The 72,089-nt window shown below is 37.3% G+C and overlaps 1 protein-coding gene across 1 annotated transcript; it reads left to right on the top strand.

Moving 5' to 3' along the window:
• The first annotated feature begins 20,713 nt into the window (after nucleotides 1–20,713).
• On the top strand, nucleotides 20,714–53,405 carry ELOVL4 (ELOVL fatty acid elongase 4). Its single transcript, XM_049653927.1, has 6 exons — nucleotides 20,714–21,116; nucleotides 44,227–44,414; nucleotides 45,575–45,655; nucleotides 47,013–47,184; nucleotides 48,212–48,339; nucleotides 51,356–53,405. The coding sequence occupies exons 1-6, from the start codon at nucleotides 21,017–21,019 to the stop codon at nucleotides 51,629–51,631; spliced, it is 945 nt and encodes a 314-aa protein (XP_049509884.1). The 5' UTR covers nucleotides 20,714–21,016; the 3' UTR covers nucleotides 51,632–53,405.
• The last annotated feature ends 18,684 nt before the right edge of the window (nucleotides 53,406–72,089 follow it).

The raw sequence follows: 72,089 nt of genomic DNA, 5'->3' as shown, positions 1-72,089 counted from the left end.
AATATTATTCCAACATGTAATCAATATAATAACAATTAATGAAGCTTTTTATATTCTTTTTTTCACATTGAATGTTCAAAATTCAATGTCTATGTTACACTTACAGCACTTCTCTGTTGGAGTAGCTACATTTCAGGTGCCGCAACAACCTCATGTGGTTAAGGCTACCATATTGGACAGCTATGTGTGCTGTTACAAATACCATATTAATTGGTGAGGGTCTTCTGACCCATACATTGAAACACAAAGAGAAGCAAGCAAATGGATGTTCCACACTACTGGGAATGATGTTAAGAGAAAGAACTTGACTAGTTAATTAGGCTTTCTCTAATCTAAGCACTTCTACCACTAACAGTCCTCTGAAGCATTGTCCGTTTCTGCTGTTGGCCATGGCACAACCCACGAACTCTCATGGGTGCAGGTGCCTTTTGTTTCCAAGGTCCTAGGATAAGAGGTTTGGGGAAGCATTTCCTTGGGGTGTGAATGGAGTGAGAAACAAGAGTGGATGTTTAGGGTTACAAATAACACTGTGCAAAGCCAAGCACTAGAGGAGTAACAGAGATAGAATGTGTTTATTAATAACCATTTCTTGGTGTGTTTTGTAAAAATTGGGGTTCAGGAGAGGGGCTGCTCTTGCTCTGGTATGAGGCGGGTATTGGATCAGGGTAGCCCTAGAGCTAATCGGGCTTCCTGGGGCTACAGCAGAATAGGAAGGGACAGAGACAGGCCAGGCCTCGCAGGACTATGCTAGACAGGGACTGTGAATCCAGGATGACACCAGTTTCTCAGTGTTGAGTTATTGAAGTCTTCAGCATAAAGATATTCACTGGTACATATTTTCCCCTTTGTTGGGCTTTTTGAAGCATTGGTTCCAATATCAAGGTTAAATTTGGAAAAAAAAAAGAAAGAAAAGCAAGGAATGAAAGAGGGAGATACCTTCTGACAGATACATAACAAATAATGACTGATCCAACCTCCCTCACCACCCTCCCATCACTCAAACACACAGATATAGCCCTTATCATATAACACAAACGTGAAATTCCAAGGCAAGAAGTATTGCATTGTATTGTTTTTATGCTTTTATTTTAAAAGTATATATGATAAAATATATGAGAGGACACAGAATCTCCCAGAAATACATGCTGCCAATATATTTTGCTAAAATTGACTCCCAAGAGTTTCATCTGCATTTCATATTATAACTGACACTGACAGCTTCCCTGAAAGCCTTGTGAAGAGGAGCCTGCTTGCCCCTTTAGAGAGATGGTACCACGTAGTGTTGCATACATGATAGTCTTTGCAGTGCCTCACCTCAGAAGATACATGCCATCACTTTGTCCCTTATTGGTCATATTACCTTGACTATGTCATTAAGATACTATCTGCCAATTATCCATTGTAAAACTTCCTTCTCCCCTTTGTAATTAATGTGAGCTGTGTTAAGTGATGTTTCAGGTTATATGACTATCCTGCATCTATTGATAGTTCTAGACAGAATCAACTATTATTACAGCTGCTGAAAAATCGTGGCTTTTCTACTCTTATTATTCCTTCTATATTTACTAGTGAGCATTTGTGTCAAAAGATACAAAAATGTCCCTCATTTATGTTCATTTTATGGAAGTTGTAGGAATTTTACTATGCTACCTCTGATGTAAGCTCCTTCCACTCATATCTTATCATTATTATAGTAATTTAATTAAAAGACTATGGAATAAGAAGTGCTATTTTGGGAATACCCAAACGGTAAGGATGGTGGTATTAGCTTCTTCTTTTCTTATTACTCACCAGCAGTGTTACAGAATACATGCCATTCTTGCTGCATAATATCAAAGAGAACAGATGCTGTAAATTCATACTCGGGCAGGACATAGAAAGGATCGTTCAGAATGTGTACATGACAAGAAATCATTGCTTGGTTCTAGATGTTCTGCTGTCACAGCGTTTTGGTTTTTTGCCTTCCTCTTCTTTTTGACTTTGTTTATATTCAGCTTTACTCTTTTGCCCCACATTCCTACTCAGAAGAAATGTCTGCTCATTTGCATTTGTAATGCTACAAAACTTTGAATAAAATGCTTAAGTATCAATTATAGTGAATAGAGATTTTTATAAATATTCATCACACACTATAATCTACTATTTCCTAGAGAGCAAATTAGTAAAGCTCAGTGCATTGTAAATAACAATCTTCACGGTACTTTGGTTTTATTTATTTTTGCGAAATGATTATTAGGAGAGTGGAGACTGGCACTGGTAATTAGAGAAAGAGATAGGATGCCCAGTGTGCACATGTGTAGGTGCCTGACTGTTATTCCCACCCCTATCCTCAATCCTGCCAAGTTACAAGACTGAAAGAGATTATGATACATTGCTTTAGTCTATATTTTCTTTTTTTAAAATGTTTAATTATTTATTTTGAGAGGGGAGGGGCAGAGAGAAGGAGAGAAAGAATCCCAAGCAGGTTCTGTGCTGTCAGCGTGGAGCCAAATGGGGGGTGGGGGGGGGGAGCTCAGTCTCACAAACCATGAGATCATGACCTGAGCCATAATTAAGAGTTGGATATTTAACCAGCTGAGCCACCCAGCATTCCTAATCTATATTTTCTAGGTAAGTCTATTATAACTACTTGTCCATCCACCCACCCATCCATCCATCCATCCATCCATCCATCCATCCACCCAACATCTGCCATCTATGTTGAACATCTAGTCACTGTCAGGCACTGTTCATAGCATCACAAATATAGAGATGAATAGAACATAGTCCCTACTCTTAAATAACTCCTATTACTATATAGGAATCAATCTACCTCTAAGGCCTTCTTTCTTTTCTGTCCAGTAATTTCCTCGCAAATGTGAATACCTGCTGTGTTTCTCTCCTCCATGCTGATGCAGATAAAGCCTACTTTTGAGGACTGTTATCCACATCGGCTTCATCTAGGAAGCTAAAAATCTCTGCACAACACCTCTAGAGTTGTCCTTTCAAGACAACTTGTTAGGAAAACTGTATATTTCTCTCACCTCCTATGAATTACTGAAAAGAAAACATGATAGAGAAAGAAGGGATGGAAGTATTTGTCATGAAGGGACAGATAAAAATCCTAAAGAAAACTTAAGTTCTCCTTTCCCAATATATCCCTCAATAACTCTATGAGAGACGAGAATATCTAATAAAATATTAGAGAATATAATTCATGCTATTCTTTTTAAGAACAATAAAAATAATTAAAAATTCCAAGTTATCTAGGGTGTGGGGTGCCTGGGTGGCTTAGTTGGTTAAGTAACTGACTCTTGATTTCGGCTCAGGTCATGATCTCATGGTTTGTGAGATTGAACCTCACATTGGGCTCTACATTGAAAGCACGTAGCCTGCTTGGGATTCTCTCTTTCCTTCTTTTTCTGCCTCTCTTTCTCTCTCTCTCTCTCTCTCTCTCAAAATAAATAAATAAAACTTAAAAAATAAAGGTATTGGGGGGAGGTTTTTTCTTTGTTCTTTTTAATTTTTTTAATGTTTATTTATTTTTGAGAGAGAGAAAGACAAAGTGCAAGCAGGGGAAGTGCACAGAGAGGGAGACCCAGAATCTGAAGCAGACTCCAAGCTCTGAGCTGTCAGCACAGAGAGCCTGACACGGGGCTCGAACCCATGAACAGTGAGATCATAACCTGAGCCGAAGTCGGATGCTTAACTGACTGAGCCATCCAGGTGCCCTGGGGGGAGGTTTTTTTCAACATGAGAAAATATAATAGAATACCTAGAGGGCTATACTTTTTCCACATGGAAAGAGATAGTTATCAGTGCTTATTTCCTTTTTATACAAAGTAAATTTTTAGAATATTATTTATGGTTACTCAATTCAACTACTAATGAAGAGAGATATAGCTCAATATCTTTTTAAAAATCTTTTCAATTTTCCATGAAGAACTTATTCTCTTTTAAGTACATTTATTAGTAACAATTTCAGTAGTAAAATGCTATGCTTTAAATATACTATCATATTCATTATCTCATTTCACCCATATAACAATTTCATGAAGTAGATACAGAATAAATTATCTTCATTTATCAGATACGGAGAACCATAAAGTGACTAGTGACTTGTTCATGCCCACACACCTTAGAGCCAGAGATAAAAATAGACGTAAGCTCTCCATGATTCCTGGTCCAGGATGCGTTCCATTATAACAATTATCTTCCTAGTTGCTCTTAATATCTATGATCTGTTGCAGACAAAACGCCAAAGGAAAATTCTTTCAGTAAAATAAGGAACATACTAGTTAGGATCTAATAAAATGTGTTTAAAAATGTGTTGCTTTCCTTCAGTCGTATCCTTATGTACCCTAGATCAGAAAAGGATGAATGCATACTACCAGAAATTTACCATGAGGCTAATTATTTCATAGTTTTGTTAATTTTGTGGCCAACACTAATTCATGTGTCAACCTTTACTTGGAAACCTTCTGTATCATTCTAGACCAAAATCTTACTAGTAATATAAGAAATGTTGCTGAATCTTTGCCAATTATAATTTGGGAGTTTGCTGATGAGTTAAGTTAGACCATATTACTTACAGATTTGATTTAGTTTATTGGTTTAATGATCTTCTCAGTAGAACATGAAAGCATAATATTTCTTTCACTTTCCACTTTGACTTTATAACTAGGGAGAATTTTATGATCACTAAGGTCCTATTCACATCCAAACCCATGCAATTTAATTCTATATATGTCTTGGCCTGGACAACACTTTCCAATTTACAGAGAAAGTTTTCTCCAAAGAATGCCCATTGGTTCCCGATATGATACTGACAGATATCATCTATTCTAAAGAAAAAGTACAAGTTATAGAAGGCATCAATATGATGGGGAAATCACTTTTGATTTCTCAAAAAAAAAAAATGATGGAGTAGTGCCTGACATACAGAGCAGTGACTCAATGAATGTTTGCCGAATGAACACATGAACTGGTTAACATTTATGCATGACATATATCTTGGCTATTTACCTTTTCTAGAGAGGCACTGGCATTCCCAGTCTAAGTTAGGAGATTCTCTTGTTTCCATTGCATTCCATCATACTCCGGTCTTAAATTTGTCATCAAGGCTGTTGAGGTTAATACCATTGTTACTATATTTACTGGGTGCCAGAAGCAGAGGCAGTAGATTATTCGCTCATTTACTTATCTCTCTATTACACTGTTAGTTCTTTAAGGATTGTTCCTGGGTCAGAGTCAAAAGAGCAGCAACCAATATTTATTGAGTTCTCATGCTACTTGTATAGGCTGACCTCATTTAAGTTTCATAGCATGCTTATGCTGTAGGTACTACTGTAAAATCTACTTTACCATAAGATAACACAGTAGCTATTTCTTTAAGATATATTCCTAAAACTGAAATTACTGCAAAGGCTGTAACTATTTTTCCATGTTTTAATTATTTACTTAAAAAAATTTTAATGTTTATTTTTGAGAGAGAAAGTGAGAGAGAAACAGAGCACAAGTGGGGGAGGGACAAAGAGAGAGAGACACACACAGAATCTGAAGCAGGCTCCAGGCTCTGAGCTGTCAGCATAGAGCTCGTCGCAGGGCTTGAACCCACAAACTGCCAAATCATGACCTGAGCTGAAGTCAGACACTTAACTGATTGAGCCACCCAGGTGTCCCCCATATTTTAATTATTTATAATTTTAAAAAATCTTTATTTTTTAGAACAGTTTAGATTTAAATAAAAACTGAAAGTAGAGTCCCATATACCCTACACCCAGTTTCCCTTATTATTAACATCTTACATTAATATGATACCTTTGTCTCAATTATTGAACTAATGCTGAGATAGCACTTTACTCAGATTTCTTTTTTTTTATTTAAAAAAAATTTTTTTAATGTTTATTTATTATTGAGAGACAGACCATGAGCAGGGGAGGGGCAGAGAGAGAGGGAGACACAGAATCTGAAGCAGGCTCCAGCCTCAGAGCTTGTCAGCACAGAGCCCGATGCAGGGCTCAAACTCACAAACCAAGAGATCATGACCTGTGCCGAAGTTGGACGCTTAACAGACTGAGCCACCCAGGCTCCCCAGTACTTTACTCAGATTTCTTTAGTTTTTACATAATGTGCTTTTTCTGTTCCAGGATCCCATCCAGAATAATGCATTATTTTTAGTTTTCATGCCTTCTTAGGCTCCTCTTGGCTATGACAGTTTTTTAAACTTTCTTTGCTTTTGATGACCTTGGCAATTTTAAAGAGTACTAGTTAGATATTTTATATAATGGCCCTCAATTGGAATTTATTTGATGTTTTCCACATGATTCTACTTGGGTTATGAGTTTGGGGTAGAAAGACCATTTTCATTACATAGGGTAAAGCGCCACTTTCATTACATCAGAGCAAGGTATATACTATCAACATTTCTTATCATTATTGATGTTGACCCTGATCACCTGGCTGAGGGAGTGTTTGTCAGATTTATCCATTGTAAAATTTCTCTTTTTCTTCCCTTTCCATATTGTGCTCTTTGGAAATAAGTCACTATATGTATCCCTTATTCAAGGAATTATTTGGAATTCGTCTACAAGAGATATTTCTCTCTTCTTTCCCATTTAGTCATTTGTTTATATCAGTATGTACTCATAAATATTTATTTTAAACACTACTTTACCTATTTTTTTGCTCAAAGTGTTTCAACTTTGGGCATTGGGAGCTCTTCCAGTTGTCTCCTGTGTCCTTTTGCCGTACCCACACCAATTATTTTTTCCTCTTTGAACACATCTTTAATTTCTAGTACTAAAAGATGTTCTGACATCCTCTTATGCATTTCCTGCCCCAGTCTTAGAATCAGTCATTTTTCCAAGGATCCCTGATTACTTTGATTGGAGAATAGTATTAGAAACCAAAATCTGGGTAATAAGTGTGCTTGTCGCTAGTGATGTATCAATGCTTCTAAATCCTCTCAGTTGACAAAGCAAAAATATAGACATGCATATATTAACTTGTGTATATACACATATTGATAAATACATCTATGTTTAACCATTTTCATGTATCTTAAGCTAAACATGAGTTTACACTGGTGTCTCAAACTGTAATCTATTACCACATGGATCATTCTAGCCTCCTCCAGCTTACCTATAAACTTCCACTCCAACAGTGTGAAACCTAGCTCACATCATTTGCCATGTGTTTACTTAATTGTTTAATCCTACTATACACATACAGCGATATCAGAATTGTTGACTTGTACTCCTGTGGAAAACTACTTTACCAACTAGAGTACATTGCCTATGTGCAGTTCCATTTGCCTTTAGTCTTACAGATGCTACTCATTTCCAAATTTATTTACATCAGTAAATTTTACTCTGACCCCATTCTGTGAGGTCATAGCATACATTTTATAAAACAATTGTATTCTTTTGTCACAGTCTATATTCCATCTTGGGATTCCCCAACCTCTAAATGATTAAAAAAAATTTTTTTATATGTTAAGACTCACTCTTTGCTGAGTGAGTTCTATGGATTGTGAGACACACATAGTGTTACTGATCTACCATTACACTACCATATAAAACAGTTTCGTTGCCCTATGAAATGTCCTGTACTACACAGGTTCAACCTCCTCCTATCTCCCTGGGCCCCTGGGAACCACAGGTCTTTTTACTGTCTCTATAGTTTTGCCTTTTCAGAAATGTCAAACAATTGGAATCATATAGTATATAGCCTTTTGACTAGTTTCTTTCAACTAGCAACATTCATTTAGGTTTCAACCATGTCTCTCATGGCTTAATAGCCTATTTCTTTTTGTTGCTGAACAATATTTCACTGTATGAATGTACCACAACTTGTGTATCCATTCATCTATTAAAGAGCAGCTTGGGGGGTGCCTGGGTGGCTCAGTCAGTTGAATGTCTGACTGTTGATTTTGGCTGGGGTCATGATCCCAGAGTCATGGGATTAAGCCCCACTTCAGGCTCTGCACTGAGTGTGGAACCTGCTTGGGATTCTCTCTGTCTCTGTATCTCTCTCACTCTGCCCCTTTCCCCCACTAGTGCTCTCTCTCTCTCTCTCTCTCTTTCTCTCTCTCAAATAAAAAAAATAATAAAGAACAGCCTGGTTGCTTTCAGTTTTTAGTGATTATGAATAAAGCTACTATACACATCAATTGCAACTTTTTATAAGTTTTTAAAAAACTATTTATTTATTTAGAGAGAGAGAGAAAGAGAGGGAGGGGGAGGGGCAGAGAGAAAGGGGGACAGAGTTTTTTAAAACTTTCTTTGCTTTTGATGACCTTGGCAGTTTTAAAAAGTACTAGAACCGGTGCAGAACCTGATTTGGGGCTCAAACTCATGAATTGTGAGATCATGACCTGAGCTGAAGTTGGGCACTTAACCGACTGAGCCATGCAGGCATCCCAATGTGAAACATTTTGTTGGACATAAGTTTTCAAATTGTTTGGGCAAATACCCAGGAGCACAATTTGTGGATTATATGATAAGACTATGTTTAGAAACTGCCAAACTGTGTTCCAAAATGGGTGTACCAGTTTTTTTTTCCTTTTGCATTCTTATCAGTGAATGAAAACTCCTATTGCTCTGTAACTTTACCAGCAAATGGATTTGTCAGGCTCTTTTGGAATTTAGCCATTCTAATAGGCATGTAGTATATCATTGTTGTATTTATTATTTATTTATTTATTATTTTTAAATGCTTATTTATTTTTGAGAGTGAGAACGCCTGAGAACAGGTAGGGCAGAGAGAGAGAGAGAGAGAGAGAGAGAGAGAGAGAGAGAGAGAGAGAGAGAGGATCCAAAGCAGACTCCGTGCTGACAGCAGAGAGCCTGATGTGGGGCTCCAACTCACAAGTTGTGAAATCATGGCCTGAGCTGAAGTCGGATGCTAAAACAACTGAGCCACCCAGGTGCCCCATCATTGTTGTTTTAATTTACAGTTCTCTAATGGAAAATGACATTGAGCATCTCATGTGTTTATTTGCTGTCTTGGTGAGGTGTCCAGATCTCTTGCTCGTTTTTAAATTGAGTTATATGTCTTATTACTGTTGAGTTGTAAGAATAGCCTGTATATTTTATTTTTTTCAATGTTTATTTATTTTTGAGAGAAAGACAGAGCACAAGTGAGGGAGGAGCAGAGAGAGAGGGAGCCAAAGCCAGGGTCCAGGCTCTGAGCTGTCAGTACAGAGCCCAATGCGGGGCTCAAACTCTTGAATCCTGAGATCATGACCTGAACCGAAGTCGGATGCTCAACCAACTGAGCCACCCAGGTGCCCCAAGAATACTCTGTATATTTTCAATACAAAGCTTTGTCAGATAAGTGTTCTGCAAATATTTTCTCCAAGTCTGTGGTTTGTTTCTTCATTCTCTAAACAATTTTTCACATAGCAGAAGTTCTTATTTTAATGGCATCAATTTTTTTCTTTCACAGATTGTGCTTTTGTGTTGTATCTAAAAAACTAATCACCAAAAGTCACCTAGATTATACTATCTTTTCACCTAGAAGTTTTATTATTTTACATTTACATTTAGGTCTATGATCCAATTTGAGTTCATTTTGATGAAAGATAGATGGTCTCTGTCTAGTTTTTATTGTTGTTATTGTTTTGTTTTGCATATGGATGTACAATTTTTCTAGTACCATTTGTTGAAAATCTATCCCTTTTTCATTGAACTGGCTTTGTTCCTTTGTCAAAGATCAGTTGACTATATATGTGTGAATCTATTTCTGGGCTTTATATTTCTTCCATTGTTCTATGAGTTCATTCTTTCAATACCACACCATCTTGATTACTGTAGCTTGATAGGAAGCCTTGAAAGCAGTATAAGTTCTCCAATTGTGTTCTCCAGTATTGTGTTTGCTATTCTTTTGCATTCCATAAAAACTTTAGAATCAGTTTGTTAACAGTTACAAAAGAGTTTGCTGGGATTTTGATTGGTACTGCATTGAATATCTAGGTCAGATTGGGAAGCACTGACATCTTAACAACATTTAGTCTTCCAGTCAGTGAACATGGAATATCATTTCTCTCCATTTACTTGTATATTTTAAAATTTATTTCATTAGGGTTTTGTAGTTTCCATATACAGATCTCGTATACAGATCATATACCCGAGTTAGATTTATACCTAAATATTTATTTTCCTAGATACCATTGTAAGTGATACTATTTTTAGATTTCAAATTCCAATTGTTCATTACTGGTAAAGCAACTGACTTTTGTATACTATTCTTGTATGCTATGAACTTCCTCTATTCACTTAGAAGTTCCAAAAGTTTTTTGTTGTGGTTTATTCTTTGGGGTTTTCCATATAGATAGTCAGTGTTATATCCTGTTTTCCATCTGTATGCACTTACCTCCTTTTATTTTCTTATCGCACTAGCTAGGACTTACCGTACAATATTGAATAGGAGTAGTGAGAAGGGATATCTTCATCTTGTTCATTATTTTAAAAAGAAAGTGTCCAATTTTTCATTTTTAAATATGATATTAGCTATAGGTTGTAGAGATTCTTTATCAAGTTGAGGAAATCCCTTATATTTCTTGTTTAGTGAGAGTTTTTAATGTGAATAGATGTTGGATTTTGTCAAATGACTTTTATGTATTAGTCGATAAGATCAATAAGAATTTCTCCTGTAGCTTGTTGATATGGTGGATTACATTGATTTTTGAATATTGAACCAGCCTTGCCTAGCTAGAATAAGTCCACTTTAGAATAAGTCTAATTATTTTTATACACTGTTGGATTTAATTTGGTAATATTTTCTTGAGGATTTTTACATCTATGTTGATGAGAGATTTTGATCTGTAGTTTTCCTTTATCATAATGTCTTGATCTGTTTTTGGTATTGGGATAATGGTGGCCTCATAGAATGAGTTAGAAAGTGTTCCCTCTGGTTCTATTTTCTGGAAGAAATTGTAAAGAATTGTTCTTTACAAATACAATTTTTACAAGAAATTGTAAAGAATCATTTTCTCCTTAAATGTTTGTTAGAATTTACTAGTGAAACCATCTGGGACTGGGGTTATGAATTACTAATTACATTTTTAAAATAGATATAGCTCCATTTACATTTTGTGTTTCTTCTTGTATGAATTTTGGTGGATTTTTAAATTTATTTATTTTTATTTCTTATTTTACAGAGATAGGGGTGGGAGACAGAGGGAGAGAGAGAGAGAATCTTATGCAGGGCTCAATCCTATGACCCTGGGATCATGACCTGAGCTGAAATCAAGAGTCAGATGCTCAACTGACTGAGCCAACCAGGTGCCCCTGAATTTGGTAGTTTGTGTCTTTCAAGAAATTGGTCTGTTTTATCTAAGTTATCAAATTTGTGGACATAGATTTGTTCAGGGTCTTCATTTATTATCCTTTTAGTGTCCATGGAACCAGTAGTAATGACCACTTTTTCATTTCTGTCAATAATTTGTGTCTTCTTTCCTTTTTTCCTTAAAGTTGGTTTGGCTACAGGTGTATGAATTTTAGATCTTATTTGGCTTCACTAGATCACTGGACCTTTATCAATTATATTTTTGTTTTCAAAGTGTAGCTTTTGGTTTTATTGTTTTTTTTCTCTGTTTTCTTATTTTCAATTTCATTAATTTCTCCTCTAATTTTTCTTTTCTTCTGCTTGCTTTAAATTCACATTGATAATCTCCAGCTTCCTAAATTAAAAGCTTAATGATTTTAGATTTCTAACATATTCCTTTAATGCAATAAAAACTCTCTAAGCACTATTTTTGCCACATTATACAAGTTTTAATGTTTTATTTTTATTTTAACTTAGTTCAGAATATTTAAAAATTTTTCTTGAAACCTCTTCTTTGACCCATGTGTTATTTAGAAATATGCTGTTTAATCTCCAAATATTTGAGGTTTTTCAAGTTATTTTTCTGTTATTGATTTCTAGTTTGATTGTGTTATGGTCTGAGGACATATTGTATGACTTCTATGCTTTTTAACTTGTTAAAGTGTGTTTATGGCCTAGAATATAGTCTATCTTGGTGAATGTTCCATATAAGCTTGAGAAGAAGACATATACTGTTGTTAGAGTATTTTATATCAGATCAGGTGATTGATAGTGTTGTTTAGGCCAACTATAGCCTTACTGATTTTCTGCCTGCTTCACCTATCAATTACTTAAAAAGGGGTGTTGAAGTCTCCAACTATAATAATGGAGCTTTCAACTTCTTGCAGTTCTATTAGTTTTTGCCTCATGTATTTTGACATGCTGTTGTTCGGTGCATTAAAGATGTGTTATCTTCCTTATATTTTGCTGAATTTGCTTTGATAGATTTTAAAAGGATTTTTATATCTATGTTCATGAGGAATGTTACACTGTATTTTACATTTCTTGACAAGTCTTTTTTAGATTTTGGTATAAGAGTTACATTGACATCATAAAATAAGTTGGGAAGAGTTATCTTCTTTGTATTCTAAAAAAATGTGTAAGATTGGCATTATTCCTTCCTTAAATGTTTCATAGAATTTGGCAATGATGCTATTGGTCTGGAGCTTTTTGTTGGGACATTTTTAAATTGCAAACTTAATTTCTTTCATGGTTTATGGCTATTCAGATTTCACATTTCTTCATTTCTTCTTGTTTTAGTTTTGATAAGCTACATTTTCTGAGGAACTAGTCTATTTTATCCAATTTATCAAATCTTCTAGCATAAAATTGCTCATAGTATTACATCATTATCATTTTTATGCCTGCAGGTTCTGTGATAATATCCTTCTTTCATTCTCCCTTTCTTTCTTTCTTTATTTTTTTATTATCTTAGCTCAGGGTTTATCAACTTTCTTAACCTTTTCAAAGAGTCTACTGTTGGTTCTGCTGATTTTCTCAACAGGCTATTTTCTGTTTCCTTTTACTTCTGCTCTTATCTTTATTATTTTATTTCTTTTAATTACTTTGATTTTACTTTCTTCCCAGCTCTTTAAGTTAGAAGCTTAGAGCACTGGTTGTAAATCTTTCTTCTTGTCTAATAAAAGTGTTTTATTTATTTTTTTTCTTCTCACAGCTGCTCTAGCTACATCCCACACATTTTAGTATGTTATGTTTTAATTATTATTCAGTTTGGAGCATTTTCTAATTTCTGTCTTGAATTTTTTTGACCCATGTGTTATTTAAGATCATGTTCTTCATATATAAGTAGTTAGCATTTTTTAGTACTGTTATTGATTTTTTATTTAATTCCCTTGTGGTCAGAGAACATAGGGTATATTATTTCAATATTTTGAAACTTGTTGAGAATTATTTGATGGCCCAGAAAATTCTAGATCTTTGTGAATGTTCTGTGGGCACTAAAAAGGAATGTGTATTCTTTAGTAGTTGGATTTAGTATCCCATAAGCCTCAACGAGTTCAAATGATTTACATTGTAATATAAATCTATATTTTGTCCATTTATTCCATCAAATATAAGAGATGGTATTAAATTCCCTCACAATGATTTTGAATTTGTCTAGTTTTTTCCTTAGTCTGTAAAAATTACTTTCTGTATTTTGAAGTTGTATAAAAGATGATTACCTTTTACTGATCTTTTTCTCTCTGCTAGCTTTGGTCAGCCTACCTCCTGACTTCAAGTAAGTCTTAAAAAAAAAAAAAAAAGCCACTTCTATCATGTTTTAGGCACGCCTTAAAAATTTTTTTTTAATGTTTATTTATTTTTGAGAAAGAGAGAGAGAGAGACAGAGCATGAGCGGGGGAGGGGCAAAGAGAGAGGGAGACACAGAGTCCAAAGCAGGCTCCAGGCTCTGAGCTATCAGCACAGAGCCTAACGCGGGGCTCAAACTCACAAACCATGAGATCATGACCTGAGCCAAAGTCGGACACTTAGCCGACTGAGCCACCCAGGCGCCCCATTTTAGGCACTCTTATTTTCAGTTTTTCTGTAATATATATCCATACCTAATAGTCAATGACATAAGTAGTATGATAGAAAAGTACAAGATACCATGAAGGTGTATACAACTTAGCCATGGAAATCAGGAAGAGCTCTCCATGGAGGTGATATATTACTAGTAAGGTGGAAGTTACCTCTAATAGCAGGTTGTGAAAGGAACATTCGAAGAAACAGAAAACTTGTGTGCATAAGCCTTGAGGCAAGGAGGAGTTTGGATCTTTGAAGAAACTCAAAGAAGTCAAGAATAGCTCCATTGCTTCATTGTAGAGTGAAGGCAGAGGTGGCAGAGGAAGAGTGGGCAGGGAGGCATATGTAGAGGCTTGAAGCTTCCTGAGAACAGTGGAAGTATTAAGAGGTTTTAAGGCAAGAAGCACCATGATCTGGTGTACAATTTTTAACAAGTACTTAAACTGTTGTGAGAATAAATTGCAGAAAGGAAGAAATGGATGCAGAGAGTTAAGAGGTGATTGAGGTGAGTAAGGTGCAGGAGACGAGGGAGGCTTAGGTTAAAGTGTATATAGGAGAGCTGAGGTAAGTGGAAGAAGTCAAAGATAAATTTTGCATCTAGAATGATAGTTGGTCATGGATTGGATGTCGGTGGTAAGAGAGAATGAAGTACCAGTGATGCTTTTTGGCATGTGTGGAAATAGAGAAATATGAACGAACAGATGGGGGTGGGGTGGGGAATAGGTTCTAGTACACTGCAATTCAGATGTCTAAGGTACATCAAAGAGAAAGTATTACACAAGCTGTGAGATATATGAGCCTGAAGAAGGATCTAAGCTGGAGATATACATTTTGGGAGTTATAAACAGATGGCAACTAATGCCAAAAGAATGGATCAAATAATTTAGACAGGAAGTATAATTACAAGAAAAAGAGGAGACTATAAAACAACCAGAAAGAACTCTTAACATTCAAAGGTCAGAAAGAAGGAGCTGATGAGAAAAAAGGAGAAAAGGGGGCCAGGTATACAAAGTGATCTTATAAAAGTCAATACTTTCCTTCTGGTGATGTCCTTTTGTTTTGTCTATGGATTCTTCAGAGTCAAGGCTCTTTCTCCAAGGTCTGAAGGAGGTTACTCATTTTTGTGTAATCATTCATTTTGTGTGCATGTCCCTCTGCACAGCTGCTGGGCCCAAAACATTGCAGCTAATTACTAGAAAATGTCTTTAAATTCATACACAGTCATTTTCCTTAAGGCATTCACAGAATATCAGAATGGCTCATGAAAGATGGCTTCTGGAATTAGCTAAACATTGGCCTGGAACCAAGGGTCAGATTTTTATACTAAGTCCTTGAAATACAGTTTCTTTCCTTTATAATGATTAATTAATTTCCTCTTAGGAACCCCTTGGTCTTTTCTTACAATGAAACCAGACTGACTGTTAGTAATGGCAAGACAAAAGCATGGTGAAGAGGAACTATCCTTAACACTTTCCATTTACTATCAGATTTCTTGGTCAAGGTTTATATCACTGGTGAAGATGGAGGTGTTCTAGGATATAGTAAATGAAGGAACTGGGAACCCAGACAATATTCAAGTGAGAGTGACAGAACTTTTCTCAGTGTAATCAAGCCTGGAAGAGCTGGCATGGTTTGGCAGATTTATCACTACATCCTTGAGTGCTGACTTGAAGTGTGGCTACATGGCTTTAACGGATGGCTATGTGAAGGAAGATTGAATCAGTGGCATTAACCATAAAAAGGAAAGACTGGTTGTACATACTGGATGACCCAAAAATGATGATTATCCAGTGCAAGCTATTTATAGTTGAGATTCTTGGGAAGGGAGCAGCATATGCTCCTAAAAGTGTGAATCAGAACTTCCAGGGGTTATACAGTTTGGAAATGATCACAAGACATTCTGTCACATAATTCTTTGTTTTAAGTTTATTTATTTAAGTAATTTCTACACCTGGCATAGGGCTTGAACCCATGACCTCAAGATTAAGAGTCACATACTCTGGCAACTGAGCCAGACAGGCACCCCTCTGATACATAATTCTGGGGGAGGTGGTGGTAGGTACGCCTAACTTATTTCCAGTCTCCAATATGCCCAGTTAAAAATTATTACAACAAATCCAGTAAAAGACAAATAAACTGGGAAAATATACTGGCAACATGTATAGCAGATAAACTTATTAATTTTGTTACATAAAATCTTATATATATCCATAAAAAAATAGACACAACTAACAGACAAAAAATAGCCAGAGAATGCAAATAGATGGTTCTCAAAATAAGCTAAAATGACAATTAACATGATAAAACATTAAGCAACAATGAAATAATATTTGCCTATCAGATTGGTAATGATTACAAGGCATAAATTCAGTGAGGAGCATAAATTCAGGCTTGATGGTTTCCACAGTTTTTTCTATAACCATGATGGCATCCTTCCTTACTTTCATCGTGCATTAACAACCCTTTCCACAGAGTACCATGTGTAATGAGCCTTAAAGGTCCTTATGACCCCCTAATCTAGAGGCTGAATTAGAGGCATTGTGTTTGGGGGCAAGTAGACCATTTTAACACTTTTGGTGTTGAAATCACTGGGTTCTGGGTGGCCAGAGGCATTGTCCAATATCAAAAGAACTTTAAAAGGCAATCCCCAAAGGCAAGATCCTTCCTGACTTCAGGGACAAACTATTGAGGGGACCAATCCAGAAAAAGTGTTCTTGTTGTCCAGGCCGTCTTGTTGTACAAACAAAAACCTGGCAGCTGGTGTTTATCTTTTCCCTTCAAGGCTAAGGGATTAGCAGCTTTATAGATAAGAGCAGTCCTGATCATAAACCTGACCGTATTTGCATAAAACAGCACAGTACAGGTGACTTTCCCTTCTTGCCTTCAACCTGGTGCTCACTTCTCTTTCTTTCTAATAAATGTCTTTTGTGGCATTTTATTCCAGAATAGGGCACTTCTATCTGCATTAAAAACCGGTTTAGGCAGATATCCTTTCTCCTCAATGATTTCTTAATGGTGTCTGGGAACTCATATGCTGCCTCTTGATTGGCAGAAGTTGCTTCTCCTGTTAACTTGACATTAGTAGCCAAACTTCTTTTTTAAAATTATCAGACCATCCTTCACTGGCATTAAATTCTCTAGCATCACACGCTTCACCTTCCTTTTGCTTTAAGTTGTCATATAATAACTTCACTTTTTTTTCAAATATTAGAGTCTATAATTATGCCTTTTTTATAGCAATCCAGAACCCACATAAAAGCTGCATTTTCAGTATGAGATAAAAAGGCAGTTTGCAAAAAGTTCAAGGTTTCTGCACCTGCTGGCAGAACTGTAGCAACAGCTTCATGACTTGTCCTTTTATTTTTTTATTTATTTTTATTTTTTGACAACGGTCCTTACACTAGATTCATTTGTCTTGAAACAGCAGGCATCTGCAGCTGCAGATCTCAATCTATGGTACATATCAAGCAATTCACCTTTTTCTTGTAATGTCGTGACTTTTCTCTGCTTCTTGGGAGCACTCCCAGCATCACTAGTGACACTTTGTATAGGTCCCATTCAAGGCTTGCACTAAACATGATGAAAAATATGTGAGATCCAGGAGAGATCACTTATTACTGTGGTTCCCAGTTTACTGGAGAGACATATCATTCATACAGAGAGGATCAGTATCATACAGTGTGTATTTAAAAAATTTTATTTGAGAGAGAGAGAGAGAGAAGCAGAGGGGGAGAGGGAGAGAATCTTAAGCAGGCTCCATGCTTAGTCCTGATGCAGAGCTCTATCCCACAACCTGAGCTGGGATCATGACCTGAGCTGAAATCAAGGGTTGGATGCTCAACTGACTGAGCCACACAGGTGCCCCTCACACAGTGTTTTAAGTGGATACTGGCAACACTTGAGCTCACCACAATAACAGGAAGGGGCTATGAAATTATCACAATAGTACAGTATGTACTACAGTTAATTTCATGCAGTTATGACTTAGTATTGTATCTTTACACTTGTTTACATTTCTCTCAACTGTGAATCATGCCTTGTATGGTCTATAAATGTTTGTGTGGGTAAGTTTTGATAAGTTTTAACTTTTTATAATAGATTTGCTATATTTTATGATAGCAAATGATAAAATAGATTAGTATCTACATATATTGTACACATTCATGACACACCTAATTTTATTTTTTTGATATTTCTAGATTATGTGGTTCATCTGTGAGTTTTTCATATTGTTGCAAATCTCCAAAAGTTTTTCCTAGATTCTTATGAGAAAAAATCCATGTATAAGTAGACCCACATAGTTCAAACCTGTGTTGTCCAAGGGTCAACTTTATTACCAATAAGTTTCTCCATTTTCTGTAAGTATTATCTACAATTTACTTATGTAACATTTAAGGCCTTTCTACGATTCTTCATCAAACTACATGCTTTCACTCCTGATTCGACAGATTCCTAGGTTCACTTTTTTTTTTGAAAGCACACATTGCTAATGATATTGACAATGTGGAAAGGCAGAAACACTAGGGAAAAAATGGACAGCTTGATTTATGTTGTTAACTCTGCATGGGCTGTAAGAAATGTTAAAATATTTTACTATTTTATATAAAATCAATTTTTATGATAATCATATCCCCTCTCAATTTTTTGTAGATAACTATATCTTATTTGTATTCAATCCACAACAAATAACTCTATGCCTAAAAATTTTGCAGATACTATGGATGCATATATTTGATTTTGTTCTGTCACGATGCCACCAAGATCTTGGTTAGATGGTTGTCACTCTAGGTGAATGAACATGCAGGTCTCCTTCCCTTTGCGAATTGAGTATGTACTGGACTATTAGTCTCTATACTGGGTAATGGAGCTCCAGAGTGGGTAAGTTCTAGGGTACTTTTCTTGCTGTATGATTAGACAGCTCATAAATGCAAATAAACATACTACTCTTCTCGGTACTGTGAAGGAAGTGTAAGTGCCACTCCTGACTTTTTGTCATCACTTGTCTAGGATTTTCTTGTATGTGACAGGCGCCCCCTAGTGAATAGAGGGGCTTAAATTGGCCTCTACTACAGAGAGGCTAGAAAAATACTTGAAGCTGTTATAACAAGTTCACACTGCATTAAACAACTAAGATGCTGAATGAAGTTTTGTGTGTGTGAATGTGGGTGAGGATGGGGATCTGTTCTCCATAAAAAGTATCCAGGATTTCACTATATAGAAGTAGTAATCAATTTTCTAGGTGAAGGTCAAACTAATCTGAACTTCACTAGATCATCAAAGTACATAGAGTAGATCACTGATCCTTATCTACTCTTCAGGTATTACAGCTTGACTGTGTGTATATAGATATCTACTAAATTCTGTATGATACACATAACTTTGGGGTTGAGACTTGAGAAACCATAATTTCAATCCAAAAACTTTAATCTGGTAAATATATTTGATAAATTACATTTTATTTGGTTAATTTCAAGAATACAGCATTAAGACTGTGGTTGCTTGATATAATAAATCAATTACATTTAATTACCTCTTCTCTCCCTAAATCTCCTGCCACTTATAATAGTCTTTATGTTCTGAAATAAGTATGTTATAATGTTGACATCATCATAAACATTCATTAGTTATTATTTATAGCACTGGGTTAGGTCCTCAATGAGGAACTAAAAATAATTCTTATCCTCTAGGATGTTGCCAAGATAAAATAAAGTCAAAGAATATATAACCAAATCAACTGGAAAACAAATAAATTATCCAAATATGCTAAAAAACAGCATTCCTTTTATTTTAACAGTGCCAAAGAGCAGAAGCAATCACACACTTGACTCAGTGGTTTAAATGGAGCATCCTAAACCAACAACTGGAGAAAAGGTTAAACAAAGAGTAGGTGACATGTTTAAGTAACAAGTAGGTGAGAAGTTTATTCTCAAAGGTCTTGCTGACGTCAGAAACTACCAAATTAAGAACTGTATGTAGATTATACTTGCTACTTTTCAGGGGTATATTATACCGTTGGCTCCCACCTTACCATCTAAACAATTTTTAAAATAAAAAATTAATATTTTCCTCTTTCCCCTAGATTGTCCTTTGTCTCCTGAGCAATTATCCTTTTACATTCACCTCAACTTCTTCAGGTCCAAGAGGACTTCTCTAACAGTAAGGGCTCTCTCCGTCCTCCCTCTTGTCTGAAGCCATAATGACCTTATTTAACACAATTATTGCTTTGATTATTCCAGGTATAATAAAAGAGTCTACAAAACACATGCAAGCATTCATTCAAATTATTTGTAAATTGGTTAGTGAGTAGACCCCAAAGTCCAATCTCCATCAGTGTAGCTTGGAAGACAAATATCACTTCACTAACTTAGAGGGATAACTTGTGCATTTCTCTTGTCAGGACAGGCATGTGCTAGTAGGGGTGAAAAAACCGAACCTAAAGGAAATAGAAGTGAATGACAGGTAAGGACCAAAGCACCTCGCCTACCTCATCCTTGCTCACAAAACGCCCATTCTTCCCTGTCTTGTTTCCTAAGATGTATCGGGGAGGAAGCGAGGTCACCCGTGGGAAGGCGGCGTACCCTCCTCCTGACGACCGAGACCGAGAAGGAGCCTTAAGGAGACTCGCGGGGTGGGCGGTGGGAAGACAGACAGCTCAGAAGGGCCCAGGTGTCTTGCTCCCGCACGGCGAGAGGTGCGGGGCGGCGCGCGCCTGCGCGGACCTGGCTCTCGCCACCCTACGACCGCAGCATCCCTCGCAAGAGTCCCAGCAGCGCGGGCGGGAGGAGGGGCGGCGGCCCCTCCGCCCCGCGCGCGGCCACGTGACTCGGGCCGAGGGGATTGGAGCGGCGGCGGCGCGAGGCGGCAGACTGGTGCTGCGCCTGGAGCTCACGGCGGGATCTCCTCCTCCTCTTTCTTCTGGGAACCTGGACGGTACCTTCTCCTCCGCCCGGCTAGTCGGCGCAGCCGCCGCAACCCTACCTCCGCGGCGCCCCGAGGAGGAGGAGAAGACGCAGCTGGGCCGCCGCCGTTAGAGGGGTCCCCGGCTGCCTCTCACTCCGTCGGCCGTCGCCTCCGGGGTCAACCCGCCCGCGGTGTCTCCGCTTTCTCCTCCCGCTGCCGCCGGCGCCCGCTTACAGCCGCGATGGGGCTCTTGGACTCGGAGCCGGGCAGTGTCCTCAACGTGGTGTCCACGGCGTTGAACGACACCGTGGAGTTCTATCGCTGGACCTGGTCCATCACAGGTAAAGCGGCTGGCTGCCCCGTCTTCGTCCGGCCCTGCAGTCCCTCGCTCCCTGCGGCTTTTGGGATGCTGCGGATCAGAGGAGATGCGGGGCGCGGGGACCGCGGTCTGGCACTGGTTAATCTGATCCGAACGTTAAGGCCTCCCCCTCCCCCCGCGACGCTCGCAGGGTTTTCCTCTGAGCTTCCATCTCTCGTCAGCTTCTCGGATGCTGGGGCTGACATATCAGATGGAGCCTGGGCTGCTAAGAGCTCGTCGCAGGAACCACTCCACCCTGTACTCCCACATCTCCCAGTCTCGTCTGACAGTTTTAACTTATGCACAGGATTGGTTTTAACATTTACTAATAATAGTCCTTTTGTAGAGATGGCTGGGGAAAGGAGGAGGGCTTCAGTGGTAGCTGTCTTTTTTTTGCGTCTCTTCGGCCTCCTGGTTGCATTGACACAATCTGCTAAACCTTCTAGTGTTTAGTCTAACTCATCCATCTATACCATAATTTGGAACAAAAAGTAAAAAGCCATTGTTTGTCCTCTTGAACCTTGCAGGATGTTAGTTTCTGAGGCTTTTTCAGCAGCAAATATGTTTGAAGTGATTGTCTATAATGGCTTTGCGCAGTGCAGTGCAGTTAGGGGGTGGGGGAGGCTAAAATACCCGGAAAGAAATAAGTCTTTAGGAAGGGGGTCTCTCTACAGCAGCACCTAGAGGTCGTCCCAGCAGCCTGCATGTATACAATTTTCTTAAATTAGCAAACTTTTTCCCCTTAGCGGTTGTAGTTTGACAGGGATCGTCTATTGGTGGATTTATGCAGCTCTTCTAGTGGGAGCAGTTGGGCTATTATGTTATTTTTACATTTTGCCATTGATTTTCTTAATTTGCTTCAGTTGCTTTTGGTTTTAAAGCATTTAAAAGTTTTTGAAATTACAAAAAAATTAGCCTAACAGGATTTTAGAAATGATCTTATGATTTATAATTTTCTAGTCCTTTTGCAGTGTGGCACTGCATCTCCAGCAGTGGAGGAGAGTAACCTTACACATTATGACTCTGCCTCCTTTCCCTAGAAATGAAAATATATTCCTGTAGTTTTGTATTTGTTGTCAGAGTAAATGGAACCGTGGTTACAGCGTGATTACAGTACAATATGTGGGATACATTTTGTAGAGAAAAATGTGTGCTGGAATTATTTCTGTGTGAGACAAAATGATTCTTCAACATTGATGTGGCTTTAACTTCTTCAGCTAGGAATCTCATGTTTGGCACTGGTAAATAAGCTGTTTTAATTAGCCCTTGCAGTTGGAAATGGTTAAAAGGCAGTTTTTAATGGAGTCTTTCTTTAAATCTTCTATGTGCTGTTACACTGAGGTTACCCTGTACCTACGAGAGCTGGGAAAGATGTACCCATCCCTTCGTCTCTGATTTTGGTTATTTAAGCATTGCATCAGGGTTTCCCATTACACAATTGTGCAGAGCTGAACATCAGCTTTGGCAGATAATTGTACTTTGCATACTTTAGAGTACAGACATCGTCAAGGTCCTCCAATCTCAATTCAGCCAGAGCCACACCCAGAAGTTCTCATTCCTGTCTATTATTCCCTTCCTATCTCAGAGCTTTCTTACTTCTCGAGTCTCAGAAACAAAAACTGAGTGCAAAGGTAGAATACACCTTTCTGTGTTGGTTAATTCCTTCCTAATGATGCTGCTGTAAAAAATATGAAAAAGATAGGAAATTTTGTGCAGTTGGTTCATGTGAAAACTTGCTACTAGCCTGTGAAGGGCATATAAGATAATATTGTAGACCAAGTCTGAGAAGTGAGAGTAGCCACTGGAACACAAGTGACCTCTCACTAGCAAGTTAGAGGGAAGGTATTCACCCATGCCCTGGCTATCCACTTACGAAACCTGAGACTGCTTCCTTGCTTTCTGTAATGAGCTACCTGCTGTAGGTAGATGGTATTTCTTAAACCAACTTAGAGGCTTAGTGGGATATAGTTTGTTCTGCCTTTCTGCTGTGAGGAGAAATATTTTTTTAGATGCAGGCAGGACAGACCTGAACCCCATGGTGTCCCATTTCCTTTCACCCCCTATCCTATGCTCTCCGTGCTACCTTTCTTTCACAACTTCACACTGCTCTCCACAAGGATTTCCTCTTGCTATAATTTCATGAAAATCTGAGTGAAGGAGTTTCAAAGTAGAAGAGTAGCTTATTAGATGAAGCTGAATAAAAGTTGATGAGTCAGATGTTTGGAAAGAGGGAGAAATAAAAATGGGTGGAGAGAAAAGATGGTCTTGAGAAATAGAGGTGAGTGATGAAAGGACACAGATTATTCAGAGAGCAAGATACGAACTAGGCTCTGTGCCCTTGAGTGCTTTCATTCCCAGACTGTAGTTACATGCTTCTATCTCCGTTTTATTAGTCCATTAAATATTTCTCTCCACTGAAGTTTCTACCTAAGTGTAATTGAGTGTATCTGCTTTGGACTGTCATAACAAGAATAGTTACAGATTTGTAGAGTATATTTGGTGATGCAAGAGATCTTTTGCCCTAGGGCAAACGGTTTCTGGAAAAATATCATTTTGTGCTATTATATCAAATGGTACTATTTAATAAAACATACGGTGATGCTCAAAGCAATGTATAAAAACTGGGCTTTTCAAAGGCACATGTCTAGCAAATACAGAATATGACCCATAGAGTATTAACACAGATGATGTTACTTTTACTATAATTGTTAGCACTGAAGATTTTTTTTAATGTTTGTTTATTTTTGAGAGAGACAGAGACAGAATGTGAGTGGGTTAGGGACAGAGAGGGAGCCCGATGCGGGGCTCAAACTCATGAGCTGTGAGATCATGACCTAAGCTGAAGTCTGATGCTCAACCAACTGAGCCACCCAGGAGCCCCAGCTGTTAACACTTTATACATTAGTATTGAAACTTTGAAAAAGCTGTACTTTAGGAAAAACAACAAAAATAATTCTCTACTTCCCTATATTATATTTTTAGAGATTTTGAACGATGAGTTAATCTCGGTGCATATTACACAGGAAAGTATAGACTGCTGTAGAACTTTATACTAGTTGGTGGCAGGGGAGTAGGTATTCTGATGTTATTGAACTTTTTTTCCTAATGTTCTTTTACTTTATGAGTACATTAAAATTATTAGGACTGGGATACTAGGCTCAAAGTATATAAAATCAAAGTTGTATGTAAAATTTTAAACCTGGTGAATCTTAGTATTCTCCAACTTATAAATACCCAAATTATCTACAATATCTATTGTATTTGTTTATTAAAATAAATGCTTATTAGTAGCCTTTTGTGTAACTGAATATAGCATAGAAATATCCTACAGAGTTAATAGCCAGCATGCCTGCAATAAGGCCAGCTGTCTCCTGAACTGCCATATTTCTTTTTGGCAGCATGTTTTTAAACAGCCATTGTTCATGGAGTACGTATTGGTAGTGGTGGGGAGGGGCGCGGGGAGTGGAGGTGGTTGGCATTGCTCTCTGTTTACAGATAATAGTAGCCCATATTTTGATGCAAAATTTGTGTTTACTTGGGAGTTAAACTTAGAGCATAAAGGGCCTGCTTATTTTTGGAGGGGCAGAAGGGAGAGGAGGATGAGTGGTACAGGAGGAAGGAGGACTCTTGTAGGATGATGATGAAATTTGGAAGCAAGGCTTGTATAATGATTTATTCTTTTCTCCTTACCATGTGTAGGCATAGTTCTGGGCTCTGGAGAAAGAATGAGGACACTTGGTCACTGCACCCATGCAGCTTATGAAGTCATGGCTATTCCACCTTGGGAATCCAAAGGGTCCTTTGAAGGCATGATCTGTGATTCTGTGATCTGTCAGAATTAGGCCTAGCTGGTGCCTAGGAAAGTCAGAAAAGTCCTTCTTTACTATTCTTATCTTTACTTCTTTTACCTGCAGTACGGTCTTGAGTTGTAAGAAGAATATACAAGCCCTATTTTTAGAATATTTCAGCTGTCACCATGTGGAGTTGATGTGAATATTGTCAGAGAGTATTTGTATAGGTAGACTAAGGAGAAGGGCTTCAAAGACTAAAAATTCATGGAACTGAGAATGTGTTTTAGGGTCAGTGAGTCATCCTGATTTGCTAAAACTGGGGGTGTGTGAGAGGGGACATTTAACTCAGCTCATATAAGCTGGGGTAAAAGGTCTGTCCCTGGGAGTGCTAGGCCCACATGCTAGCATGTATTTTAAACATGTTACAATATATTTATATTAGTTTTATTATTTGTCACAGTTAATGTATAGTCTTTAATCTTTGTTATTGTCTAAAGTATGTTTTGTTTGTTTGTTTGGCCTAGCCTGCAAGCCTAGTTACCATTTTTGATGTTTCTTTGAGAAAAGGCATTCTAAATTCCAGGCAGCTAATTAAAGATAAATATGTGGGACATCACCAGCTCCTAACATGAGATCTCCCTTAGCTAGTGTTTTCAGTGAGGTCCTAGAGCTATCCTTCTCTCTCATAACCTCCCTGAAGCTTCTAAAAGGTCCACACCATTTTAGGATTTTTTTGTTTTTGTTCTTGTTTTGGTGGTAGACTCTTAGACTTTAATGTCTGCTACTCTTGTCCATTCCGCAACAGCCTCATAGCAGAACATCCAATCACAGATGAAATTACAGGAGGGTAAAACAATGCAAATTCTAAAACTGGTGTCGGGACAGTTTTATACAGTTAGATTTTTTGGCTTAGGAAGATGAGGTTTTACGAATTACATAGGTAATTATGTCAGACAGTGCTTTTGTGAGCCACAAAAAAGTTGGTTATCCTTTTAAAATTGAATTTGTTAGGGGCGCCTGGGTGGCGCAGTCGGTTAAGCGTCCGACTTCAGCCAGGTCACGATCTCGCGGTCCGTGAGTTCGAGCCCCGCGTCAGGCTCTGGGCTGATGGCTCGGAGCCTGGAGCCTGTTTCCGATTCTGTGTCTCCCTCTCTCTCTGCCCCTCCCCCGTTCATGCTCTGTCTCTCTCTGTCCCAAAAATAAATAAAAAACATTGAAAAAAAAAATTTAAAAAAAAATAAAAATAAAAAAAATAAAATTGAATTTGTTAGATTTTTTTTTTCTCAAGTCGTATGATAATGTTATTAGTGAGTGATTTAATATTACTAACCTAAGTATTATTTTGGATTTATTGAGTCATTTATTATTTCAAATTAGACATATAAGCACATAGAGAAGGATTCTATAACAGAGCAGACTCTTTTCTCACTTTAGATGGCTCTTTTTTCCTTTTCATGATTTGGACATTTTTCCTTTTAAAAATTAAGGCACTAGGGCACCTGGGTGGCTCAGTCAGTTAAGCTTTCGACTTCAACTCAGGTCATGATCTCACGGTCTGTGAGTTCGAGCCTGCGTCGGGCTCTGGGCTAATGGCTCGGAGCCTGGAGCCTGCTTCCGATTCTGTGTCTCCCTCTCTCTCTGCCCCTCCCCCGTTCATGCTCTGTCTCTCTCTGTCTCAAAAACAAATAAATGTTAAAAAAATTTTTTTTTAAATAAAAAAATAAAAAAAACCAAGGCGCTATTGTTTTATTTTCCCTTAGAATGAGAATGAATTCTAATATATTTTTAAAACTCACCAGAGTTTTGACTTTTAGAAAAGAGAAGGGAGGAAATACAATGGACTTTCGAAACCAGATTTCCAAGTTTCCTTTTCAGTCTCGTCAGCCTGTAGTATTTCCTCACCCACAGACCTGTAGCTCTAGCCAACTTGGATAACTCCCTCTTGAGTAAATCATGCCCATGTCTGTCTTTGTTTCTCAGTACACTGTTCCCTTTGCCTTTGCTGCCCTTTCTCCTCTCTACCTCTCCAGGAGCACTGCAGTAGAACCCAGCTCAATTGCCCTCTTTCACAAAGCCTTTCTTGGCCTTGGTACCCTTGGAGCAGTTCATTCCTTCATCTGATCCCATTCCTGTTAGCAATTGCTCATGCATTTCCTTGTGCCATTCCTTCTGTAACTCTATTTTCTTGAACCGTCTTAACCTTCATTATTATTTACCCTTTCACCTCTTTGTATTTTTCTCCCCAACACTAGGGAGTATCCTTGTATTTGTTGATTTGATACGTGTCAAGAGATGACCCCCTTAATCTAGCGTATTTTCAAATAGTGATATATTCTGTTGCTAAATACTAATAATGTTTGGTGCCACAGTAAATTATATAAAGTTTTTTTAATGACCTTTATCATAAATTAGCCATATTCAATTGATGTTGACTAAATTTAGTGAAGGAATCAAACCATTAAATCATTTATTTGCACAAAACCGTTACTTTTGAGAGATCTGAAATCAGATGTAATTCTTTCTTCCTATCTATGTGGAAGTATCATGATGAATGTGGAAGTGAGGAGGGCAGCGTGGACTGGACTGGGATTTAGATGACCAATGCTTTAGTCTTACTAATTAGTTGGGAGACTTTGGACAGGTCCCTCTTTCCAATCTCAACTTTTTTCATCGGTAAATTGAGAGAGTTGAATCAGGTCATCTCTAAGGTCTCACCCAGCTCTTAAATTCTGGATATATATGCAATTAAAAAAAATTATTTAAATAGGTCAAGCAATTTCCTATAAACATACATTGATCGGTAATTTAAAAACCTCACTCTATGCAATAATTTTAATCTTTTCCAACAAACCTGTTATTAGTGTTGCTAAGATAGTAAAAATAACAATAGATTCATATTTAATCTTTTTTACTTTCTTATCTGCTCCATAAGAAGTAGGTAAAGGAATAGAAAAACAAAGGGATACAGATATTTAAGTACCTGCTTTGACATAGCACTGTTTGTTGCCATTTTACTGTACCTATTTAATCATCTAGATATTTCTTGAATAATCAAGAGTTGCCTATATTGTCAAAGCTAATAGCAATAACATTAAATAATTAGTTTATTGTACATTATATACAATATATACAATTATGTGTTACATTTATTATGTAATATATGACTTCTGAGAATGGCTTGTTATGTGGTTTGGGGCAAGTTCATGATTCTTTGTGTTTCATATTTCTACCTGTACCATGAGATGGTTGAAACAGTATCATCTCTTAAGGCCACTTTATTGAATTCTCATAATAACTCCTAAAGTGATGGCTTAAATAGTCTAAACTTAATCTTACTTTACATTCTTTCCTACAGAAAATGCAAAATTTTATCATATGTCGTTACAAAAGATTTTCAGTTATAGGCACTTTATGAGCATTTCTAAAATTTGAAAGTATGGCTTAAAATTTTTGTAAAATTGCTACAAATATGTAGGTCTTAGTATATGGGGTAAACAAAAAAATTAAATAATTTTGTTGTAAATATGTCCTTAACCAAATGTGAATTTTAAAAACTCTTAATTTTGTTATTTTTTCCCATAGAATATTGTCATTTTTAAATACCTGTCAATATATTTTGATTACATTTAAATTAGACTACAAATCTTGGAATTTGAAAGGCAAATGCATTAATCCACTGAAGGAATCAGTTACTCACTGTTAGGTGTAATCACAGATAGGCATTGTGATTTTGAACTGGAGCATTCAAAGGAATAAGCTTTCTTTTCATTTTTATTTATTAAATAAAAACTAAGGCACAATTATGTATTGTTAAACAAGTTCATATAGTTTTGCACACCTATGTTCATGGCAGCATTATTCACAATAGCCAAGAGGTGGAAGATGTCCATTGGTGAATGAATGGATAAACAAAATGTAGTGTGTACATACAAGGGAATGTTATTTAGCCTTAAAAGAGAAGGAAATCCGATGTATGCAATAAAAGGGTGAGCCCTGAAGACATTATGCTAAGTGAAAAAAGCCAGTCACAAAAACAAATATTGATGATTCCACTTATATAAGCTCTCTGAAGTGGTCTAATTCAAAGAAACAGAAAGTACAGTGTTGATTGCCATGGCCTAAGAGGAGGGAAAGATGGGGAGTTGTTTAATAGGTAGAGAGTTTCAGTTTTGCAAGATGAGAAAGTTCTGGAGATTGGTTGTACAACACTGTGAATATACTTAATATCATTAAACTGTACACTTAAAAACGATTAAGTCAATTTTGTTATGTATTTTCACCACAATTTAAAAAATTCATATATTATAAAATTAATATAGCACCTGTAGAAATGATCTTTCTTCAGTGTTCAGTGGTACAACAGTTGATTCTGTGAAAATGTATAAAGGAAAACCTCATTAAAAATGGAATTGGGAAGTCGTGAAGGGAGAACTCTCAGGCATGTACCATTTGTCACAGCCTACTTTATATACTCCCACAGACAAGAAGAGGCTTACTTTAATACCCTAGCAGGAGGAAGATTTTCTCCTTGGCCAGCAGCAACCCAGCCAATGAGAAGTTGCCACAGCCCTGAACTCTCACCCTCTTCCCATGGACCATTCTTAACAACCTCTACCAACTTGTTTTTTCCCCTCTATTAAAAGGATCCTCTCGGGGCACCTGGCTGGCTCAGTCCGATTTCGGCTCAGGTCATGAGCTTGCAGTTTGTGAGTTCGAGCCCCGCGTCGGGCTCTGTGCTGACAGCTTGGAGCCTGGAGCCTGCTTTGGATTCTGTGTCTCTCCATCTCTTGGCCCCTCCCCTGCTCATGCTCTGTGTCTCTCTGTCTCTCGATAATAAATAAACGTTAGAAAAAACAAATTACAAAAAAAAAAAAAAAGGATGCTCTCCTCCTTTGTTCTTAGGACTTTCCTGTGGTTCACCATGGTTTGCATGTTCAAAATTGTAATTTCTCTGCTCTCCTCACATAAATTCATTTTGTTGTTAAACTAAATATCTATTTTATTCGGGGCGCCTGGGTGGCTCAGTCGGTTGGGCGACCGACTTCGGCTCAGGTCATGATCTCGCAGTCCGTGAGTTCGAGCCCCGCATCGAGCTCCGTGCTGACAGCTCAGAGCCTGGAGCCTGTTTCAGATTCTGTGTCTCCCTCTCTCTCTGACCCTCCCCCGTTCATGCTCTCTGTCTCAAAAATAAACGTAAAAAAAAAAAAAATTTTTTTAAATAAATAAATATCTATTTTATTCTTTAAGTTTTTATTGTTTTATTTTTTCAGCTTACAATAAAATGGCTTTAAAAAGGGAATGCATAGGTGTTGCCTAAAGAGCAGTACCCAAATGGCTAGAAAGTAGCAAATAACGAGAAAGACAACCTTGCCTTTGTATTTTATTTTACAATTTTAGCAAGAACTTTACAACCTTGGAAGATGGGACTGGTAGGCATTATTATTTTCATATGTTTAGAAGTCTCTGAGAGTCATAGAAGTTAAATCACTTGTGGATGAACGCTGTAGCAAAAATGGGTATTAATAGGATGTTTTGTCTCTTAGCCTAGTGCTCTTGTCTCCCATCACACTAGCCAAGCAGGAAAGCAATAATCAAACCTCTGACCTACTTTACTTGATCTTATACTGCTATCTATCTTATCTATGTACTGTCACTACTTAGAATACTAAATCTGAACAAAGTTGTAATACCGCCAGAGGCAATCTAAAGAAAAACATCTGAAATACTCAAAAGTACTGTAAGGCTGTTGTATGAGATTAAACTAAAAACTGATATTTATATAGATTTATATATTTAAATTATATATATGTAAAATATAAACAACATAAGTATTTAGCCTGAGAAGATAAAGTTGACTTCTATATGGTGGAGTGGCTAGAACTATAAAAAAGTATATTCAGGGGCTTCTGGGTGGCTCAGTTGGTTGAGCATCCAACTCTTGGTTTCGGCTCAGCTTGTGATGTCATGGTGGGATGGCGGGGCTGGGGGGGCAGGCAGGAGGCAGGAGGCGGGTCCAGGCATGGAGCCTGCTTGGGATTCTCTCTTCCTCTACCGTAACACGTGCTCTCTTTAAAAATAAAAAAATATATTCAAAGTGAATTATGAAAATGTTTGCTAAATTTCACAGTCTAAGAATGTGAAACTATTGGTAATTAGTGAAAAGAAATAAATTCAGGACCAACAGTAAATTATCCATTGGATATTCAGCATATAGAACTGTTAGCAAGAGAAGATTATGGTCACAGTTCCCATTAAAACATACACACACTTCAATGGTATTTTCAGTGTTTTTGTTTGTTTTTTGTTTTTTTGCTAAAAGGAAATACCATTTCAGTTTCCTTAAATCCTTAAGATCATTAGTGGCACTAAGGGGGATGTTTGGACTTTGAACTTCCAGATTAGCACAGGGAGGAAGTTTTATGACTACTTTTCTGAGAAGTCAAGCAAAATGTGAAAATGCAGCAAGAAGGAAACCACTTAGCTGCATTTTATCTTGGCTTCCAGGATGTGAGGTGTCATTCTTTCATATCAAATACATATATATGAAGACATATTCATAAGAGCCAGTTTGTAGGGAAAGGGAAACAATGCCAAAAGGTGGGGGGATTTGAGGCAATTAAGAGGTCTGGGGGAAAAATACACAACTGACTCTTAAATAATTCAGGGGTTAAGAAATGCTGCCCCCTGCACAGTCAAAAATCCATGTATAACCTTTGATTCCCCAAAAACTTAACTTCCTATAGCCTACTATTGACCAGAAACCTCACCATAACATAAATAGTTGATTAATGTACTTTGTGTTATATGTATTACATATTGTATTCTTAATTATAAAGAAAGTTAGAGAAAAGAAATGTTATTAAGAAGATCATATTAAGAAGATCATAAGGAAAATACATTTACAGTTCTGTACTGTATTTATTGAAAATAACTTGCGAATTGAAGTGGACTCGTGGTTTAAACCCATGATGTTTGAGGGTCAAATATATACATAAGTATATATAAATATGTGTGTGTGTGTGTATATATATATATATATATACACACACACACACACACGTGTGTATATGTATATATGTATATATATGTATATGTATATATATATATGTATATGTATATATATATACATATACACACACCATGGATTTAGATGTCATCTGCACATAGTGAAACTTACTGCTATTTATTGAGCTTCTAGAATAAGACCCTTATGGACTTGTAAAATGCTGTAGTATGTGTTTTATACACCTTATTTAATGTTCATAGCATCCCTATAAGGTAGGTATTATTTAATCATTATATGATGAAGAAATGGACTTAAAACTACACAGCTTGGGGTCACCTGGGTGGCTCAGCAGTTAAACATATGACTTTGACTCAGGTCATGATCTTGTGGTTTGTGAGTTTGAGCCCCACATCGGGCTCACTGATGTCAGTGCAGAGCCCACTTTGATCCTCTGTCCTCCTCTCCCACTTCTGCTCTCTCTCTCTTTCTCAAAACTCAATTAACATTTTTTTTTTGAAAAGCTAAATTCTTAAAACAACACCAGCAAAACAGCTGGAAAGTAATGGAGCTGGGACTTAATCAAGCTGGGACCTTTCACCTTCCTACACGAGCGACTTTTTCCTAAGGCAGTATAAGCTTCCTATTCATCCAACAAGTACTGTTTTACTGTCTACTAATAATAGCAAACATTTATTGGATGCTTACTAAGTTCCAGGCACTACGTCTAATGCTTTATATGTATTATCACATTTAATCCTCATATTCCTTTGGGCTGTATTTATTGAAAAGAATAAATTATTATTATTCCCTTTTCCCAAGTGAGTGAACTGACTTTCCTTGGATCTTCTCCTTCTAGTACTAATCCTTTCAAGTTAAACCTCAAAGGAATCAGTCTTCCAGCTTGCAACACACAATGATTCACTCACCTCATCTGTGTTATTGTCTTTTCTCCCTTGCAGTGTCTGAATCCCCCTCTGTGCATCTGCTCTCTGTGGGAGATTTTATCATTTGTCTCACTTTCTACCTTTTTTATGATCTCTGCTCAGGCAGACAGAACCAAATTTCTTCTTTCCTTTTTTCTCTATTTTTTAACTCCTTTATCCATGCTTTCAGGCTCTTTGGTGACTGTTCTACAACTCAGTTACAGAAAACATTTTTGCCCTCCTGTTGTAACTACTTTCAGGCCATTTGCCCCCTCGTCCCCTCAGATGCTGCAGCTTACCCTTGCCTTGCTGGTGGAGACCTCCATTCCCTCCTGTCTGCCCATCACACGCTGACCTCTTCGTCTTTTTTTAGCTGAACCTCTGCCTGCACCACCTCTATATTCTACAAGGTCTGCCCTTTCCTTACATTCATCCAGGCACTCTTCCTAACTCAAACCATCACCCTTTTTCCTGAGGATGTAAGGGGAGGCTAAAGCAGAAATTTTCCCTGCTCATCACTCTGACTCAATGGGAACGGACTACACTTTCCTTCATGCAGTGCCTTCAGAATCTGTGTTTTACTTCCAGAGTATATCTTGGATGTTACCTATCCATTGTATCCAGCTGTATAAAGACCCTTTGTCCTCTAGTTCTGCCTTCTTCATCTCACTGATACCCAAAATCTTACTTGGCTTGGAGAATATATTAAGCATCACATGTTAGACTAGAATCCAGAAAAGGCCTTGTGCTGTTATTTGGTTTACCCCTATCATAGAGATAAAATCCTTCTCAAACTCTTCTTGACAACAGTTACCTACATTTTTCATTAAAAATTTTCTTTTCAACAAATGTTTGAGGGCACTTGTATCCTAGGCATTGTTATATGGATACATCAAAGAATAAAGACTGTGGCCCTGGCCCTCATGACCTTTATAATTAATGGAGGAAGACATTGACTACCTCATTGAGAAAAAGTCTGCGGTTTCCCTCTGGGGTTCCTCTAGGGTACGGTGTGACATTGACTATTATTTTTGTGTAGTCAGTAAAGGCAAATGGATTTTTAACAATATTACTTGTATAGTAGTGGTTAGTATACAGGTGTAAAAAATGGTATTGATTCGCAGCTGTTGGTTCTAACTTATTAAAGAAGGATGAATAGTTTTGGAAAATATATAGTACATACTTCTCAATGTCTTGAATATACTCCCAAAGCTACTCAGTATCTCTAGTTGGTTGTTAGGCATGTGTTTTTGTTTATGGCAGGTTAAATAGATGTAGATGTTGTTAAAAGGAAAATAAAGTGATTCAGGTAGACTCTAGGAACAAATAAATAAACCAAGCTTTTATGACTGGATTTTAATATAAAATAGGCCCACGTTTATGAGTAAACTAGAGCAGTTCTTCTTAGATTTTAGTGTGTAAATCACCTGCGAATCTTATTAAAATACACATTCTGGCTTAGTAGTCCTGGAATGAGGCCTGAAATGCTGTATTTCTTTAAAATTTTTTTTTAACATGTATTTATTTTCAAGAGACACAGAGAGACAGAGTGTGAGTGGGGGAGGGGCAGAGAGAGAGGGAGACACAGAATCCGAAGCAGGCTCCAGGCTCTGAGCTGTCAGCACAGAGCCCGACACGGGGCTTGAACCCACCAACAGTGAGATCATGACCTGAGCTGAAGTTGGACACTTAACCGACTGAACCACTCAGGCGCCCCTGAAATGCTGCATTTCTATTAGCTCCCAGGAGATACTTTTCTGCTGGTGTACCACACTTGGAATAGCAAGGGAATGGAGGATTCTTAATTTCTTTGATTATCTGCTACTTTGTACTAATATTGAAAAAGAAGACTTACAAATGTTCCTAAGCGATTGCTTTAAAAATATATTTAAGAAAAACAAACAATGGCATGGATTTTTATAGAATATTTAGTTGTTTTTTTTACCCCAGCAGGGACTTTGTATACCTTTTAGAACCATATTGATCAATAACTCTTGCTCATTTTAACTGAATCAAAAGGGCAGTTGAGAAATGTCTTGAATGTCTATTCTCACAATAGCAGTAGCCATAATAATAATATTTATTTTCCAGACACTTTGCGGCCTTCATCCAGTCCACTAGTCTTCAGCCATTTGCTGGGTACATCCACTGTTAACAAGCCTTTATGGCTATAGAAATAACAATACTGCCCCTGCCCAGTCTGTGTGGGATGTGCTTAAACAGACTAAACGGACAGTTGCATGGTATAATAGAGGTAATCATAGTGTGCTTTAAAGGTTTCAAAAGAATACATATTTAATACTTTTAAAATAAAAAACGAGTTAATGTTGGAGGGGCTTCTTACAGAGGGTTATCAATTTGAGCCTCAAAGCAACTCTGTGATTTGGGTAATTTTATTATTACCCCCATTTTACATAAGAGGAAAGTGTGCTCCAACAGTTTCAGGTGTTAAGTCATGGGGCTAGCACATAGATAGACCTGGGATCCAGGTGTTCTTAATTCAAGTCCTGTCCCTTGTCCCTGTACCACACTCCCTCTGTTCCATGTGTGTTCCTAAGTCATCACCTGACTAGAATTATTTCCTAGTCTTGTGCTCACTCTTGTTAATTCTAGAAATTTGTATGTCCTAAAAATTAAAAATTTTACTGCTTTTTATTTTGGAAGATGATAACTAGCTTAGACTACTTGGGAAATAAAGTTCATTTTGATTGGTAGAAACCTGAATTCTAAAAAGCTTTAAGAAAAATCAATTACAAGAATTAATTACAGTTGTTTGTGTATAAGTAGAGGTTTATAAAGGACTTGGATTACTTCAAAACTATTGGATTATGAATATTTTGTTATGAAAACTAAACCCATATTATTTATTTACATTTTCTTTTTTTTTCTTACTTTCATTTTTAATATTTTTAACATTTATTCATTTTTGAGAGGCAAAGAGAGACAAAGTACGAGCGGGGGCGGGGCAGAGAGAGAGGGAGACACAGAATCCGAAGCAGGCTCCAGGCTCTGAGCTATAAGCACAGATCCTGATGCGGGGCTCCAGCCCATGAACTGTGAGATCATGACCTGAGCCGAAGTCAGAGGCTTAGCCAACTGAGCCACCCACGCACCTCTGGTTTACACTTCATTAAAAAAGAGGTTTTGTTCTTTTAAGTAGCCTCTAAATAATTCAAAATGCAAAGTTAGACTTGTTATGTATTTGTTCTCCTGAATAAATTATAGAATGTGCTGTCTTCTCAGTATATGTTATAAAAATGTTCTGTTTTCTCAGTTTAAACTCTTATACAATTTATTATTGATGGTATTTTCCCTTCATTTGGTTAAGCTCTTCTCTTGGAAAAGAGGATTTAGTGGTTTAATTATTATCAATAATAATGACAGTGCCCACACTTATTGAACTCTTATTCTGTGTCAGGCACCATACATATAGCAATATCTTATTCCTCCCAACAACGCTGTTATCATCCATAAAGCCAGAGAGACTTAAGTGACTTGCTCAATGTATTTACCTAGTAAATTAGAGAGCTAGGATTCCAATGTTGGTAGGCTGACTTGAGAGTCAATATTTGCAATCTAGAGAACTTTAGAGCAGGAAGAAAAGGCATAGAAGACATCGCAGGACTTGACTTTAAAAAAAAAAACCTTTTTTTAAAATGTTTATTTTTGAGAGAGAGACAGAGTGCAGGTGTGGGAGGGGCAGAAAGAGAGGATGACACAGAATCCAATGCAAGCTCCAGGCTCTGAGCTGTCAGCACAGAGTCCGACGCGGGACTCAAACTCACAAACTGTGAGATCATGACCTGAACTGAAGTCAGAAACTTAACTGACTGAGCCACCCAGGCACCTCAGGACTTGACTTTTAATGGGAGGGACTCAGCTTATTCCTGAAATAAGACACACCTGTGTGAAGATGTGGCATGGATAGGGAATAGGATACAGCAGAAGGAACAACAATTGTGGTATTCATGTGTGCTACAGCTTTTACATTTAATCATCACACATCAACCTGTGAAGTAGTTACTATCTCCTGATTGAAAAGAAAAGAACAGTTGATTCTCCATCTGTAGGTGTCTGTTGCTTACCCCATCCTTTTGGAAACATCTTACTCTCCTTTCCTTTTTCTCTGGTTGCTTCACTTCCATTTCTCCCGCTCTTCCCTTAAGTGTTCCCCAGGCTTCATTCCTTGTTCATTTTATTCTCTCATTCCACATGCTCTTTCCCTTGTGACCTCAAACTCCATGTGAGTGAGTCACATTGCCAGTGACTCTTCCATGTGTCTGCAACCCTGGTAGTTCTCTGCAGCCACAAGGCCTACTGAATACGTCCACCCAGGTACTTCAGACACACACAAGTACTTCAGACACAGGATGTTTAAAAAGTCACCTGGTCATTTCCTTCCAGATTCATTTCTCTTCCTTTATGTTCTGTCCTGGATCTCCTTCCAGATCTGTTCCTCTCCTTTTATGCTCTGGCCAGGATCATGGTTTCACCACTTCTGCCACCAGCCATGCCAGAAATCTGGGAGTACTTTTGAATTTTCTTTCACCCTTAGCTCTTACATCTGCATCAGTCACCACGTCTGTAGAGATTACTTTCATGTCTGCCTATGTTCATCACCAGTGCAGCCCTCTTAATTCAGGTTTCCGTCATTTCTTGCATTATAGTGGTGTCCAAGTCTTACTGCCCACCAGAATCACCAGAGGAACTTTGGTGATTCACAGTCCTGGCCCTATCCATGGAGATTTTGATTCAGTAGATCTAGGGTGGGGCCCAACAATCTATACTTTTAACAAGCAGATGGTTCTTATGTGGGTGGCCTGGCAACAGAGATGTTTGAGAACCACCGATCCAACTGGTTTCCTTGCCTCTTGATGTATCTTCTTCCCCTTCAGTCCATCTCCCACTGCTTCTGCCATTATTTTTTATAAGCTAAATGTGATCCCCTATTTTTAACCAATTAAGCATCTCTCCATTATCTACCAGACAGATTCTAGCCTCTTTAGCATATCTTGTAAGACTCTCCTAGGTCTGATCTGACCCATAAGTCTCCAGTCATTTCCTGCCATCTTCCTTTGTAAATATCCTCTACCTCAGGCCTGCTTAGTTTTCAGAATAAATGTGTTATTTCTTGATTTGGGGCTTTTTATACATATGTTTCTGTCTGTAAGAAGGCCTTCATTCTCTCTGTTTGGCAAATTCCTCTTCTTTCCTTCAAGAAACAATTCAGATGTCTATCCCTGCAGTCCATCTTGTCCCCTGTCCTACCACTGTTCTTAACTGTCTTCTCTTATATTGTGCTCATTGTCCTGCAAAGCAATAGATTTTTTATGTCTGTCTCCTTTTCTAGTAAATGAGTTTTTACAGGTCAGGAACTAGACTACCTGCCCCAAATCACTTAGCTCAGAAGGGGTGGAGAGTCTCACTTCAAAATCTATTCTATGTATCCATCATGCTGTGTGATTTTAAGATACAGATCAGGTTAAGAATAAAAACCTGTTGGTGTAGCATGTTTGAAGGAAGCTCCACTTCAGATAGACCATTTTACCTCCCATTTGTAAAGGTATAATCTACACATAATAAAACTAACTCTTTTTATTTAGCAGTGAGTTTTGACACATACAGTTGCGTAACTATTACATGACCTTTTAATACAAATAAAATTTTATGATTACTGACTGAACGAATGTTTGTAAATAAATCATTCTCACTTGGTATATGAGCTTTATGAAACAATCAAAATGTTCTAAATGGAAACTATTTCTTGAGGAAAAAAATTAACTCTTAAGGGTCTGAAAGAGTTAAGATAATGTATCTTAGTAATTCTTATTGTTAAAATAGTCTCTTGCTCCTGAACTTGATGTGCTACAATGTTTAGCTCTAGGTTTGCTTAAATTTAATTTAAAACTAGGATAAGGAACTCATTGCCAAAGAAGACAGCTCTTTCTTCTTACAAAAAGAAAGACCAAGTTCTTAGAAATTTTCTGAATATAGGTGTAATTCAGCTTCCTAAAACTTCTTTTCATTGGTTCTACTTCTATGGAATTAGAGAATAAATCTGAGCTCTCTTTAGGTCTTTTAGTATTTGATGAGTCCTCTTTCTTTTCTCCAGGCTGGACATCCTTAGTTTTTTCCCACCTTTCTTTGTGTTATGGCTTCCAAAGCATTCATGATCCTAGACCAGGTGTGTTAGATGTAGCACCTAAAAAAGTATGAAACTTAGTGTGAATATCTCTTGTCCTTCTTTCTACTAAGGGAACTTTTGTAGGTCTCTCTTATTTTCTTTCCCTTAAAGAAACATGATTGATAGTCACAATTCTATCTTAACATACCATTTGTACCCAAAATTTGGTATTGGTATCAAATTGATGGAAGAAATTGATGGAAATCATCTCTCTTAAAATTAATGGACATGAAAACTGAGTGGTATTGGAATACCTGCTAGGCTACATGAGGCTCTTGACTTCTCTGAATTTCATTTTAATATAAAGAGATCATATCTAAATCTAAAATTGTACAGCCCTTCTTTAGGTAAAGGTTTACATGTAACACAAATGGCTTAAAATTGTTGATAAGCTCAAAATAAGAGCAAAATCACTAAGACATGGAGGCATAAACATGTTAATAAACAGATATAAAATATAAAAATAAGACAATATAGATATAAGACAATTTATAAAAATAAGTCAACTAGAGTCAGTTTATATTTGTGCCATATTGATCCCCTCCCCCCCAAACTGTACAAATAGAGAATTTCTAAGAATGTTATATAAAACCCATTTGAATCTTGGGTATTCCTTGATGACAGTTTGACTTCAGTGGTGGCAGGAGGAATAGGATTTCAGTTGAATTGTTTTCTCTCTTGTTTTTTTCCTAATAAATTCATGGTGTGAATTCCTGTCCACAACTGTGTAGAATTAGGATATTGACAGCATATTGGAAATATGTCATCATTTACTCTAATGTGTGTAATCTACATTTAGATTCAGTGTAACTCAAATGAATAGAAGATTTAATTTATCCTTAAAATATGCTGTTTACAACAAATAAACAAATAAAACTCAGAAAAAGGGATCAGATTTGTCCTTACCAAGGGAAGGGGGAAGGGGGTGTTAGAAGAAGGTGGTCAAAAGGCACAAACTTCCAGTTATAAAATAAATAAGCACTAGGGGTGTAATGTACAACATGATGACTGTAGCAAACACTGCTGTATGATACACATGGAAGTTGTTATGAGAGTAAATCCTAGGAGTTTTCATCACAAGGAAACCATTTTTTTCCCTTTATTGTTTTCTTTCTGTTTTATCTATGAAAAGATAGATGTTAGCTGAACCTATTGTGGTAATCATTTAACAATATATGTAAATCAGACCATCATGCTGTATGCCTTATACTTACATAGTGAAGTATGTCAATTATGTCTCAATAGAACTAGAAAAAACAAAGAATCTAAGCAGATGTGCACATCTTTCTTAGAAGAAAGGCAACATGTAAAAATGTTATTGAAACATTTGAGTTAATGACAGGCTGGATAATTCATTATTTTAAGATTATATAAAATAAAAGCTTTAGTATTCACGATCTTCTTTTACTGTTCTAACTCCACATCTTTTTTCTTTCTTTTCTTTTTGTTTCTTTCTTTCTTTCTTTTTTTTTTTTTTTGGCTCAAGACTTGTGTGGGGGACCTGTTAGTAATAGTGAATTTTCATATTATTGTATGACACTATTGTGACTCACTTCATCCTTTTTAGTGGAAAAGGGAACAAGTAAAAGAAGTATTGGATATACGCATCTTGTCAGAAGTACTAAAGGAAATATTTATGCAAATAAATTTAGAAAGACACAAGTAATTGCAGAGACATGGAGAGATATGCAAATATCACCATAGGATGGGGGTTGTGATGCTGTGTTCAGATTGCTGACAGTTACTACAACTTCCATAATGCTTATTGCAGGTGGAATCCTTGAGGGCTTTCTGACCCTGGTGAACTGGTGGGCTATTTTGAGAAAGATATGGTGTGAACTATGGACTTTTATAGTCTGAAGATGGTTTTGTTAAGTGGTTGCTAAATGAACACATGACTTGCAATGTTGGATATAGAAATGGGAGGCATTGCCTTTTTTCCCTGGAGAAAGCAATGAGGTAAAGACACTGAGGCAGAGAGAGAGAGCACACATTTACCCCTAAATACGGGATTGAAGTGCTGACTTGGGTTCAAGTTATATGTCCCATAGAGGAGGATCTGGGAGGAGCTGTAGAAAGGGTTGCTGGGCACTGAAGAAACCTGGAATATCAGTAAATGCACTGTTGGATTTCATTTGAAGGTATCAAGAATAAAGGACTAAAATGGAAAAACAAATCAACCACTCATAATTTATGTATCAAATAAATGTTGTTTAGGCACCCTCATGAGCATTGCAGTACACGAATGAAAGACACAGCCCCTGCCTTCAGGGACATTGCATTTTAAAAGAAGGTACAGGACAGTGTGATGAGTGCCGCAGTGGAATAGAAATGTCGGGTACTTTGGCATGCAAAATGTGTTCCCTGACCAGTGAAAATTGCCCATTTTTTGGACCCAGTTTTCCTCACCTTAAGTTTCATTCTTCTTCCTAATTATCATTTTTTAAAAGTAACAACTTTCAGAAATTAAAATAAAAAAACCCTAAGAGATTATGTAGCTTCTTGCTACTCAGAGGATGGGCCATGGAATATTGACATAGCATCCATTGGAGCTTCCTAGAAAATGCAGAATCTTCCTAATAAGTGGACTATATCCAAGACCTACTGAGTCAGAACCTGCATTTAAGCTATGCTTTCCCTCCCCGTGATTGTTTTTCTCATTAAAGTTGGGGGAAATACTAATCTAGTTCCCTTTCTCTCCAATAGGTTTTATAGATGAACAGAATGAAGACCGGTGGTGCCCTTAAATGGTAGCAGAGCTGATATTAAAACTCAGCCCATCTGTTTACTGATAGAGTCTCAAATGCCTTTTCTAATATCTCTGTTATTTCTTACCTACTCCCCTCCACCTTTTTACTCTTATGTTGGCCTCTATTGTTTCATATTGTCAGATCTCCAGCTTCTTACTTGTGTCCCTTCCTCTTGGTGTCTTTCTTAGTTCTCTCTTTAAACTTCTCTGTTGAATAAGAGAATGGTACAGGCTACCCACACTGTATATCAAAAAGAATGAACATTTTTATTCATTCTTGATTTGGGGAAAATTTTTGGACCTTTTTCTCTAATTGCTTTCTACTTGTTCAGAACTTAACTTTGCAATCAGCAGGAATTCGGTGTGTGATAAGAGTGTGATACAATCTGTGATGTTAGAAATTAGAATCTCCTTTCAGATGAATTTATCTTCCTTTCTTTGCTATGTGGATTATCTCATAACAGACACCTTTTGCTCTTTGTTTCAAACACTTGGAAAAACAATGTCTGCCCTCTAGTTTCTAGAAAGGAATAGGACACCACAAGCTACTAGGATTTAGGGATTTGTATTAAGTTTTTTTCCTATAGGAAATAAATATCTAAGTGGATAAATGTGCCATGTTTTAAGGGGGGACTTTGGCATAGAAAGATATGGTCATAGCAGGATAATATGACAATATTAAAGAAAAGCAGACAATCAGTGATAAGACCATTGTGGCACGATGCCTTCAACAAAAGTCAGCCACTCATCTTTTAAGCCACACCCTCTTTATAAGAGGACTATTTTCTCCTGTCTTGTGTTTTAGTTTATTTTTAACTCTGGAATATGTTTTGATTTGAGTGGCAGAACCATAATTTCCATTAGTAGATAGTAAGCCTCTCCTGTAAACTCTGAAATAAAGTCAGTTTTTGTTTTTTCTTGTTTTCATATGTGTTTTTCTTTCAAGTCACTAGCCCATCTTTCTAACAACTCCTATTTCGTAGAAACCATAGTTATTATGTCACTTCCTGACTTGGGAGACTATGTTATTAAACATTGTTCTACTTCCATTTCCTTCCTTTTATCTTATTTTCTATCAATAGTGTATAGAAACAGACTAATTTTAAGTAAGTTATTTTGAAAACTAATTATCTAATCCAGAACTCTTCTGCATATATAGTCTCAGTAAAACTGACATTTTAAATGGTGGGATATTGTAATGAGTAATTAAGTTAAATTTATTCAGGCTAGATTTTAGGAATGGATTGAAAGACAGGATTTTTTCATTGTTGCTATTTTAAAAGTACATCCTATTCTTCAGCATGGAACAAAGAAATGTTTTGCATTACCAAGCGTAAACTAGACATTAGATTCACAACCTGTAAAATACTGGTTAGTCTTTAGAAATATAAATTTCACTATCTTTTTATAATTTATTAGAATATTAATCTTTGTTAGCCCTGTATTTCATTATCATGCTTCTCTTAGAAATGTTACTTGTGGCAGAGCTCTATTGTAAAATTGATTCAAGGTTGCATATCTGAATATTAAGGACAATTGACTCATTTTAAGTGAAATACTTGCACATATGGGAAGTAAATGCTTATAGCTTTAGAGAAGAGCTCATAAGTTGGTTATATTCAATGTCTTGAATATAATGGAAATGTCTTGGGTATGGTGATTTCCACTTAAATAAATTAGAGAACTGTAGTCCCCCCAGTTTAATCACACAAACATAACTATCCTCTTGCCTTAGTGTCCAAAAATATGCCGGCAGTTGCTTGCATTGCTCCACCTCTCCAGTTTGCTGTTTTTTCCTGCTTTGCTTTAGGTAGGGAGGGAGCAGCTTCCAAACTGCTCTGATAAATCTCATACGTTTGATATGAATGACAAGTTTCTCCTTAAAATATTTATTTTCTGGGACGCCTGGGTGGCTCAGTCTGTTAGGCGTCTGACTTTAGCTCAGGTCATGATTCCACGATTCGTGAGTTCGAGCCCCGCATCGTTGCTTTGTGCTGACAGCTCGGAGCCTGGAGCCTGCTTCAGATTCTGTGTCTCCCTCTTTCTCTGTTCTTCCTCCACTCGCACTCTGTCTCTCAAAAATAATAAACAAACGTTTAAAAAAATGTATTTTCTGTCTATGAAGTCTTTCATTAACTTTTCACCCCCAGCTTGTTCTGTGTTTTTAGCAAGGTTGATTTCTTGTCTTTGTTCTCTAAGTTCTCTGTAAAACTTAATGTGTGCCATAGGAATGAAACATAATTTTCAAAAGCTACTCACAGGAATTGGTCTCATTTCTTTGGTTTTAATGCCATGTATTTTTGTTGTGACTCAGAGAAAAATGACTTGCATTTGGTCAAATTAGGAAAAAAGCTAAGTTGAAATATTATAATTCCTGATAAATTCATTTCAAAAGAATGTATTGTTTAATGAATTTAATATCACTTTGTTCTTTCTGTAGATAAACGTGTGGAGAACTGGCCTCTGATGCAGTCTCCATGGCCTACACTTTGTATAAGTACTTTTTATCTCTTGTTCGTGTGGCTGGGTCCAAAATGGATGAAGGACCGAGAACCTTTCCAGATGCGCTTAGTACTCATTATCTATAATTTTGGGATGGTTTTGCTTAACCTTTTTATCTTCAGAGAGGTAGGTTTACTAAAGTCAGCTTGTAATTCCCCAGGGTTATTGGAAATTAAGAAATTAGAATGTGTAAAACCATCATGTAATATTGTACCCCAAGATAACCGTTAGCTACTCTAAAAGGTAAATTTTGTATTATTGACATTTTTCATGTTTGGATAACAAAAATATGAAATATACAGAAAGTATAGAACAGTTGTTTTAAAATGGAATTTTGAAGCAGACACACTAGATTCCAAGATAACCCTTATTAACTGTTCTGACACTAAAAGTTATTTAACTTTTCTGAGACTCATTTTCTCCATCTGTAAAATGGGAATAATACCTGCCTTCTAGGTCAGAAATCAGTGAAATAATTTTTGATAGTGTTGCCACATACTAAATAGTCAGTAAATAGTTGCTGTTGTTTATAATTCTTATTCAGCAGTTTCAGATTTGGTAACAGATTAAAATATGCAGGTGTAAAATACTGATTTCAAGTGAAATCCTATTACATTATGTCATTATATTTTGGGTTGCAACTAAAATGAGTTAACTGTTACACACTGTTAATCATCATATACTTTTCTGGTCACCAGCAAATGCTCCCTGACATTCTGGAAAGAAATCCTAAAGGCTAGATCGACACAGGCATTTTTTAAGTTGTAAGAGTGGAAGGATTTTGTTTCCAAAGAGACTCCTTATTAAAAGTCTGTATGAACCCAGAGAATGGGAGTGGTGAGGTTAGGAAAATAAACAGTACTCTTTTAAAGAAATCTTTGACAACTTAGCCTATAGAATCTCAACTTCATAACAATTTTTATTTAACTTAGTTAGATACTTTGACCTCATTTGTTAGATAAAAACCACTCTGGAGCAAGAAATCAGTGTCACGCTTAGATCTGAGTCATAGTTAATCAAAAATTCTCTTAATATTATAAAGTAGATAGATTTGAAGCCTCAGTCAATGAGTTACTGGTGATTTTTAATTTAGATTTCAATTTGAGAGTAACTTGACACACAGCAAATTTTAGAAATTCTAATACATTAAATGTTTAATGCATTTGAATTTTTTAGACAATATGGCTTTTTAAAATAATTTGAAAGGTTGCATATTGTATTTAGAGTTTTTAAAATTCTGTATCTACTAAAACTTTACTTTAAATATTATTCCCCTTTTTTTCCAGTTATTCATGGGATCATATAATGCAGGATATAGCTATATTTGCCAGAGTGTGGATTATTCTGATAATGTTCATGAAGTTAGGGTAAGTACATTAAAAATACCATTCGTCAGTAGAAGTGGGTTTAATTTTATAATCTCCACTCTGAAAATGTACTTTTGTAGAGTGGCAAAAGTGGATAGGATTGTGGTATGTCAGTAAAGCTGTGCGTTTCTTTAAAAGCATATAACTGAAAATATTTTCATGTCCCATTTGGCTGTGGGAGAGTGCATTTGTTCTGGATTACCAGAATGCAGTACTTAGAAAATTCCATGTTTAGTGTAAAGATGACATTTTGGAGTTTTGTTGGTTCAAGTCAAGAATAGAAACTTATAAAGAGAGTCTAATTCATTTGTTAAGAGCCTGAGGGAAAACAAATGTTTTATAAACTATGTAATGTTTAGTAAATTAAGCATAGCACAATCTGTATAGGCATAAACTCAGTTTTTATTATATTTGCAGAAAAATAAAGCATTGATAATATAATGTTACCATATTTTACTTTCCAGTCACCTCTGACACACAAAAGATTTATAAACAGTTCAGTTATGTACTGTCTTCTTTGTTGTTGGTACATAGGATACATAACAGAGAAAATACCTAATATAAAAAAAGTTGAGTCTAGGTTACTATTATAGTAGGGTTCTTGCAAAATATTTTAAAACATTTACAGAGGTCACCTCTCACTGGATCCTTGGATCCTTAATCTCAGCATGTAACATAATCTTTCTGCACCATCTGGTGTCTTAATTAGAGCCCAGGAAAAGAAAAGACTTATTCATGTAAGTAGGATTATATTTATGACCTAGGAAATATTTGTTACTTTAGTTCGTTTGTTTGTTTCAACTCACTGCTTTAAAGATTTTACTGCCTAATACTAAATGCTATGATTAGGTATTTACTTTGTTGCACATGTTAAAGTGCCAGACAGACACTAACAGAGACAGGAGCTACCCAAATATACTTGCAAGAATATCTGAAGTTTAGTATAGGCTAAGCATGAACATCTGAAATAACCTTTACAAAGTAACTATCTCTGTTTCTCTACCATATTGAAAAACAGTAGTGTGAAGGTGTTTACGGCTCTGTGTTCAGCAGTTTGGTACTTCAGGTCATCTCACTATGTAGCAGACTAGAAATTTTCTCTAAACTGTTGCCACTGTGTAGATATAGCCTTGGACCCTTTCTTTCTCATCTCCCCTGCCCGCCCCCCCACCACCCCACCCCCAACGGAGAGATGCCTAGGTTTCACACCTACTTAGGCAAAAATGATTCTATGCCTCATATATTTTGTGCAATGAAGATTGTTTAGGACTAAGAATGAATAGAAAGCCATATAATACAGTGTCACTCTGGTGTTTATAACATGCTCCCCCCCCCCCCTTTTTTTTTTTTTTTACAGATAGCTGCTGCTCTGTGGTGGTACTTTGTATCTAAAGGGGTTGAGTATTTGGACACCGTATTTTTTATCCTGAGGAAGAAAAACAACCAAGTCTCTTTCCTTCATGTATATCATCACTGTACAATGTTTACACTGTGGTGGATTGGAATTAAGTGGGTCGCCGGGGGACAAGGTGAGCATTTTCAGGAACATATCTGCATATATTAAGTTATATAAATGTGTTGTGTGGAAAAGTAATTATAAGCTGGAAATTTGACTTGGTCTTTAACTTACTTTCATGGTTATTTCTGTGTTAATTTCATTTTAAAGAAATTTGAACAAAGTGAAGCTTTAGCTTTTTATCTGTGGCTACTTAAATTCCTAAAGATTTGTCTCAGAGATAAGCATAAACTAATCTTAAATGTGGCAAATGATATTTTGATAAGCAATTGTAGTTGTTCTGATTCAAAGGGTACTAAGCTGTAACTCCTGAGTTTGAAGGTTCCGTCTCCAGTCCAAGCCCAGAGCCCATTCCTGCTCTAAAACAGGCCTTAAATTAACCTGTTGGATCTTACTCAAAGGAAATCATATATAGCCTTGTTAAAGAGGATCTGAATTCACAGTTTGTCCAAGATCTGTCTTCAGCTTTTCAGATGCAGATTGAAAATGATTTACATCACTGAGCTGGAAACAGACTATTGCTGTATTGGAGACCCAGGGTACTGGTCATTACAGTAGTACAGTTCACCTTCTATTTTCATTTAAAACTGTTAGGAAAGTAAGAAATAAGTACGATTTTTTCATAGATATATTTATGGGCACATCTAAAGGCAATAATGAGGCTTTAAAAATCTGCTTATACAATTACATGTACCATGACTTTTTTCCCCAAGCATGAAAAATAATATAGGTAGTAGTTCTATATTAGGGCATACTGAAGCCACTGGGGTGCTCCATTTGGAACCTTGCCACTTTGAAAATCCTTTGCATTTGAAGAACACTCATTTTTTTAATATGCTAAAAGCCTGAGTCTAAACTTTAAAAATACCTAGCATGATCTGAAGAGAAATGTTTTCCGTTAGTACTACTTTACAATTTTTTATTCCTAATCTGTACCCAAGATTAAATGTTAAAAAATAATGTGGATTCATTTATTTTATGTTCAGATGGTTTATTGCCTACTAAAGTTTTCTGTATCTTGTGATTCTGTTTTTCTGAAGCATTTTTTGGAGCACAGCTGAATTCCTTCATCCATGTGATTATGTACTCATACTATGGGTTAACTGCATTTGGCCCATGGATTCAGAAATATCTTTGGTGGAAAAGATACTTGACCATGTTGCAGCTGGTGAGTAAAATGCTTCTAAAGTTTCTTGTGGTGAAACACTGAAAATGTTTGAATTTACTAATTTTAAATGCAGTTTTTTTTAATGTTTATTTATTTTTAGAGAGTGCGAGTGGAGGAGGGGCAGAGAGAGGTTAGACACAGAATCCGAAGCAGGCTCCAAGCTCTGAGCTGTCAGCACAGAGTCCAACACAGGGCTTGAACTCAAGAACTGCGAGATCATGACCTGAGCTGAAGTTGAATCTTAAATGACTGAGCCACCAGGCACCCCTGAATTTACTAATTTTAAAGGGCTAAGTTATCCTCGACAACTTTCTGTTACAAAGTCGACTTTCTCTGTGCTCTAGATGTGAGAGTTGAGGCTGCTTAGCTCTGAGCTTCTTGTTCATAGACCTAGTTGTCACTGCCACTAACTTTTAAGATACTCTTAAAAAGCTAAACACAACTCTGGTCTCTCTAAGAGAAATGTTCGAAGTACATCATGAAGTACATAAACTCATATATGACCAGAAAAATAGTGTAACTTCTTTCTCAGGTGATTTTTTTCTAATTTAAAATGTTACTATTACCTCTCTTCATCCTGCCCTTGCTTGAATTTTGTTTTCTGTTCCATTTTTCAGTCCTTTTAACAGAGCCCATACGTTTAGAGAATGAAAGTTGAGGAGAAGGTACAGAACCAAGGAAGGGGTGGGGTAAAGGAAGGGAATAAGGACAAGAGAACTCCTCTTAATTCCCTAACACATAGTCCTTAGAGAGCAAAGCTAGGTTTTTTCAAATGCTAGCCTTTAGAGGCGACAATTTTCAGCACATATGCCTAGTGGGACTTCTTGCAGCATCTGGATATATCAGTGAAACATTCAGAGAGAGGCGCTAGCCCAGTAATCAAACTGGAAATCCAACACCAACCTGATAGCTATTCTTCAAGCCTTGGAATTTATTATAATTTGCTGTAATCATAGCATGTACACAATTTATCAGTGGAATCACATTTGGAAATATTATTCATCTCTGCTTTAAGTTGCTAAACAGTTGGCTGGCCGAACAGGAAACACAACTTTTGGGGAATGCTGGGTGTGAAAGATTCATTTGTAACTAAAATGCTGCAGGAGGCTTCCTCCAGTTTATGTTTAAGCTGTTTATATAGTTTGTGTAATTCATTTTTCTCAGTCATCAGTAAATGGTCACAAGAAAATGAAGAGATGACAGAAGTCATCTGAACTTTGTATCTATTTTGTTGGAGTCTTCACCACAGTCTCCTTGAGTAATGCCACACTTGATCATACCTATACACATACATACTCTTTTGGTGACTTAGGTTCTAAGAACCAGTGTGAAATCAAAACTTCTTAAAATCTGGATTTTGTCCTAGAGAATTTAAAGTTCTTTAGTCTGATATAAATTTAGGGCTTACATGGAATAAATTATTTTAGTAATATTTATATAATAATTAACTTAGATAGTGCTGTGCTTAAAAGAGAAACCACAATTGCCCATTCCAGATAGGATGTTAATTTTGTGAAAAGCACAGTATTTTCAAACCAGAAGTTCTCATAACAGTCAATCATATCAGTTAATCTTATAAAAAGCTAACCCTTGTTAGCACTATGGAATTCATAATTCTTCCACTGAGAGTCATTCATTTATTGATATATTGGAATTTAAACTGATTTGCCTTATCTGAATTAAAAAGCTTCTTAATTTTTGGCTTTTCTTCTTTTATTTTTATTCATTTATTTTATTTTAAAAATTTCTTTTTTTTTTTTTTAACATTTATTTTTGAGAGACAGAGACAGAACATGAGCAGGGGAGGGGGACAGAGGGAGAGGGTGACACAGAATCCAAAGCAGCCTCCAGGCTCTGAGCAGTTTGTCAGCACAGAGCCCAACACGGGGCTCAAACTCACGAGCTGCAAGACCACGATCTGAGCCGAAGTTGGACACTTAACCACCTGAGCCACCCAGGCGCCCCTGGCTTTTCTTCTTTTAAAAACTTTCAAGGTTAGGGGTGCCTGGGTGGCTCAGTCGGTTGAGCATCTGACTTCAGCTCAGGTCATGATTTCGTGGTTTGTGATGTTCGAGCCTCACATCGGGCTCTGTGCTAATAGCTCAGAGCCTGGAGCCTGCTTTGGATTCTGTGTTTCCCTCTCTATCTGCCCCTCCTCCACTCACACTCTATCTCTCTTTCTCTCTCTCACTGTCTCTCAAAAATAAATAAACATTAAAAAAAAATTTAAAAACTTTTAAAGTTGAAAGTGATTCTCTCTTTTTGCACTTATTCTCAAATATCTACTAAATTTTACTAAAAATCTTAGTTTGTAAAGGATAGTGTTAATTCAAATGCAGTTTTACCTGTGTGCTATTTTGTAAGAAATAAAAAACCCTTTTGGTAGTTTCAATTTTAAAAGGATTTGTACCAGCTTACAGTTTTGTGGAAAGAAATTAGTTAAAATGTGAGAAGAAAACAAATATCAAAAAGGGCATACGGTACTACTTACTTTATTCTTTTAGGCCATTGATATTCCCTCTCATTAACAACATTATTCAGCATTATCCAACAAATACTCATTGAATCCAGACCCTGTGCCAAGGACTCAGGAATCCTCAGGGAGCAACACATAGCCTTACCCTCTGGAGTTATATACTAGTGGAAAGATGGACAACCAAGAAGTTAAGAATTCCAGATAGGTTTAATTGTTTTAAAGAAGAAAGTGCACACAAAACAAAAACCCTGATGAATGGGATAGAGAGGGCCAGCTGGATGGAGGTACTTTGTAGCAGCAGGAAAAACAACAAAAAAAGTCAGGAAAAGAAAAAGAAAAAAAACAAAAAGGCAGGAAGCCCTTCCTGAGGGAAGGAGAGGGAGCTGGAGTTGGGTGTGGGAGCCCGAGAGCTATTAAACTTTGAACAGTGTGGCAAGATTAGGCCCTATCTTAGCCAGGCAGAAGATCCTGGTGTTGTTAAAAGTTATTTACTATTTGCAGTAAATGTATCCTGCATCGTGGTTTTGTTTTGTTTTTCAGGTTCAGTTCCACGTGACCATCGGGCACACAGCACTGTCTCTGTACACTGATTGCCCCTTCCCCAAATGGATGCACTGGGCTCTCATCGCCTACGCAATCAGCTTCATATTTCTCTTTCTTAACTTCTATGTTCGGACATACAAAGAGCCTAAGAAAGCAAAAGCTGGAAAAACAGCTGTGAATGGTATTTCAGCAAATGGTGTGAGCAAATCAGAGAAACAACTAGTAATAGAAAATGGAAAAAAGCAGAAAAATGGAAAAGCAAAAGGAGAGTAAATTGAACTGGGCCTTAACTGTTGTTGACAGTGAGGAAGCTCCCATTTCATATAAAATTTCAGGGAAAAAGAAGCAAATGAGGGTTTGGGGTGGGGAGAAAAAGACAAATGTGCTCTATGTATTAGTAACCTTTAGATAGAGTAAAGTGTTAAATACAATATCCGGATGTTTTATTTATGAAGTTTTATTTTAAACATTTTTTTTATTAGCCTTGATGTTGTCCAGACCAAAGCAATCATTATGTGACTTGGGAGGCTCTCCCTCTGTTCACATCTGTTGTCTAATGCATGAGATTTTTCATGTATCTTATATACAGTCATTCTTCAGTCTGATGATCACAGAAACACAGTATGAATTTTTTGGCTAAATTATTATTGCCTACTGATGAAAATCAGTTATCTAACATTTTCTGGTCCAAAGCTGGAACTGTAGATACTTTAAAATTTGCACATTTGGATTCATTTGCTGACTGGAATGGTCGAATCTCTCCACCTCTAGTCTGAATATACCCTTTTGGTTGTAATTAAATTAAAAAAATCTGATGATCTCTGTAGACTCTTAGAGGCTTGATGATGATGGTGTTGGTGAAAATAAGAAAGAATTACAATAAAAGCCTGTCTAGCGACCCAAAGGTCACCATGACTTGCGGCACAAATCACTGTGGGAAACAATTTTTGTGATGAAAAGGCAGCCTTTTAATACTCTTGTTACTATCAGAAATATATTATGAAAATTAAGATTATTGTCTGATTGGAACATGAAACAACTCATGTCTTTATTAGTAACATCACAAAAGAGTTACACTTATGTGCTGTTAGAAGAGAGTATGTTGATTTTTATCAGGCTTTCCTTGTTTTGATTTGTGGCTGTTACCGATTTTTCATATGTGGAAATATACCTACCTCTTATGTTGGAAAGAACATTTAAAATTAAATAAATTTTAATTAAAAAATCAAGGAGTCCTCTAATGTAAATTTTAATAACTTTCGAATCCGCTAGTATTTTTTTTGCGTTTTTTACAAATAGCATACACCCAATTTTTCGTGAAACGATCCTTCTCTTTCAATGTGTTTAATTTTGGAGTGATATTTTCCTTGTGACAAAGTTGCAAGATCTTATTTATTAACTAGATATGAAGTGTATACCCATCTTGGGGCAATATTCTTGACTCCTTGGTGCTAAAGATCATTAAATTTAGTGTGTGATTGTTATAAGGTGTTAATTGTTAAGACACAAAATGAATAAAAGTAAGAGTAGTCAGAACCAGAAAATTAAATTTGCTGTTGACAAATAAAGTGTTTTATGTAATATAAATGAGCAACTGGAAATAGACTAGGAAAGAGACTTGTACATTGTCTTATTGCATAGGTTGAATTGGTAGGGGATGTTGACCAGGGATCATTATTGAAAGAGAAAATGTGACAAAAAAAAAAAAGCATGAATATTTTAACTATCTCAACATGTCAAAACTGCATGGTGCAGGATGTATGCTGTTTGTGCAGACAAACTATTTCAGAATATTTTGTAAACTATAACATATTTATTGTGCATTAAAGTTACCCACTTTTTCCCCCAAAGGCATGCAGTCATGAGAAATACAGAATATTTGCAAAACTTTTAATAGTTTGGCCTGAGAGGATTCAACACCTTTGTCTTTGCTGCTTGGTGTGGAATGACTGGAGACTTGTAAATCTTTGTGAACATTCTGTACTGCTTCCCCAGACCTATTCATTCCCCGCTACCTGATTTCAGCACAATAAATATACTACTGCTGTGGGAAAAAATGATTTTTTTCTGTTAATCAGTTTATTACGTAAATTATCTGCTAAATATTTATTTGATTCAGTTGTTAGTATTCTGAATTCTCTTCCACTGCCAATTACTAATGTAGAAAAGAAGTGAAATTAGAACTTGGGTGCCTAAAACTTCTGGTGAAAAGCTTCTTTTTTTATTGTGGCATTTTTTACTGTAAAAATTAGTTGCCTTTGGAAGAGCTTTTGGATCCAGACATAAAACATACCATTTTCTTCTAAATTATCCTTCCATTTGTTGCTTCAAATGTTAGCTTAACACTTTTTCATGCTGCGGGGTTTTTTGGTTCCAAAAATAAAGTGGAGGAGCTCTTGTGTTCTTACATTAGATCATTCAGCTCTTTCTACACTTTATAAGATTCCTTATCTAGGATGACTTTAAGATGTGATGTGCAGCCGTTCTGGTAGCTTTCCTAATTTCTCAGTCATCACACTGAGTTGCATGCCTCATACCTAAAATCAGGGGAGGAGGATTGCATCCTCTTCTGGGTAAAACTTTGTCACTAACGAAAGAAATGTTTTCTTATGCAGAAAACAGAAGTTTTTAATGTTTGCAGTGGCTAGCAATACCTTAGGCATGCGACAGTGCATTTTCCTAGTATAATCAGTGACTGCATCTCTTCTTTTTTCTCTTTTCTGTGATACTCTTGACTCTGTTTTTCTGATGGACACTGACTGATGACTAGTTTCAGCTGTAGCACCATTAATTTAGTCATTCTCTGTTTCTCCCCACACGCTTCCTAGGTATTCAAAAATATTTTCATATGGATTTTTACATTCACATTTTAGAACATGGAATGTAGTGTTTGTAGTTTATTAGGAACATTTTAACTTACAGATTTATTCCATGTATGCAATTCATATGTGAAATGAAAGAGAACATAGAGGTGGAAGTGATTTTTGCTGCCCGGTCCATCTGATAATACAACAATCCAGGCATTACATATTGACAGTTGGGACCCGACTTTTGAATCTCACCTTGATGAGAATGTGACAGCATGCCGAACTGTCCCGCTCTCTCAGCTCTTGCCTTGTTGTAGCCTGAAGTTCAGCCAGCTGAATTCCTGGCACTGTCCTTATCGAGAAAAAGACGGCTACAGACTGTGTAGGAGGGCAAGTGCTTACTACAGACCTGCGTGACATAGACTGGGATCCTGCTGGATGGTGGCTAAGGCTGCAGAGCTGAGGTTCTGAGCTACTCCCCCAGGAACATAACACCCGCCTAATAGATGGTTCACCTGCCCCTCAGCATGCAAGCAGTTTTGGCAAATCACCTTGGAAAGCAAGTTCTTAATAGTGTATTTTAGAACCCATGCTTAAGCTTTGGTATTTTAGGCTGATGCTATCTGAACCAGAAAAATAGTTATGAAAAGGCAGAGAAGTGTAAACAAATTTTTTTTAAAAAGTTTTTAAAAAAAGTTTTAAAACACTACAGATCATGTAAGTATTAGAAGTTAGTTTTCCTGGGGTGCCTGGGTGGCTCAGTCGGTTAAGCGGCCGACTTCGGCTCAGGTCATGATCTCACAGCCCGTGAGTTCGAGCCCCGCATCGGGCTCTGTGCTGACCGCTCAGAGCCTGGAGCCTGTTTCAGATTCTGTGTCTCCCTCTCTCTGACCCTCCCCCGTTCATGCTCTCTCTCTGTCTCAAAAATAAATAAACGTTAAAAAAAAAATTAAAAAAAAAAAGTTAGTTTTCCTAATTCTCTCTGGAATTTCCTAATTTCCCTCCTAAATTATAGAGGGAAGGCACACCTGTTAAGTTTAAAAATAGGAGGCTATAACACAACTATGTTCCTGAAGGGGATTCAAAGGGATATGTTAAAAATTATAATTGACGTATAGAACTATTACCAGATGAAGACTAAGATTCTAAGATTCTGGAATATATCACTAACAGAGTATGTGAGTTATGAAGAAGGTGGTCAACAGCTGTCTTTAGATGGCGATTCGTTAATAGGAGTTTTAGGTTTGTAAAGGATGATATGAGATACAACTTGGTGTTCTTTTGCACTTATAACTCTAGGTTTTCCTTTGAGAAAATAAGCTTTTTTCTACCTGTTTAAAAAAAAAAAAGCCTAGAACTTAGGTCTTTTCTCTTTGTCTTTTTCATTTTACCACATGAAAGCATGTTTACATGTCCACACGTGAACAAATTTCCTTCATACTTTTATTCCTTCAAGATCCATCTGGTCTTAAATAGAAATACAACAGAACTTTTTCTCTTTTTCTCCTTCTCATAGGTGAGGTTCTCCAAAGGATTGTGTCCTTAAAGTAGTATCTCCTTTGAGAATAAATACATGCTGAAACACATCACTTGATAACTATCTACCTAATTATAATAATCTCATGCAGCTATCAGAAGGTCACATTGTAATCAAACATCTACACAGGACATACACAGAGAATATGTCCAAATTAAAAGCCATTCTAAAACTAAAAAATCTTGGAAGGTTTAAATAATCTAGCCATTTCTAAAAAGATAGGGTCTGGATATTATTGGGTATTTCCCAATTTAAATACAAGACTATGAGTTGTAAAGAGAATTTGTCAGTCCTCATGCATATTCTGTATACTCTATCAGTCTCCAGGAACCCCTGGATCCCTTTTCTGCAATTTTAGAGAAGCCAGTTAGGTTACTTCTTTCCTCAGTTTTAAAATTTTTCTTTGAATTTGCCTTTGGGAAAAAGCATCCAATTGAAATTCCTTCTTTGTCATCCCTGATGCATCATATTTAAACTGAGTTTCTCCTCCCTGTGAGGAAGCTATCCTAAGAACCAGTCTTTCAAGAATAATGATTAGTTAGCTATTTGGTAATGAGAGGGTGGTAGGTTACGAGTCTTGCACAGGAGGTAGCATTATGTTAGTGACACTCATACCTCACCTTTGAAAGTGGCTTGTGTTCTAATTTTTTAATAAATCTGGGAATCAAATACAACATTTACATTTTTATAAGCATATTATATAGTTAGGGTATATCAGTTGTACATATACGGTTAGATTCTAAATATTTTTTGAGGTCAGTCCTCACAGTGAAAATGTAATAAAGATGTCATATGGTCACAAAAGAACAAATAGCTGTGCTTCAAAGCTGTATTTATTCACCAACATTTAAGTGTTTTCGTTATGTTTGAATTATTACTGTCAGCCCTTATGAAAGTGGGGTCTGGTCTTTTTTTCAGAAAGAAAAGGAGTATGGGAACACATTTCTAATTTCTAGTTGTATTTGAGATTTTGAGTTTATATCTTAGAATCTACCCTAAATACTACTTGAGAAATCCAGCAACCATCTTTAGATTAGTGTGCTAGATATTTATTGGTTCTATGAATCCATTTCTATCCCCTCAATACATCTCCCTTCTTCCCTCCCCCGGTCTAAAGAACTAAAAATTACACTTCTCAGATTCCCTCACAAATTTAGGTTTTATCAACATGCAGCACTCGTGAAATTTTTGGAAGGTAGAAGGGAGGTGGATGTCATCCTTCTGGAGAACATAATTATATAAATGGGCTCCTTACAGATACAAGTGTTGGCAACAGCTGAATTACATGTTCCACTATCTTGACACCATTTTTGTAAATGCAGGCAGTGGTAATAGTGATAATGATCATGGAAGATGTGGTCTTACAAATTTGAAGTTAAAGACTAGGGGTGGCCTCTTGACTCATTCCTCCAAGTTACCAATAATCTTATAAGCATCTAATCCTTTGAATTAAAGCACTCTGCTTGAAATACCTAGTGGTATCTATTTCATGCAGTGAACCTTGCCTAATTTAGTATTCAGCACCAAAATTTGATCAGGAAATAGACTGCCAAAGATAATAATATGAAATTGGTTATCTGACCTGTTTGAGTTTACAGGCAGTGATAACTTAATGACCACTGGGAAATGCAATACAGTTTTCCATGTAGTGAATAGCTGAATTTTCACCTATGGCCACCTACAATGAAATAGTTATTGCAAGACAAGATATTGGCCGAATAAGTGGTAGCTACATTGTAGTATTGTGATGGAAATGAGAAATATAAATAAAGATTTAAGTGAGATAGTTGCCTCTGATTGCCCTGCAGAGTTTATAGGAAAAAAAAAATTAGCTTGTGTCTTAAATTCTTGGCTGCCCTTTAAGGACCTGTTATATCTTATAGGTACAGATCTGAAACATCTTAAAATAAGATCCAAAGGTTGATCCAAAGTGGGTTGCAAAATTACAACTTCAGTTCACAGCCTCAATAGTTTTCTAAGTGAAAATTGTGGCATTAATTGAAAACAGGGCCAGGAGGGGGAGGGACCCAAAGAATTGAAATGGGGACACATAGATAGATTTGGATGAAACTGCAAACCTGAATCTCTCAATCCTATTAAATATCCCTGGCCAAGAAAAGCAGTCCCTCCTCCATTGTCAGATGACCTTAGTTTTTCATTGCTTGAGATCCTGTAATGACTTGAACCAAGGTAGTTACCTTCCAAGAGGATGCTGATCTTCCTTAGGGCTGCCTCTTATTCTCTCAGTGCCATCAGATCTGTAAAGATAATTTTAACACAGGATGCCTCAGGGGGAAAGTTCAAAATCTACCCTGGGAGGAGGTAGTTTAGAATGATAGGATTTGGCTAATTTCCACCTGCAGAAATGTGTAGGAATAGAAAGAGTGCCAAGTAAAGTAGAAAGAAACATACCTTTAGATTGGACTGAAATTATTCATACAGGTGCATTTACCAGACATTGTTAATTTAAGGATATAGCTCAACAGTGAGAAGCAGCTTTTAACTAAAGCCTGAAATCACTGGTGGCCTACACTAAAATGAGATATATGTTAGAAATTCACTGGAATAATGTGAAGGAATGAATCCAAAGGCTTAAGGCATAAGGAATGTTGCAGATGATTTATCATGTGCAACCCACTTGACCACCCCCCCCCCCCACTATGTTTGAGAAATACGTAGGTAAATGTACATTGGTAATAGGTCTTTGAAAAAATCCTGTAGTGGCTGTTTTCCATAAGCTGAGGACTATAGAGAGGAAAACTTTTCCCCCACCTTCTTAGGTTAGTGACTGAGGCTTGTGAATTATTGACAAAAGACAAATTAATAGGGGGAACGTTTGTAACTTCTATTGATACTAGTATTTTTTTTAATATTTATTTATTCTTGAGAGAGATAGAGACAGAGCACGAGTGGGGGAAGGACAGAGAGAGAAGGGGAGACACAGAATCCGAAGCAGGCTCCAGGCTCTGAGCTGTCAGCACAGAGTGCAATGCGGGGCTCGAACCTCACGAACCATGAGATCTTGACCTGAGCTGAAGTCAGAAGCTTAACCGATGGAGCCATCCAGGTGCCCCGATACTAGTGTTTTTAATTTTATGTGCATGGAGCTTCATGGAAAAGAAGTGAAAAACTCAAAGAAGTGGTTAGTTAGCCTTATAGACTTGTATACCATTTTAACAAAAGGCAGTAAATTGTGGAAAAGTGACTAGACAAGGAAAGGGAGTCTGATAAATTGTGGGAAAGTGAGTAGGGAACATATGGGGGAAACTAATGGTAGATAAGGGTTATTCCAAAAACATTGTTTATGCAGACTCATCTCAGTGCCATCACTGTTTCCAGTGATAAGGGTTGTTCTCTATCTCTTGATACAGTTTCACACATTTATGCCCTGCTGTTAGGCAGGTAGAGGGAGGACAAAGAGCTGTTCTGGTGCTTGCTTTTTCTCAATTGCCTTCAGTTCAAAAGAATCTTTATGTCATGGTTGTATATTTTCAAGTGACATATTCTGATCTCCTTCAGAATAACAAGGAAGGGGGATGCTGTCTCTGAAATGGGCTCCCTGACTTCAGTAGGAATGAAGGCATTATTCATTGCTAGAGGCCAAATGGCAGTACTTAAATGCCAGAGATGAAGTGGACTTGGTTACAGTACTGGGCAGAAAAGTCAGAGTGGTTATTAGAATGGCTTAGTAGCATGAGTATCTATGATGGTGGCTAATTTATTATGATGCCTTTAGGACTGAAATAGGCAACCTACTAAAGTCCTACTTGATCTGTATACCTGACTCTAAAGTTACTGAACACAGTTTGAGTCAACACAATAGCACAGCCCCTCCTGAGTCACTTCATAGACCCAAAGATCCTTAAGTGAAGGAAATGTTGGGTTCCTTTGAGGAAATTTTCTGTGATGATGTCACAAGGATGTACTATAAATCCTCATCCTAGCTTTCACCAAAAGGGAAGGGAAATAATCAGACTTTGGGAGCATTACTGGTACATTGAGCTGATGCTGATTATTAGGTGTCCAAATTTTTGCTGTGGTCACCAATCAAAATGGAGGCTTATGGAGGCCAGGTGATAAGTGCAGTTTGGGCCAGAGTCCTTGTCACAATAGACCCAGTGGGTTCCTAAACTTACTCTCTCCAGTTCCTGAATGTATTTTTAGATTAGACATACTTAGCTTCTAGCTAAATATCCACATTATTTCCCTGTCTCATAGATAGGGCTAGTATGATATGAAGACCCAAGTCAAAGCACAAAAAATGTAACCACCTTCTTAAAACAGTGGACCAAAAGTAGTGTCACATTTCTGGGTGAAAGTCAGAGGTTCATGCCAACATCAAAGTCATGGAAGATTCAAGGGTGATGATTACTTATCAGACACCCATTTAACTTTCCTGTTTGACTTGAGTAGAAATCGGAGTCTTGGAGAATAACAGTGGATTATCATCAACTTAATCATGTAATTCCAAGTTCAATAGCTGTTCTAGATATACTCAAATAACTGAAGCAAATCAATGTAATTTTGGCATTTGATATTCTGCAACCAAGCTATTAAATGTTTTCTTCTCCTTTCCAATAAAGATATTACAGAAGAAGCTTCTTTCACCTGTATTCCCTCATGGTCCTGCCTCAGGGCAATATTAACTATTCAGTATTCTTTAATAATCTAGGAACCTTGTTTGTCTCATCATGTGAGAAGACACTGCTTTGGCCCATCATGTGACCGCATTTGGTGAGTAGGAGGTAGCAAGTGGCATAGATTCTTTGGTAAGGAACATGTATGCCAGAGGGTGGGAGGGGAAAATAACCATAAACTCAAGGGCCATGACATCAGTAAAGTCTTCAGTGGTCCTGTGGTCTATAACAGATTGAGACGTTTCCTCCTCAGGGAAAGACAATTGCTACATCCATCACTGTTAAAGAAGTGAATTTCTTAGGCTCGTAAATCTCACTGGGCTTTGGAAACAACATATACACATTTCAGGGTACTGCTTTGACTCTCTTATCAAGTAACCCATAAGGCTGCTAGATCTGAATAAGGCCAGAGTAAGAGAAGGCTTTGTTACTACTATGGACTACAGTGCAAGTTATTTTGCTATTTGAGCCTTAAGATCCAATAGATCAAATGGTGCTTGAAGTGCCTGGCAGAAAGCAATCCTCTAGGGGCCTCTGCCAAGACTTGATTTAGAATTACAGTTTAGAGCAAAGCCATGGCCTATTCTCCATATAACTATTCTTTTAAGAAACATATCCTGGGTTGCTTCTGGACCACAGTAGAAGTTTGTGTATCTGACCATGGAATATCAAATTATCATGTAAGCTAAGCTGCTTACATGGATTGGGTGTTATCTGATCCACCATGTAATAAACTAGGGCATGAACAGCAGCACTCTTTCATCAAGTAGAAGGTTATGAAGACACAGGTAAATGGCAAGATCAGTGCCTAAGACTACCATTGCATCACTCCTGAAGCATTGCCACTTCTCCCTCAACCCACATGTTTGACCTCTTGAAAGTTGCTATGAAATGTTGGCTGATTGTATTTTCACACCTCTGATTCATTTTGCCTTGTTTTGTGTCCTAGGATACTGATCCATATAGGCACTGAATCACCTTGTCTTCCTTGCCAGCTGACTTCCAGTTGGGTGCAATGAGTAGAAGATCAACAGGTAGATGTATAGAGTGGCTAGGACATCCATTCTGTGCTCTCTCCCTACTTAGGTGTTGTATCTCTAGCTCTAGCTACTTCCTTCCATAATCATAGCCCCTACCATAGTTTTAGTTCTCGTTGAGCTCCAGGATCATTGTTTCTCCTCTTGTTTCTTCAGTTCTGAGGATGATAATAACATCACACTCTTGCTAGCATCTAAGTACCTCACTATCCTTTGTTCCTTTAACCTTGCCTATACGTTTGCAAGCAATTCTTTATTAAAGGATATTTATTTAAACCACATGGGATAAATTTTAATTTATGCTGAAACCCTGATTGAGACACTGGAAAAGAAAGTAATTGATCCTGGTTTACAAACTATTCCATATAATATGCAAACACAAGCTGGAAATGGACCATGGCAGCATTACAGCTTTACTTAGGAGTGGCCCTGAGGGATATATTGAGGGAAAATATTACCAATGAAAGGACTTTGGGCAGTACATCTGGTGGCCCACTTTTCCTAGAAGGAAAAATAACCAGTGTTATAAACATAAATTGGCTTTTGGATAATTGATAATGGTTTGGCCAGACGTTCAAAAGCTTGGAAGGGATAAAATTGAGGATTGGTGACAAGAAGTTCTGAGAAGCTCTGGGTATGACATTATTTGTGTTTCATGTAAATGCTTACCAAAGGCACCCACCATAGAAGAGTTTCTCAACAGAGCGACAGAGTGACTGGTTCTATGGTTATTTGTTAGCCTCTTTTCCTAACAACCTCACGTTTGCTCAACGGGTTCATAAACAAAATGAGCAAGGTGCAATGTAATGGGCTGAACGGTGGTCCCCAAAATATCAAGGCCTATCCCTAAAATCTATAAAGGTTTGGGGCAAAAAAGTCTTTTTAGGTGTGATTAAGTTGAAGATCTTGAGGTGAGGCAATAACCCTAGATTATCTAGGTGGTCCCTAAACGCCATTGTCAGTGTTCTTATAATAGATACGATACACAAAACGGAGAAGTGATGTGAAGATGGAGGCAGAGATCAGAGTGATGCAGGTCAGGAATGTTGGCAGCTACTAGGAACTGGAAGAGACAAGGAACAGTTGCTCCTCTAGAGCCTCCAGAAGAGATATGGCCCTGCTGACACCTTGATTTCAGACTTATGTCCTCTAGAACTGTGAGAAAATAAATTTCTGTTGCTTAACCAATTGTAATGCAGTAATTTGTTGCAGAAGCCACAGGAAGCTAATGCATACAGGGAAGGAGGTTGTATCAGAGCTTGAACAGCATGGACTTCTTAGCAAGGCTGATGTGACTAGGACCACTGCTGAGTGCCCAACCTGCCAACAGCAGAGACCAATGCAACCCTTGGGATATGGAACCGTACTTAGAATAGCCAGCCACTTGGTGGCTTCCCATTATGCAAATGGCATCAGTTAATTCCTACTAGAGTAACACTCATTCTGAAATGTACTTTCCAGGAACACCATCCATCTGTGGATTTATTGAATGCTTTATTCAACACAATGGTATACCACATAACATTGCTTCTTATCTGGAAAATCATTTTATAATAAAAGAAATATGACAATGGGCTTAACCCATGGGATTCCAATTATATTTCCATTTATTATTCAAGATAGGCTAACTACCGAAATAAGCAAACTCCGATGAAGGGGTATTAAATAAATACAATAAATTGATAATTAAACAAATTCTATTTCACAAGCCTGTAGAACTCATCAGAGCGGGGCAGTAGAGGTGGAAGGCTCTGCTCCGTGCAGTCATTCAGGGATCCCGAGCCTCCTTCTCTCAACTGGCCTTCTTCATTCAGTCACAGAGATGGGGTTAGAGCGAGATCGCTCAGAGGATTTTATGAAAGGAGTGGCCAAGTTTGGCGGTGACAGTCATCAAATACAACTTAGACTCCATTGGCAACAGCTTACTCAATTACAGCACTTAAGAGCAAGGGATACCGAGAAATGTCATCGAAATGTGTTTCCAGGAGGAACTGTGTTTGTGAGATTCTACCCATTATCTCCAACATACCATATACTCAGACTCGATTCCCCCAGAGCATGTGACCTTTAAAACAGTAAAGTGTTCTATTGAAGACTATTATGACTATAGCGTGAAGATAAGAGTTTGAGAAGCTGGAGTGCTTTCCTACCAGTATATGCTCTGAACCGGTCACAAATGTATGGTACTATTTCCCCCTTAGCCAGAATACTTGGGTTTGGGAAACAAGGGATACATTTGAAAATGGATCTTTTCATTATTACACTTACATGCAACATTAAATGTTTTTTTTGCTTTTTCAACTTCGTGCTGTGTTAGTTTAAAGAGCTGAGTTTCTAAAGAAGGAAAGTCTTTACTAAGGGATACTAAGTTGTGATTTCACTTAACCTGAAGTTGAAACCACCACCTGGAATTTAGGGATTCTTATGCCATTCGGCAAATAGGCAAAGAAGGGAAGACAGTACCAGCTGGGGTAATTGCTGCTGCAAAATGGAGGAAAGGAGGAATATTTTTGCAACCCAGACCTTCTTTGGTGCTTCCAAGTATTCATGTGACCAGTGACAAAATTGACTGAATGCCTTTAGTGATCCCAAGAGACAGGAATATCAAGCGCTCCAACTTTTCAGCTGTAAAGGCACAGGTTACTCTACCATGTGAAGAACCCTGTACAAATCAAGTTATGACTGAGGCAAAACATAACTGGAATGAACCATGGAAAAATTAAGTTAACTGTACTGTTTATGGTTTTATGACCAGTTCTTGCAGAAACACGACCTCGGATAGTTTTGCATATTTTTCTTGCTTTATGTATATGTTTGTATATCTTAGCCAAAAATTTCCCCCTCTCTCTCTTTCTCTTCATACTTGATATAAGGCATATTAATGGTGATAAAGTTTACAATTTACTCTTTAATATAAAGGATATCAAGGGGCACCTTGGTGGCTAAGGCGTCCAACTCTTGATTTCAGTTCAGGTCATGATCTCATGGTTCATGGGTTTGATCCCCACGACCGGGTCCGTGCTGGCAGTGCAGAGCCTGCTTGGGATTTTCTCTCTCTCACTCCCTTCCTGCCCCTCCTTTGCTATCTCTCTCTCTCTCTCTCTCTCTCAAAATAAGTAAATAAACTTAAAAAAAATAGAGGATATCAACGTGGTTTATAACTGACCAAGAAGAGAAATGAACAAGATTACATTGTTGGGTACAGTGACTAGCCTTTGGATCTTTTCTTTTAGGAGACAGTGAGCAAATATTTGTTTTATATGCAGGCCAATTGTACTTTGCAAGATTGGGAAGATGTTGGTTTTGCTCTTATGCTTGTTTGGAAGTTAAACATGGGTAAAAGATTGTGGATGCTGGGTAGCTACACAATGGATCGTGCCCAATACTGCCTGTTGGTACATGGCATTCATTCCCTTCCCCCATATCATACATTGCAAGGGCTGGAGCACTAAAATCCACATTTGCAAACATCCCTGATGTTAGAGCTCTGGAGCTAGTTTATAATATGCTGATGAAATACACTTGAGTGACTGAATTTTTTGGAGAGAGAAGACGGTCCAAACAGCTCAGATGGACTTAACATTGATAGCAGCTGGATCCCATGTTCCAACATTATCATCAGCTTCATTAGTGTGGAAGAGCTGTGAAGTCATCAGTGGTGGTAGCAATGGCAGAAGCAGTTTCCTGACTCTGAATCCCAGTCAAAGGAATGGTTCCTTGGGTTACAAAATATAATGGTGGTCTCTTGATTTCTCTTCTCTGGATTCACATCATTATGTAAGCACATAATTTCCTCTGTTAAAACCCTTTCTGCTTCGGGGCACCTGGGTGGCTCAGTCAGTTGAGTGTCTGACTCTTGATTTTGGCTCAGGCCATGATCCCAGGGTCGTGGAATTGAGCCTACATCATGGAGCATGCACACGGCTTAAGATTCTCTCTTTCCTTCTGCCCCCCTCCCCTGCTCATGTTCTCTCTCTATATAAAACAAACAAACATACAAACAAACAAACAGAAACAGAAACAAATACTTTTTGCTTGAAAACACGAGTTTCTGCTTCCTGCACAGAACCCTAAATAGCACAGATGATTGTTAAGAAATCTCACAGCACTTAAATTTTTAAGTATGATATGATAATGAAATATTTTAAGAATGCAATGGCAATACAATTACATATGGCTTTAGCATTCCAAAATGGTCATTCTTATCTTTGGCATGTCTTTTTCTCTTGCTGTGCCCAGGCTTTCTGGTAAATAAGCATTGAAATGTTTTTCTACATTTGAAGAGGTACCAAATAATTGGCCTAACTTGGGCACCCACATGTCTCAGCACAGCCTTGATTCCTAGACCTCTTGTGTCTTTTTGAGAAGGTTTCCTGAAGAGCCTAAGGCAAGGTCTTTGATACAGATAATTTGAGAGTTGATTCTGGGAAGCTAGAGTGAGTGTGTAAAAAAAGTAAGATCGGCACAGAGGAAAAGCCAATAAAGGGTATGTGTTAGCTTAGTTAGCACTGTGGGTAGCTGGGATACAGCTCTGCTGGTAACTCTCTGACAAACCATAAAGAAATCTTAGAATTCTGTATCTGGAGGATGGGAGACTGAGGCATCTAACTCTGCACTTCTGTCTCTCATTGGTTACACTGGGGAGTATGCTCTGTATCTGCACCTTCCCCCTTAATTCTGGAATATACCCGTTAGCCTAAGCAGCCCTGAGGCAGAAAACAAAGAATAGCAGCAAAAATGAGGTTGAAATGGGACACTGCCCGTTTTCATGGAACTGTCTATTATAGCACTGAAATGAGAGAGAGATTTGAGGAAATGTGGTTCTAGAAACAAATGTTCCTTCTACATCTATCTGACTTGACTCTTAATAAGTTTTTCTTTTTTTTAAAGATTACTCTCACTCTGTTTATAGTATAATTTCTAATATGTACAGTTGTTTACAATATTGTCTATGGTTGTTTACAAAATTGTCTATTACAATCTTGTCTAGGCACAAAATTCATTGCGTAGCACATAGTGCTTTTTAAGAGTCATACAGGTGGTGTGATGGTTAGCTAATCACTTAAAGAATTTGTATAACTCTGCTTAAAAAATTTTAAGATATAAGTGTACACATATAAAAAGTAAAAAGTATACACAGTCATGTAATTTTAAATCAACAGTTTCTCACTTCATTCCTCTCCATCCTCAGTTCTGTTCCCCAGAAGCAACGCTTTTCAACTTTTCAGTTTGATTTCTTCTGGTGGTGTTTTATTTGTGTTTCTAAACATCTCCTATCTTCTGGTGGTCTCATATTCATATTTCTAAGTAATAAACATGTGTTTCTTGCTATTCTTAGATCTGCCAACTTGAGGAGATTATATACCGAGCTCTGCTATCATAGACAAGGGTTCAGCTCTGTTACAGCCCCTACCCAACTCGTTTAAGTCTAAATGATACACTTGCACCTCTACTTCTCTGCCCATGAGCTATAGAAAGTGTCCTTGATCTCACATTTTGTAAGATGTAAGTATAAATGCCCCTAGGTCCTTTCTCTCCACTCTTCCCCAATTTGTACTCTGCATCTGTATTTTTTAGCTTATATTGTCAATAGTGATAATATTTACATTCTGTTCTATTATCAAAATTAAGTCTCTTCATTATGTGTTTTGTCTTCAAGATTATTCTAAAAGTTGAAAAATCAATAAAATCCATTTACATTATTTAGACCATGTAAATTCTGTGATCTTCAGAACCGAGTACTGTGTCCTGATCACATCTCCTTTCTTATATAGCTTTATGTTTTTCTTCGACTTTTGCATTACCTTTCTGTTTTCTTGAATTTTCTCTTCATTTCCCAATGTCTCATAGAATCTCCTTTTGTTCCTAGCGGACTATCTCACACTGTGAGGTATGCAGAATGTGTCTTCTGTAGGTCTTTTGTACAGCCATCATTCCAGTAATTCCCTTCATTATTTACACGTGTTGAAACTGCCGCTTCTTGGGCCACTATCTTCCTCTACCTTGGTTTATTCTCTCATTTTTCTGGATTATATCCTTTCCTAAGACAAGCTATGTGGGTGATATATTTTCTGAGTGCTTACATCTGTCAAATTGTCTATTTATATACTTACTAATTCATCTGGGTGCAGAATTCTCAGGTTGAATACCAATAGCTTTTCCTCAGAAATTTGGGGGGAATATATCCATTGTCTTCATGTGACTAATATTGTTTGGGAAAAATCGAATGCCAGTCTGAATTTTATTCCTTTGTTAGTGACATGTTTTCCCTTGCCTCACAGCATTTCTTTACCCTTAATTTTCTGAAATTTCACAGTGATTTGTCTAGGTGCATTTTTTTTCATGTATTCTGCTACATACTTGGATGTCTCTTTTAATTTGGCAAATATATATTTTTCCAATAAAGGAAAATTTTCTTCCATTATTTCTACAATTCCTTCCTCTTTCATCTTTTTTCTGGTCCTTCTGAAAATACTATTATTTGGGTATTATAGCACCTGAACTGATCCTCTGAATGCCTTATGTTTTCACCAATATTTTTTGTCTTTTATTTCTTCTCCATTCTGAGAGACTTCCTTAACTGTATATTTCAATCCTTCTATTGCACTATTGTTTGATAAATCACATTTAAAATTTCTAAAAACATTCATAGTCTCTCATTATTTATTTTCCCCATAGCATTTATTTTTGTTTTATGGGTGCAGCCATATTCTTTTTAAAAAAAGATATTTATTTATTTATTTTTGAGAGATAGCAAGAGAGAGTGAGTCATGGAGGGGCAGAGAGAGAGGGAGACAGAGAATTTTAAGCAGGCTCTGCACTGTCAGCTCAGAGCCCAAGGTGGGTCTCGAACCCATGAACCATGAGAACATGACCGAAGCTGAAATCAAGAGTCGGACGCTTAACCAACTGAGCCACCCCAGTAGTCCTGGGCACAGCACATTCTTGAAGATTTCTAACATTCATAAAGAATTTTTCAAAATTATCCTTGTTCCTTGAATCACCTCTGTTTCTTCTAGGGGCAAATTTTCAGTGTGTCTTCTATCTCAGAGCTATGTAATCCACGTTTGCCATTCGTATTTGAGCCTGACCCAAAGGCTGATTCAGAGTTGTGTGCTCATGGCAGGGTGTGTTGTCTGTCAGGCTATACTTCACTGTGAGCTGGCAAGGACCTAACCTTACACTGGGGGCCTCTCAATGCCAAAATGAGGAGGACTGTAATTTAAATCACCAACGCCTGTACTACCTGCCTTAGTTCTCCCCATAATTTTTTAAGACAAGAACTTTGGTGTGTTTTTTTTCCTGTGAGGGAGAAAGAAGTGAAGATTGATAGTGTAATGCTATACATTTTGTGGATGAGAGTGCTAGAAGGGAATGAGAGTTTTAACTATTCCATATATAGGCTTTCCAACCCCCTTTTCTCAACTCAAATTCTCATGCCCAATCTCCATCAGGGTGGCATTTTCCAGATGTTATGGAGGGAATGTTGGCTCTCTTCTTCATTATAGCCACCTCTGTGTGTGATTCCTAAACAGTCTCCTCTACTCTACCTTGTGTTTCAATAATTTAAACACCTGCCTTCCATCTTCCAGAAAATTACTAAGATCTCTCACCTGCTGTGGCCCCTTCAACTTCTCCCCATTGTGGGTTTAGACATTTTACTACTCTTTTATTATCTTTAAAATGTTTTTAATCTTCATTTATTTTTGAGAGACAGAGTACAAGCAGGGGGGGGAACAGAGAGAGAGGAAGACACAGAATCTGAAGCAGGCTCCAGGCTCTGAGCTGTCAGCACAGAGCCTGATGCAGGGCTTGAACTCACAAACAGTGAGATCATGACCTGAGCCGAAGTCAGAGGCCCAACCAACTGAGCCAGCCAGGCGCCCCTCTTTTATGATCTTTTAAATAGATCTTTGAGAGGGATGGGAAATAGGTAATAATAATAAAATAGATACACAGGTAAAAAATGTAGGTAAATTAAAGATGCAAGCTTTTTCTACCGTCTTGAGTCAGAGGACTCTTTACTGTTTCTGAAGGAGAAAACATTCTTTTTTATTTAATTTTTTAAATGTTTTTATTTATTTTTGAAAGAGAGAGAGAGAGCAAGCAGGGGAGGGGCAGAGAGAGAGGGAGACACAGAAACGGAAGTAGGGTGCAGGCTCCCAGCTGTCAGCACAGAGCCTGAGGCAGGGCTCCAACCCATGAACTGTGAGATCATGACCTGAGTTGAAGTCGGATGCTTAACCGACTGAGTCACCCAGGTGCCTCTGAAGGAGAAAACATTCTTAAAGACATTCTTTGTAAAAAAAAAAATTAGCACTTATTTACTTTTGAGAGACAGAGTGAGAGTGGGGAGGGGGCAGAGGAGAGGGAGACACAGAATCCAAGGCAGTCTCCAGGCTCTGAGCTGTCAGCACAGAGCCTGATGAGGGGCTTGAACCCATGAACCATGAGATTATGGCCTGAGCCGAAGTCAGACACTTAACTTACTGAGCCAACCAGATACTCCACCCCACCCTGCCCCTTAAAGATGCTCTTAAAGCAAATGAGAATTTCAGATCTGAGCTTGGTCACTGATATAACCTGAACAAGTTATTTAATCTTCCTGGAAGATAATAATATCTAATTCAAATAGGTAATATATAAAAATTAAATGGAAAGATGTATATAAAGTATTTAGTACAGTGTGCTGTTCATAGAACTTGCTTAATGTGAATTCCTTGCATATTTCTTGGCATCTCCTTGAAAGTTCATTCATCCTCCAATTTGGTAGAATTGTTTTATTTTTATGTTTTGATTTATTCTGTGGCAATAATTCTTTCCACAGTCATAAAAAGAGAAAGAACTACTGCCCTAGGCTTTTTTCTAATTGGAAGTGATCCACATCTATTCTTATATTCACCTCTAAAAGAGGTTATTTTTCCCTTCAAAGAAACAGACTAGGCACTTTTTAAGACAACTTATTAGTTTCTTCTTGTTTTCTATTTACAGCTTAAAACCTACTTCTAAAATGGCTTTGCTATAGTTGGAAAATTATAGAGCCTTTCTTATGGGTTGATTGTTTTAAACCTTTTTAAGATAACATAATACACTGTATGTATTAACTGCTTAGTAAAGGATTCAGTGCACTGTTATTTGCATAGCATAGCTAGTGTATTATGATTTATCACAAACTAGCTACAGTGATGCTCTGAATTTAGGGCCCCCTAGGAAAATATTTGTAATGAGATGCAAATAATAAAATCTCTAGTGCAGAGGGAGATCTTCCAATTAAAGAGTGATTGGGGTATTAATTGTACCTCTGCTGTCTTGATATTATTGATAGTGGATTAATACACTATAATTTGAATTCAGGCAAAGAAAATCGCTAAAGGAAGTAACATGATTTATTAATCAAGTACTGAAGCATTTCGAAGTTTATTTAGCAGTGCAATAAATTTAAAGGAATTTCTATATTAGCTCTTATTGTTTTATATTAGGAATTAATTTTCACTTGTTATAAGACAGTGCTGGAATAGATATGGTTAGAATAGCAGGAGAGATAATCAGATTAAGGGCTCATGGCCGGGCACTCTGACAATAATAGAAATTAATGACTTTAAATCCAGAGGGACCTGCCATGGATCCCTGGATTAAGAAACATTGCTAATACCGTGCCCATCCCTGTGTACATCTATAAATCTCAGTTTGAATTATAAGTGTAATTATGAATAACTCCTCTAAAATCCACGTGTAGGCTTTTGTGTGGATGTAAGTTTCCGAGTCCTTGGTAAATACCCAGGAGCAAACTGCTGAATCATGTGGCAGGAGTATTTTTGCTTTTGTAAGAAACTAACAAACTGTCTTGCAAAGAGGCTGGACTATATTGCGCTCTCACGGCGGTGAATGAGAGTTCCTGTTGTTGCTCCACATCCTTGCCAGCATTTCGTGCCGCCAGGCCATTCGAATAAGTGTATAGCGGTAATTCATTGTTGTTTTAATTTGCAATTCCCTAATGACATATGATGTGGAGCATCTTTTCATACCCTTATTTGCTATCTATACGTCTTCTTGGGTGAGGGGGCTGTGCAGGTCTTTTGCCATTTAAAAAATCAGGTAGTTTATTTTCTTATTATAGAGTTTTGAGAGTGCTTTGTATATTTTGGATAGCAGTTCTTTATCTGATGTGTCTTTTGCAAATATTTTCTCTCTGTCTGTGGCTTGTCTTCTTGCTGTCTTGATAGGTCATATTTTTTTGGATTAAGTAGTTTATCATTCCTAAGGGGATATAAACTGGAGCAAATATATCCCAAAATTGTGATTCTTGCTTATTAGAGATAAATTGTGATTTTAGAAATATATCGTCAAAGCAACCTTAGACTATTGCTACTTGCATCTCTGAATAATCAGTCACAGACACTTAAAGTTAATCACTTATGTTCCCCATTTATTCATTTTGTTTTATGGAGACATTACTGATTGAATCATCATGTTATGCCATCAATGTGCTAGAAACTGGGTAGGGAAAGGGGATGGAGGAATTCTTTTTTCCAATGAGAAATTGAGGTAGCTTAGTTCACCTCAAATTTCATTTTTTTTAAAGTATGCTTTACATCCAGTGCAGAGCCCACTGTGGGGCTTGAACTCACAACCCTGAGATCAAGACCTGAACTGATATCAAGAGTTGGACCCTTAACCGACTGAGCCACCTGGGTGCCCCTCATATTTCGTTTT

This window comes from Panthera uncia (genome assembly GCF_023721935.1).
Source record: "Panthera uncia isolate 11264 chromosome B2 unlocalized genomic scaffold, Puncia_PCG_1.0 HiC_scaffold_24, whole genome shotgun sequence".
Lineage (NCBI taxonomy): Eukaryota > Metazoa > Chordata > Mammalia > Carnivora > Felidae > Panthera > Panthera uncia.
Note: the sequence above shows the minus strand (reverse complement) of the source record. Positions and strands in the feature narration are given on the sequence as shown.

Excerpts from the sequence above, each read along its gene's own strand:
- ELOVL4 (XM_049653927.1), top strand. The coding sequence starts at position 21,017 with ATGGGGCTCTTGGACTCGGAGCCGGGCAGTGTCCTCAACGTGGTGTCC. Across the intron at positions 44,415-45,574 it reads ACCTTTTTATCTTCAGAGAG|TTATTCATGGGATCATATAA; the intron begins GTAGGTTTACTA and ends CTTTTTTTCCAG. Across the intron at positions 47,185-48,211 it reads GTGGGTCGCCGGGGGACAAG|CATTTTTTGGAGCACAGCTG; the intron begins GTGAGCATTTTC and ends GTTTTTCTGAAG.